A 70,258-nucleotide genomic window follows, 5' to 3' on the forward strand; every position below is an offset into this window, starting at 1 on the left:
ATATCTCTCAAAGTGGTTGAGTACTTGCAGGAAGAAGCGACGACATTAATGGACGAAGTGACCAAACAAAAGGAGAGCTGATACAAATGCCATGACGATGGAGAGCAGGAAGTTTCCATATGATCTTAGCAAGACTAGTTAACATCTTCTTGCGAAGAGTTTTATCATGCATGACCAATTCAGTGTATAAATCTAACAATCTGGTTAGCCTTCCTGACTAGGTTTGTCGCACCACACCTCACCTGCTTCTTTTGCTATTGTAAATAGTACTCCCTCTGTAAAGAAATATAAGAGCTTTCAGATCACTAAAGTAGTGATCTAAATGTTCTTATATTTGTTTACGGAGGGAGTACATCCAATGACAAGACTAGGCCAGGCGGCTAAGTCATAAACGGATTAATTTCTTGGAGGTGTGTGTTGGCAGTTTTAGTGTAGAAAGAAGTTTCCGTTAGATGATTTAATTGCTTCTATCACAAGCATCTTACAAAGAAACAACTCAAATAATAATTGTTTTTGGGACTCGGATATCTGCAATAGATTTGCTGGGGAATGATCAATCAAACTTACAAGAGTTTTGAACCAAAAGGAAGCTAAAACAATAAATCCTGGAAAAATAGAAATAACGGCAACCAAAATAGCAAGTTTCGTGGCAATGGAAACATCTTTCATCACCGGAAAGACAGACCACAAGAACGACTCCAGGAAGCAACTTTTGCACATTCAACATGCACATTGCAACCTCCGAGCACATTACCATATAATCATATGGTCATCTATTCGCTTCTGATTAAATTTTTGCATAAACTCCTCAAGTTTCCTTTTAATATGCCTAAGCGTTACTGCATCATCTGATGTACGGCTGAGTAGTATATTATAATTATTTATCCATCTCACCCAAGTCGGCACAATGCTTGCAGGGCTGGTTCCATGAAAAGTCACCACCCACCACCATAGTTTATTACATATCATATACTTGGTCATTGGTGAGAATTGGTCCTCACGAGGTCAAAGAGCAGCTGATAAAAGCCAAGTGACGTAAAGCAATCGTTTGCTACCTAGACAAAGTCACCTGCTTAGCTTTATCTACTCCCTCGCTACTTTTCAGTTGCTACAGAATGCGTGCAATCAAGCTTTTCAAGCTGTGGCCACTAACATAAGCAAACTATATATTTGTCACCGGATTTGTCACGAACAATACTGTGCACAAGATATGGCATGGGATAAAAATAACATACACATAATTATACATTGATAGATGTGTGTTAGCAGCTTAACATACATATGATTAAAATGCATGGTTGAAGATGTAATGGAATATCTTACCGTCCTCCTAAACCAAGGGAAAAATTAACAGAGATACTTTGCAATATGGGTCACCTAGTGATATACAAAATATTAGGTTGGAAGATGACGTTGTAGTTAACGCATTGTGTCAATGAGGAAGAAATCGAGGTGCATCATTCCATGCATGAATGCAACTAATACACAACAATTATATGTAGCAGCCCCTGTTATCATCACATCAATAAGATATTTACTTGGTCAAAATTTTCTCAGAATGGTTAATTACATTAATCCACGCACGCATAACACTGACGATAGGGAGCAGAAACAATTCATGTGATCTTAGTAAGAGTAGTTAACGTCCTCTTGCTAAGAGGTTTATCATGATCATTTCAATGGAAAAATCTGACAATCTAGTCGTCCTTTCTTGAGTAGGCTCATGACACACCTCGCATGCCTCTTTTGTTAGAGTAAACAGCACACCCAATGAATTGGCTGGGTGGCCACTCATAAACTGATTAATTTCTTGGAGGTGTGTGTGTGTGTGTCATTTTGATACAGAAAAGATGTTTCCCTCATACAATTAAAATGCATCCAGAAATAAGAATACAGGCCCCAACATCATCCTGGTGGACGACATGAGTGCCTATCTCCTCCACCCGCCCTACACCTACACACTCTCCACCTCCCTGGTAGCCATCCATCGGCACCACATAGAGCAAAGCCCCGAGCGATGGCAGGCGGCAGTGGGATGTCCCTTCTCTCCGCTCCACCCCCTGGTCTCTGTGGGCTAACCCTAGCACCTCACACCACCACCACTGCTATCCCCTGCCTCCGGATGTGGGCCGCTGACCTGAGATTTCGTGGCATGTCTAGTGGTGTCATGGTTCACTTGGTTCGTGCGTGGATCAGGGAACTCTGCCTGGAGCCGGTGCTCTCCCAGATCAGGCAGCATCGTGATCATCGACCTGTGAGGGGTGATTAAGGTCAGACGGGATGTGGTTGCCCATAGCCTCTGATGGGTGAGGTTCCACCGCAGGTGAGGTACTCCATGCCCCTACCCGGAATGGTCAGGTGGGTTTGCTGGCGGTCTTAGGCCCGACCGGATATGGTCATGGTCGTGGACTTGGGCCAGCTCGAGCCTCACTATGGTTTGATGTCTTTCTCCTGTGACCCCGTACCTAAAACTTGGTGGCGAGGCATTGGTTTGGTGTGTCATATGTTGAGGCGATGGCCCTGGATGGCAGGTTGGACGTCTGGCAAGGGTGTGGGGCGGTCCAAGCGAAAGTTCGGCGCCTCAATGCTGTTGGGGGCGATGTCTTGGTAGTCACGCACCTCTTTGGGTCGTCGCCATTGTTCTCCCGCCCTCCTAGCTCAGGCTGAAAACCTTTGCCCCCCCCCCCCCCACCCCCCGACGGATGCGGTGGTGGTGGCAGTGCGTCATAACCCTCTTGGGTTCGTCATCGGTGAGTGTAGTCGCCTTTCAGTCGCAGTGGCGTGTTCAGAATGGTATGGCAATCCAATCGAACCAACCTCTTGGTGACTCACCGTATTGCTTGCACCTATCTTGTACATGCAGAAATATCCTCCTTTCATCATCTCTGCTCGCTGGTAGGGTCAACGCTCCTTGGTTTAGGCAGAGGGTTCTCTCTAACAGCAGTTGGGTGGTGTCGATGTGACGAAGTCCAGTGTTTTCTTCTAGGTGGCCTGTCGTTGAATGTCGTCGTCGGTCCTGGTTGAGTCTTTAGGTGGTCCAGCCTCTCATGTGCTTCCTCTCGGCTGCATGCTGGAGGCGTCTAATTAGGCACTTCCGGTGCTTGTTAGCGCGTTTGGCTTGGTTTTCCATGCTTTCTTTGATCATCTTGTATGAGGATTTCCTCGACACCATATATCGTTCAGCCAAGCGGCCGAAGTCCTTTTTGTGATAAAATGCTTCTATAACAGGCTTGTTACAAAGAAACAACTCAAATAATATTCATTTCGGGGGGGTTTAGGTAATAGTCTTTTCTTTTGTATATTTTTGCATGTTTTCTATATGTATGTTGGAGCAAATTTTTGGAATCTGGTCTCTGGTGTGTCCAGTTTCTAAAACTTAGTAAAAGTCTTATTTTTAGTTGTCAACTTAAGAAAAACAAAAATAATGCTCATAAGTATTTTGATAAAACGATCCACCTCATCAAATTTCCATTAAAGCAACCATCAATTGAACTTACAAGAGTTTTGAACCAAAAGGAAGCTAAAATAGTACAAGCAGGAACCGCAAATTTCTTATAGCATACACCAGAAAGCAAGAGAGCAGAACAACGACTCCAGGAAGCTACTTTTGCACATTCAACTTCACATTTAAATCCTGAGCACAATCGGGCTCCAACCATCGCATACTTCGCATGTATTGCAACATAATCCTAGGTGTTCAACCCTAGCATCAAACATATACTGGATTACAAGATAATCGTGTATTGTTTCCTTTTTTGACCTAATCATCTCTTGTTTCGGAACAAGGGGAAAAGAACCCAAAATATTGATTTTTTAATGAGAAATACGAAACATTAGAACCAAAAAAGCATATGAGATCATATCAGTGTGATAAAAAAATGATATTGTCAATTATTCAGAAGGTAGAAATAAATTCACTCATTACAGACACAACAATGGGATGACATATGCTCCATTTATTTTATAGATTAGGATGCATATCTACAAACTCAAACATGTCCCTAATTTGCGCACTGGTCCTTCGTGTAATCAGCCAACGTTTCACTTAGTTGTGGTTGTTCTCCCAGAACTGAGCCTGGAGCCAGTCTATTGTATTCTTTTCCACCTGAAACGCCTTGGCAAGAACATCATCGGATATTTGTGGGTCTGACCCAAACACCGCATTGGCAATTGTGATAGCCCCTGGGTTCTGGCTGCTGAGCGCGGCAATTGCAACGGCGGGCTTGTGGGGGTTGGGGTTGAATTGGAAGTGGATGAGCCCCACGGGGAAGACGAACACATCACCTTTGTTGAGCACCTTCGAGAGGAACTTGTTTCTGTTTGGCGCGGGCTGGTTGGATGTGACAAAGCCAACGTACAGTGTCCCCTCGAGCACCGTGAGGATCTCAGTGGCGCGAGGGTGCGTATGTGGTGGGTTTTGACCCAAGGGAGCATAGTCGATGCGCGCAATTGAGATGCCGAGGGTGTTGAGTCCAGCAATCTGCATGACGTTGATCAAAGTGACGTTGGATCCAACCTTGTTGGTCACCCTAGGCTTGTCGAGGGCGGCTGCCTTGAAGAAGTCATCAGCGTTGACCTTCATTGGGTTCTTGCAAACAAACCCATTGACACGTACTGGTGCATAGAAAAGATTTATAATGTAAGCCTAGGTCTTACAAAGTAGTTTGAACATGCATATAATTTTCAGAAATTCATTTCAACATATGTATTTGGTGTAAGCTTAGGTCTTACAAAGTTGTTTCGACTTGCATATAATTTCTAGAAATTCATTTCAACAAATTTATTTGGTGAGAACGTGATGAGAAACCGGATAGTACCTGGTGAATTCATGTCGGCGACACAAAAGTCCTGGAGGGGGCTAGGATCGGAGGCAGTGGCCTGCCATGAGACCAACGCAAGAAGAACAGCAAGGAGAAGGAAGGAAGAGGATGATGCCATCTGATCTTTTTCTCTCTCCTGTGTTTCTGTTTGTGATTGTGGCGTGAGTGATGGTTTGAACATGCAGGGATGTATGAGTTTATATAGGTGCAGCGAGCAGCGCCTGAAATCGTTAGCAATTATAGACTTAGTCAAGTGAAACCAACCAACCAATTGAACTGGTCTCTTGCTGCTAATTAAACTACTGCATATACGCCCATTTAAGACACGTTTTCCCTTCAAAGAAGCAATGCAGCGTATACAGCCATATAAAGCTATTATATGGTGATGTGTACGGCTGACTAGTAATTATGAATGTTTCTCCATCTCACCTGAGTCACCACAATGCATGCAGGGTCGATTCCAGGAAAATTCACCACCCATCACTATTAAGGAAAAGATTTTTAAGACAAGAAACATCCGGCACTAGTTTAATTAGATATCATATACTTGGTCATAGTCGGAACCGGTGCGGACGAAACAAGTCAAAGAGCAGTTGAGGAGCCAAGTCATGTAAGGCAATCAATCGTTTTCTAGCTCGATGCCGACATAGATGAAGTCACCTACTCACGCGTAGGCTTGACTGATGGGCGCATGACTACTACCCCTGTTCTTTTCAGTAGTTGATACAGAATCATGTGTGCAATCTACCTTTTCAAACTATGAAATTATATATTTGCCAATAGATTTTTCATGAAATCCAGTAACATAGGGCGACAGAGTTGTTAGCGGATTTGTAGCAGCCCCTATACGTTATCGTCATGTCAGTCGGATATTTACTTGGTCAGATATCTCTCGAAGTGGTTGAGTACTTGCAGTAAGAAGCGACGACATTAATGGACGAAGTGACCAAACAAAAGGAGAGCTGATACAAATGCCATGACGATGGAGAGCAGGAAGTTTCCATATGATCTTAGCAGGACTAGTTAACATCTTCTTGCGAAGAGTTTTATCATGCATGACCAGTTCAGTGTATAAATCTAACAATCTGGTTAGCCTTCCTGACTAGGTTCGTGGCACCACACCTCACCTGCTTCTTTTGCTATTGTAAATAGTACTCCCTCTGTAAAGAAATATAAGAGCTTTCAGATCACTAAAGTAGTGATCTAGACGCTCTTATATTTGTTTACGGAAGGAGTACATCCAATGACAAGACTAGGCCAGGCAGCCAAGTCATAAACGGATTAATTTCTTGGAGGTGTGTGTTGGCAGTTTTAGTGTAGAAAGAAGTTTCCATTAGATGATTTAATTGCTTCTATGACAAGCATCTTACAAAGAAACAACTCAAATAATAATTGTTTTTGGGACTCGGATATCTGCAATAGTTTTGCTGGGGAATGATCAATCAAACTTACAAGAGTTTTGAACCAAAAGGAAGCTAAAACAATCAATCCAGGAAAAATAGAACTAACGGCAACCAAAATAGCAAGTTTCGTGGCAATGGAAACATCTTTCATCACCGGAAAGACAGACCACAAGAAGGACTCCAGGAAGCAACTTTTGCACATTCAACATGCACATTGCAACCTGCGAGGACATTACCATATAATCATATGGTCATCTATTCGCTTTTGATTAAATTTTTGCATAAACTCCTCAAGTTTCCTTTTAATAAGCCTAAGCGTTACTGCATCATCTGATGTACGGCTGAGTAGTATATTATAATTATTTATCCATCTCACCCTAGTCGGCACAATGCTTGCAGGGCTGGTTCCATGAAAAGTCACCACCCACCACCATAGTTTATTACATATCATATACTTGGTCATTGGTGAGAATTGGTCCTCACAAGGTCAAAGAGCAGCTGATAAAAGCCAAGTGACGTAAAGCAATCGTTTTCTACCTAGACAAAGTCACCTGCTTAGCTTTATCTACTCCCTCGCTACTTTTCAGTTGCTACAGAATGCATGCAATCAAGCTTTTCAAGCTGTGGCCACTAACATAAGCAAACTATATATTTGTCACCGAATTTGTCACGAACAATACTGTGCACAAGATATGGCATGGGATAAAAATAACATACACATAATTATACATTGATAGATGTGTGTTAGCAGCTTAACATACATATGATTAAAATGCATGGTTGGAGATGTAATGGAATATCTTACCGTCCTCCTAAACCAAGGGAAAAATTAACATAGATACTTTGCAATATGGGTCACCTAGTGATATACAAAATATTAGGTTGGAAGATGACGTTGTAGTTAACGCATTGTGTCAATGAGGAAGAAATCGAGGTGCGTCATTCCATGCATGAATGCAACTAATACACAACAATTATATGTAGCAGCCCCTGTTATCATCACATCAATAAGATATTTACTTGGTCAAAATTTTCTCAGAATGGTTACTTACATTAATCCACGCACGCATAACAATGACGATAGGGAGCAGAAACAATTCATGTGATCTTAGTAAGAGTAGTTAACGTCCTCTTGCTAAGAGGTTTATCATGATCATTTCAATGGAAAAATCTGACAATCTAGTCGTCCTTTCTTGAGTAGGCTCATGACACACCTCGCATGCCTCTTTTGTTAGAGTAAACAGCACACCCAATGAATTGGCTGGGTGGCCACTCATAAACTGATTAATTTCTTGGAGGTGTGTGTGTTGGAAATATGCCCTAGAGGCAATAATAAATAGGTTATTATTATATTTCCTTGTTCATGATAATCGTTTATTATCCATGCTAGAATTGTATTGATAGGAAACTCATATACATGTGTGGATACATTGACAACACCATGTCCCTAGTAAGCCTCTAGGAGACTAGCTCGTTGATCAATAGATGGTTACGGTTTCCTGACCATGGACATTGGATGTCGTTGATAACGGGATCACACCATTAGGAGAATGATGTGATGGACAAGACCCAATCCTAAGCATAGCACAAGATCGTGTAGTTCGTTTGCTCAGAGCTTTTCTAATGTCAAGTATCACTTCCTTAGACCATGAGATTGTGCAACTCCCGGATACCGTAGGAATGCTTTGGGTGTACCAAACGTCACAACGTAACTGGGTGGCTATAAAGGTGCACTACAGGTATCTCCGAAAGTGTCTGTTGGGTTGGCACGAATCGAGACTGGGATTTGTCACTCCGTGTAAACGGAGAGGTATCTCTGGGCCCACTCGGTAGGACATCATCATAATGTGCACAATGTGACCAAGGAGTTGATCACGGGATGATGTGAGTTACGGAACGAGTAAAGAGACTTGCCGGTAACGAGATTGAACAAGGTATCGGGATACCCACGATCGAATCTCGGGCAAGTACCATACCGATAGACAAAGGGAATTGCATACGGGATTGATTTAATCCTCGACATCGTGGTTCATCCGATGAGATCATCGAGGAGCATGTGGGAGCCAACATGGGTATCCAGATCCCGCTATTGGTTATTGACCGGAGAGTCGTCTCGGTCATGTCTGCATGTCTCCCGAACCCGTAGAGTCTACACACTTAAGGTTCGGTGACGCTAGGGTTGTAGAGATATTAGTATGCGGTAACCCGAAAGTTTTTCGGAGTCCCGGATGAGATCCCGGACGTCATGAGGAGTTCCGGAATGGTCCGGAGGTAAAGATTTATATATGGGAAGTCTTGTTTTGGTCGCCGGAAAAGTTTCGCACTTTATCGGTATTGTACCGGGAGTGCCGAAAGGGGTCCGGGGGTCCACCAAGGGGGTCCACCAGCCCCGGGGGGGGCACATGGACTGTAGGGGGTGCGTCTTGGCCTATATGGGCCAAGGGCACCAGCCCCAAGAGGCCCATGCGCCAAGAGATAAGAAAAACGGAGAGTCCTAAAGGGGGAAGGCACCTCCGAGGTGCCTTGGGGAGGAAGGACTCCTCCCTGGCCGCACCCTTCCTTGGAGGAAGGGCCAAGGCTGCGCCCCCCACCCCCCCCCCCCCTCTCCCTTGGCCCTATATATAGTGGGGGGTAGGGAGGGCAGCAACAACCTAAGCCCTGGCGCCTCCCTCTCCCTCCCGTGACACCTCTTCCTCCCCGCTTGCGCTTGGCGAAGCCCTGCCGGGATCCCGCTACTTCCACCACCACGCCGTCGTGCTGCTGGATCTCCATCAACCTCTCCTCCCCCCTTACTGGATCAAGAAGGAGGAGACGTCGCTGCTCCGTACGTGTGTTGAACGCGGAGGTGCCGTCCGTTCGGCGCTAGGATCATCGTTGATTTGGATCACGACGAGTACGACTCCATCAACCCCGTTCTCTTGAACGCTTCCGCTCGCGATCTACAAGGGTATGTAGATGCACTCCTCTCTCTCGTTGCTAGATGACTCCATAGATTGATCTTGGTGATGCGTAGAAAATTTTGAATTATTGCTACGTTCCCCAACAGTGGCATCATGAGCTAGGTCTATGCGTAGTTTCTATGCATGAGTAGAACACAAAGTAGTTGTGGGCGTCGATGTTGTCAATTCTTCTTGCCGCTACTAGTCCTATCTTGTTTCGGCGGTATTGTGGGATGAAGCGGCCCGGACCGACCTTACACGTACGCTTACGTGAGACAGGTTCCACCGACTGACATGCACTAGTTGCATAAGGTGGCTAGCGGGTGTCTGTCTCTCCCACTTTAGTCAGAACGGATTCGATGAAAAGGGTCCTTATGAAGGGTAAATAGAAATTGGCATATCACGTTGTGGTTTTACGTAGGTAAGAAACGTTCTTGCTAGAAACCTATACAAGCCACGTAAAAACTTGCAACAACAATTAGACGTCTAACTTGTTTTTGCAGCATGTGCTATGTGATGTGATATGGCCAGAAGATGTGATGAATGATATATGTGATGTATGAGATTGATCATATTCTTGTAATAGGAATCACGACTTGCATGTCGATGAGTATGACAACCGGCAGGAGCCATAGGAGTTGTCTTTATTTTTTGCATGACCTGCGTGTCATTGAATAACGCCATGTAAATTACTTTACTTTATTGCTAAGCGCATTAGCCATAGAAGTAGAAGTAATCGTTGGCGTGACAACTTCATGAAGACACAATGATGGAGATCATGATGATGGAGATCATGGTGTCATGCCGGTGACAAAGATGATCATGGTGCCCCGAAGATGGAGATCAAAGGAGCAAAATGATATTGGCCATATCATGTCACTATTTGATTGCATGTGATGTTTATCATGTTATGCATCTTATTTGCTTAGAACGACGGTAGTAAGTAAGATGATCCCTTATAATAATTTCAAGAAAGTGTTCCCCCTAACTGTGCACCGTTGCGAAAGTTCGTTGTTTCGAAGCACCACGTGATGATCGGGTGTGATAGATTCTAACGTTCGAATACAACGGGTGTTGACGAGCCTAGCATGTACAGACATGGCCTCAGAACACATGTGAAACACTTAGGTTGACTTGACGAGCCTAGCATGTACAGACATGGCCTCGGAACACAAGAGACCGAAAGGTCGAACATGAGTCGTATAGCAGATACGATCAACATGGAGATGTTCACCGATGATGACTAGTCCGTCTCACGTGATGATCGGACACGGCCTAGTTTGACTCGGATCATGTATCACTTAGATGACTAGAGGGATGTTTATCTGAGTGGGAGCTCAATAATCAGATGAACTTCATTATCATGAACATAGTCAAAAGATCTTTGCAAATTATGTCATACGCTTTAGTTCTACTGTTTAAGATATGTTCCTAGAGAAAATTTAGTTGAAAGTTGGTAGTAGCAATTATGCGGACTGGGTCCGTAAACTGAGGATTGTCCTCATTGCTGCACAGAAGGCTTATGTCCTTAATGCACCGCTCGGTGTGCTGAACCTCAGCATCGTCTGTAGATGTTGCGGAACATCTGACATACACGTTTTGATAACTATGTGATAGTTCAGTGCGTAATGCTAACGGTTTAGAATTGTGGCACCAAAGACGTTTTTGAAACGTCGCAGAACATATGAGATGTTCCGAAGACTGAAATTGGGATTTCAGACTAGTGCCCACGTCAAGAGGTATGAGACCTCTGACAAGTTTCTTAAGCCTGAAGACTAAGGGAGAAAAGCTCAATCGTTGAGCATGTGCTCAGATTGTCTGAGTGCCACAATCGCTTGAATCGAGTGGGAGTTTATCTTCCAGATGAGATAGTGATGGTTCTCCATAGTCACTGCCACCAAGCTAGTAGAGCTTCGTGATGAACTATAACATATCAGGGATAGTTATGATGATCCTTGAGCTATTCGCGATGTTTGACACCGCGAAAGTAGAAATCAAGAAGGAGCATCAATTGTTGATGGTTAGTAAAACCACTAGTTTCTAGAAGGGCAAGGGCAAAAGGGATACTTCATGAAACAGCAAATCATTTGCTGCTCTACTGAAGAATCCCAAGGTTAAACCCAAACCCGAGACTAAGTACTTCTGTAATGAGGGGAACGGACACTGAAGCGGGACTACCCTAGATACTTGGTAGATGAGAAGGCAGGCAAGGTCGACAGAAGTATATTGGATATACATTATATGAATGTGTACTTTACTAGTACTCCTAGCAGCACCAGGGTATTAGATACCGGTTCGGTTGCTAAGTGTTAGTAACTCGAAATAAAAGCTGCGAAATAAACGGAGACTAGCTAAAGGTGAGATGACGATATGTGTTGGAAGTGTTTCCAAGGTTGATGTGATCAAGCATCGCATGCTCCCTCTACCATCGAGATTTGGTGTTTGCGTTGAGCATGATTGGATTATGTTTATCGCAATACGATTATTCATTTAAGGAGAATAATGGTTACTCTGTTTATTTGAATAATACCTTCAATGGTCTTGCACCTAAAATGAATCTCGATCGTAGTGATACACATGTTCATGCCAAAAGTAATGATAGTACCACATACTTGTGGCACTGCTATTTGAGTCTTATTGGGATAAAACGCATGAAGAAGCTCCATGTAGATGGATCTTTGGACTCACTCGTTTTTTGAAAAGATTGAGACATGCAAACCATGTCTATTGGTATATATGCATGAAGAAACTCCATGCAGATGGATCGTTTGGACTCACTTGATTTTGAATCACTTGAGACATGCAAATCATACCACATGGGCAAGATGACTGAAAAGCCTCGTTTTCAGTAAGATGGAACAAGAGAGCAACTTATTGGAAGTAATACATTTTGATGTATGCAGTCCAATGAGTGCTGAGGCATGCAGTGGATATCGTTATGTTCTTACTTCACGGATGATTTGAGTAGATGCTAAGTGTATTTACTTGATGAAACACAAGTCTGAATTATTGAAAGGTTCAAGTAATTTCAGAGTGAAGTTGAAGGTCGTCGTGACAAGAGGATAAAATGTCTGTGATATGATCATAGAGATGAGTATCTGAGTTACGAGTTTGGCACACAATTAAGACATTGTGGAAAGTATTTCACAACTAATACCGCCTGGAACACCATAGTGTGATGGTGTGTCCGAACATCATAACTACACCCTATTGGATATGGTGCATACCATGATGTCTCTTATCGAATTACCACTATCGTTTATGGGTTAGGCATTAGAGACAAACCCATTCACTTTAAAAGGGGCACCACGCAATTCCGTTGAGACGACAACGTTTAGAGAAACCTAGGTTGTCGTTTCTTAAAAGTTTGGGGCTGCGATGCTTATGTGAAAAAGTTTCAGGCTGATAAGCTCGAACCCAAAGCGGATAAATGCATCTTCATAGAATACCCAAAACAGTTGGGTATACCTCCTATTTCAGATCTGGAAGCAAAAGTAATTGCTTCTAGAAACAGGTCCTTTCTCGAGGAAAAGTTTCTCTCGAAAGAATTGAGTGGGAGGATGGTGGAAACTTGATAAGGTTATTGAACCATAACTTCAACTAGTGTGTAGCAGGGCACAGGAAGTTGTTCCTGTGGCACCTACACCAATTGAAGTGGAAGCTTATGATAGTGATCATGAAACTTCGGATCAAGTCACTACCAAACCTCGTAGGACGACCAGGATGCGTACTACTTCAGAGTAATACGTGATCCTGTCTTGAAAGTCATGTTGTTACACAACAATGAACCTACGAGCTATGGAGAAGCGATGGTGGGCCCATATTCCGACAAATGGTTAGAAGCCATGAAATCCGAGATAAATGGATCTTTGAGAAGAAGACGGACGTGGACGGTAATGTTACCGTCTATGAAGCTCGACTTGTGGCAAAGAGTATTTCCACAAGTTCAAGGAGTTGACTACGATGAGATTTTCTCATCCGTAGCGATGCTTAAGTCCGTCGGAATCATGTTAGCATTAGCTGCATTTATGAAATCTGGCAGATGGATGTCAAAACAAGTTTCCTGACCAGTTTTCGTAAGGAAAGGTTGTATGTGATACAATCAGAAAGGTTTTGTCGATCCTAAGGATGCTAAAAAGGTATGCTAGCTCCAGCGATCCTTCCATGGATTAGAGCAAGCATCTCGGAGTCAGAATATACGCTTTGATAGAGTGATCAAAGTTTTTGGGTTTATACAAAGTTTGTTAGAAACTTGTATTTACAATAAAGTGAGTGGGAGCGCTACAACATTTCTGATAAGTATATGTGAATGACATATTGTTGATCCGAAATGATGTAAAATTTCTGGAAAGCATAAAGGGTTGTTTGAAAGGAGTTTTTCAAAGGAAGACCTGTATAAAGCTGCTTACATAATGGGCATCAAGATCTATAGAGATAGATCAAGACGCCCGATGATACTTTCAAAGAACACACACCTTGACATGATTTTGAAAGAGTTCAAAATAGATCAGCAAAGAAGGAGTTCTTGGCTGTGTTACAAGGTGTGAGTATTGAGTAAGACTCAAGACCTGACCACAGCAGAAGAGAGAGAAAGGACGAAGGTCGTCCCCTATGCTTTAGACGTAGGCTCTACAGTATGCTATGCTGTGTACCGCACACGTAATGTGCCTTGCCATGAGTTGGTCAAGGGGTACAATAGTGATCCGGGAATGGATCACATGACAGCGGTCGAATTTATCCTTAGTATCTAGTGGACTAAGGAATTTTCTCGATTATGGAGGTGAAAAGGAGTTCGTCGTAAAGGGTTACGTCGATGCGAACTTTGACACTAATCCGGATGACTCTGAGTAGTAAACCGGATTCGTATAGTAGAGCAATTATTTGAAATGGCTCCAAATAGCGTGTGGTAGCATCCACAAGATGACATAGATATTCGTAAAGCACACACGGATCTGAAAGATTCAGACCCGTTGACTAATAACCTCTCTCACAGGCATAACATGATCAAACCAGAACTCATTGAGTGTTAATCACATAGTGATGTGAACTAGATTGTTGACTCTAGTAAACTCTTTGGATGTTGGTCACATGGTGATGTGACCTATGAGTGTTAATCACATGGTGATGTGAACTAGATTATTGACTCTAGTGCAAGTGGGAGACTGTTGGAAATATGCCCTAGAGGCAATAATAAATAGGTTATTATTATATTTCCTTGTTCATGATAATCGTTTATTATCCATGCTAGAATTGTATTGATAGGAAACTCATATACATGTGTGGATACATAGACAACACCATGTCCCTAGTAAGCCTCTAGGAGACTAGCTCGTTGATCAATAGATGGTTACGGTTTCCTGACCATGGACATTGGATGTCGTTGATAACGGGATCACACCATTAGGAGAATGATGTGATGGACAAGACCCAATCCTAAGCCTAGCACAAGATCGTGTAGTTCGTTTGCTCAGAGCTTTTCTAATGTCAAGTATCACTTCCTTAGACCATGAGATTGTGCAACTCCCGGATACCGTAGGAATGCTTTGGGTGTACCAAACGTCACAACATAACTGGGTGGCTATAAAGGTGCACTACAGGTATCTCCGAAAGTGTCTGTTGGGTTGGCACGAATCGAGACTGGGATTTGTCACTCCGTGTAAACAGAGAGGTATCTCTGGGCCCACTCGGTAGGACATCATCATAATGTGCACAATGTGACCAAGGAGTTGATCACGGGATGATGTGAGTTACGAAACGAGTAAAGAGACTTGCCGGTAACGAGATTGAACAAGGTATCGGGATACCGACGATCGAATCTCGGGCAAGTACCATACCGATAGACAAAGGGAATTGCATACGGGATTGATTGAATCCTCGACATCGTGGTTCATACGATGAGATCATCGAGGAGCATGTGGGAGCCAACATGGGTATCCAGATCCCGCTGTTGGTTATTGACCGGAGAGTCGTCTCGGTCATGTCTGCATGTCTCCCGAACCCGTAGGGTCTACACACTTAAGGTTCGGTGACGCTAGGGTTGTAGAGATATTAGTATGCGGTAACCCGAAAGTTGTTCGGAGTCCCGGATGAGATCCCGGACGTCACGAGGAGTTCCGGAATGGTTCGGAGGTAAAGATTTATATATGGGAAGTCTTGTTTTGGTCGCCGGAAAAGTTTCGCACTTTATCGGTATTGTACCGGGAGTGCCGAAAGGGGTCCGGGGGTCCACCAAGGGGGTCCACTAGCCCCGGGGGGCCACATGGACTGTAGGGGGTGCGCCTTGGCCTATATGGGCCAAGGGCACCAGCCCCAAGAGGCCCATGCGCCAAGAGATAAGAAAAACGGAGAGTCCTAAAGGGGGAAGGCACCTCCGAGGTGCCTTGGGGAGGAAGGACTCCTCCCTGGCCGCACCCTTCCTTGGAGGAAGGGCCAAGGCTGCGCCCCCCCCCCCCCCCTCTCCCTTGGCCCTATATATAGTGGGGGGGAGGGAGGGCAGCAACAACCTAAGCCCTGGCGCCTCCCTCTCCCTCCCGTGACACCTCTTCCTCCCCGCTTGCGCTTGGCGAAGCCTGCCGGGATCCCGCTACTTCCACCACCACGCCGTCGTGCTGCTGGATCTCCATCAACCTCTCCTCCCCCTTGCTGGATCAAGAAGGAGGAGACGTCGCTGCTCCGTACGTGTGTTGAACGCGGAGGTGCCGTCCGTTCGGCGCTAGGATCATTGTTGATTTGGATCACGACGAGTACGACTCCATCAACCCCGTTCTCTTGAACGCTTCCGCTCGCGATCTACAAGGGTATGTAGATGCACTCCTCTCTCTCATTGCTAGATGACTCCATAGATTGATCTTGGTGATGCGTAGAAAATTTTGAATTATTGCTACGTTCCCCAACAGTGTGTGTGTGTCGTTCTGATACAGAAAAGATGTTTCCCTCATACAATTAAAATGCATCCAGAAATAAGAATACAGGCCCCAACATCATCCTGGTGGACGACATGAGTGCCTATCTCCTCCACCCGCCCTAGACCTACACACTCTCCACCTCCCTGGTAGCCATCCATCGGCACCACATAGAGCAAAGCCCCGAGCGATGGCAGGCGGCAGTGGGATGTCCCTTCTCTCCGCTCCACCCCCTGGTCTCTGTGGGCTAACCCTAGCACCTCACACCACCACCACTGCTATCCCCTGCCTCCGGATGTGGGCCGCTGACCTGAGATTTCGTGGCATGTCTAGTGGTGTCATGGTTCACTTGGTTCGTGCGTGGATCAGGGAACTCTGCCTGGAGCCGGTGCTCTCCCAGATCAGGCAGCATCGTGATCATCGACCTGTGAGGGGTGATTGCGGTCAGACGGGATGTGGTTGCCCATAGCCTCTGATGGGTGAGGTTCCACCGCAGGTGAGGTACTCCATGCCCCTACCCGGAATGGTCAGGTGGGTTTGTTGGCGGTCTTAGGCCCAACCGGATATGGTCATGGTCGTGGACTTGGGCCAGCTCGAGCCTCACTATGGTTTGATGTCTTTCTCCTGTGACCCCGTACCTAAAACTTGGTGGCGAGGCATTGGTTTGGTGTGTCATATGTGGAGGCGATGGCCCTGGATGGCAGGTTGGACGTCTGGCAAGGGTGTGGGGCGGTCCAAGCGAAAGTTCGGCGCCTCAACGTTGTTGGAGGCGATGTCTTGGTAGTCACGCACCTCTTGGGGTCGTCGCCATTGTTCTCCCGCCCTCCTAGCTCAGGCTGAAAACCTTTGTCCCCCCCACCCCCCGACGGATGCGGTGGTGGTGGCAGTGCGTCATAACCCTCTTGGGTTCGTCATCGGTGAGTGTAGTCGCCTTTCAGTCGCAGTGGCGTGTTCAGAATGGTATGGCAATCCAATCGAACCAACCTCAAATTTGGTGACTCACCATATTGCTTGCACCTATCTTGTACATGCAGAAATATCCTCCTTTCATCATCTCTGCTCGCTGGTAGGGTCAACGCTCCTTGGTTTAGGCAGATGGTTCTCTCTAACAGCAGTTGGGTGGTGTCGATGTGACGAAGTCCAGTGTTTTCTTCTAGGTGGCATGTGGTTGAATGTCGTCGTCGGTCCTGGTTGAGTCTTTAGGTGGTCCAGCCTCTCATGTGCTTCCTCTCGGCCGCGTGCTGGAGGCGTCTAATTGGGCACTTCCTGTGCTTGTTAGCGTGTTTGGCTTGGTTTTCCATGCTTTCTTTGATCATCTTGTATGAGGATTTCCTCGACACCATATATCGTTCAGCCAAGCGGCCGAAGTCCGTGTTGTGATAAAATGCTTCTATGACAGGCTTGTTACAAAGAAACAACTCAAATAATATTCATTTCGGGGGGGTTAGGTAATAATCTTTTCTTTTGTATATGTTTGCATGTTTTCTATATGTATGTTGGAGCAAATTTTTGGAATCTGGTCTCTGGTGTGTCCAGTTTCTAAAACTTAGTAAAAATCTTATTTTTAGTTGTCAACTTAAGAAAAACAAAAATAATGCTCATAAGTATTTTGATAAAACGAGCCACCTCATCAAATTTCCATTAAAGCAATCATCAATTGAACTTACAAGAGTTTTGAACCAAAAGGAAGCTAAAATATTACAAGCAGGAACCGCAAATTTCTTATAGCATACACCAGAAAGCAAGAGAGCATAACAACGACTCCAGGAAGCTACTTTTGCACATTCAACTTCACATTTAAATCCTGAGCACAATCGGGCTCCAACCATCGCATACTTCGCATGTATTGCAACATAATCCTAGGTGTTCAACCCTAGCATCAAACATATACTGGATTACCAGATAATCATGTATTGTTTCCTTTTTTGACCTAATCATCTCTTGTTTCGGAACAAGGGGAAAAGAACCCAAAATATTGATTTTTTAATGAGAAATACGAAACATTAGAACCAAAAAAGCATATGAGATCATATCAGTGTGATAAAAAAATGATATTGTCAATTATTCAGAAGGTAGAAATAAATTCACTCATTACAGACACAACAATGGGATGACATATGCTCCATTTATTTTATAGATTAGGATGCATATCTACAAACTCAAACTGTCCCTAATTTGCGCACTGGTCCTCCATGTAATCAGCCAACGTTTCACTTAGTTGTGGTTGTTCTCCCAGAACTGAGCCTGGAGCCAGTCTATTGTATTCTTTTCCACCTGAAACGCCTTGGCAAGAACATCATCGGATATTTGTGGGTCTGACCCAAACACCGCATTGGCAATTGTGATAGCCCCTGGGTTCTGGCTGCTGAGCGCGGCAATTGCAACGGCGGGCTTGTGGGGGTTGGGGTTGAATTGGAAGTGGATGAGCCCCACGGGGAAGACGAACACATCACCTTTGTTGAGCACCTTCGAGAGGAACTTGTTTCTGTTTGGGGCGGGCTGGTTGGATATGACAAAGCCAACGTACAGTGTCCCCTCGAGCACCGTGAGGATCTCAGTGGCGCGAGGGTGCGTATGTGGTGGGTTTTGACCCAAGGGAGCATAGTCGATGCGCGCAATTGAGATGCCGAGGGTGTTGAGTCCAGCAATCTGCATGACGTTGATCAAAGTGACGTTGGATCCAACCTTGTTGGTCACCCTAGGCTTGTCGAGGGCGGCTGCCTTGAAGAAGTCATCAGCGTTGACCTCCATTGGGTTCTTGCAAACAAACCCATTGACACGTACTGGTGCATAGAAAAGATTTATAATGTAAGCTTAGGTCTTACAAAGTAGTTTGAACAAGCATATAATTTTCAGAAATTCATTTCAACATATGTATTTGGTGTAAGCTTAGGCCTTACAAACTTGTTTCGACTTGCATATAATTTCTAGAAATTCATTTCAACAAATTTATTTGGTGAGAACGTGATGAGAAACCGGATAGTACCTGGTGAATTCATGTCGGCGACACAAAAGTCCTGGAGGGGGCTAGGATCGGAGGCAGTGGCCTGCCATGAGACCAACGCAAGAAGAACAGCAAGGAGAAGGAAGGAAGAGGATGATGCCATCTGATCTTTTTCTCTCTCCTGTGTTTCTGTCTGTGATTGTGGCGTGAGTGATGGTTTGAACATGCAGGGATGTATGAGTTTATATAGGTGCAGCGAGCAGCGCCTGAAATCGTTAGCAATTATAGACTTAGTCAAGTGAAACCAACCAGCCAATTGAACTGGTCTCTTGCTGCTAATTAAACTACTGCATATACGCCCATTTAAGACACGTTTTCCCTTCAAAGAAGCAATGCAGCGTATACAGCCATATAAAGCTATTATATGGTGATGTGTACGGCTGACTAGTAATTATGAATGTTTCTCCATCTCACCCGAGTCACCACAATGCATGCAGGGTCGATTCCAGGAAAATTCACCACCCATCACTATTAATGAAAAGATTTTTAAGACAAGAAACATCCGGCACTAGTTTAATTAGATATCATATACTTGGTCATAGTCGGAACCGGTGCGGACAAAACCAGTCAAAGAGCAGTTGAGGAGCCAAGTCATGTAAGTCAATCAATCGTTTTCTAGCTCGATGCCGACATAGATGAAGTCACCTACTCACGCGTAGGCTTGACTCATGGGCGCATGACTACTACCCCTGTTCTTTTCAGTAGTTGATACAGAATCATGTGTGCAATCTACCTTTTCAAACTATGAAATTATATATTTGCCAATAGATTTTTCATGAAATCCAGTAACATAGGGTGACAGAGTTGTTAGCGGATTTGTAGCAGCCCCTATACGTTATCGTCATGTCAGTCGGATATTTACTTGGTCAGATATCTCTCGAAGTGGTTGAGTACTTGCAGTAAGAAGCGACGACATTAATGGACGAAGTGACCAAACAAAAGGAGAGCTGATACAAATGCCATGACGATGGAGAGCAGGAAGTTTCCATATGATCTTAGCAAGACTAGTTAACATCTTCTTGTGAAGAGTTTTATCATGCATGACCAGTTCAGTGTATAAATCTAACAATCTGGTTAGCCTTCCTGACTAGGTTCGTGGCACCACACCTCACCTGCTTCTTTTGCTATTGTAAATAGTACTCCCTCTGTAAAGAAATATAAGAGCTTTCAGATCACTAAGGTAGTGATCTAAACGCTCTTATATTTGTTTACGGAGGTTGTACATCCAATGACAAGACTAGGCCAGGCGGCCAAGTCATAAACGGATTAATTTCTTGGAGGTGTGTGTTGGCAGTTTTAGTGTAGAAAGAAGTTTCCATTAGATGATTTAATTGCTTCTATCACAAGCATCTTACAAAGAAACAACTCAAATAATAATTGTTTTTGGGACTCGGATATCTGCAATAGTTTTGCTGGGGAATGATCAATCAAACTTACAAGAGTTTTGAACCAAAAGGAAGCTAAAACAATAAATCCAGGAAAAATAGAACTAACGGCAACCACCTATACGTTTGTAGCAGCACCTATACGTTATTATCATGTCAGTCGGATATTTACTTGGTCAGATGTCTCTCGAAGTGCTTGAGTACTTGCAGGAAGAAGCGCCGACATTAATGGACGAAGTGCCCAACAAAAAGGAGAGCTGATACAAATGCCATGACGATGGAGAGCAGGAAGTTTCCATATGATCTTAGCAAGACTAGTTAACATCTTCTTGCGAAGAGTTTTATCATGTGTGACCAGTTCAGTTTATAAATCTAACAATCTGGTTAGCCTTCCTGACTAGGTTCATGGCACCAGACCTCACCTGCTTCTTTTGCTATCTTAAATAGTACTTCCTTTGTAAAGAAATATCAAAACTTTTAGATCACTAAAGTAGTGATCTAAATGCTCTTATATTTGTTTACGGAGGGAATACATCCAATGACAAGACTAGGCCAGGCGGCCAAGTCATAAATAGATTAATTTCTTGGAGGTGTGTGTTGGCAGTTTTAGTGTAGAAAGAAGTTTCCATTAGATGATTTAATTGCTTCTATCACAAGCATCTTACAAAGAAACAACTCAAATAATAATTGTTTTTCGGACTCAACTATCTACAATAGTTTTGCTGGGGAATGATCAATCAAACTTACAAGAGTTTTGAACCAAAAGGAAGCTAAAACAATACATCCAGGAAAAATAGAACTAACGGCAACCAAAACAGCAAGTTTCGGGGCAATGGAAACGTAAACTACATCTTTCATCACCGGAAAGACAGACCAGAAGAACGACTCCAGGAAGCAACTTTTGCACATTCAACATGCACATTGCAACCTCCGAGCACATTACCATATAATCATATGGTCATATATTCGCTTCTGATTAAAATTTTGCCTAAACTCCTCAAGTTTCCTTTTAATATACCTAAGCGTTACTGCATCATCTGTTGTACGGCTGAGTAGTATATTATGATTATTTATCCATCTCACCCAAGTCGGCACAATGCTTGCAGGGCTGGTTCCATGAAATGTCACCACCCACCACCATAGTTTATTAGATATCATATACTTGGTCATGGTGAGAACTGGTCCTCACGAGGTCAAAGAGGAGCTGATAAAAGCCAAGTGACGTAAAGAAATCGTTTTCTAGGTAGACAAAGTCACCTGCTTAGCTTTATCTACTCCCTCTCTTCTTTTCAGTTGCTAAAGAATGCGTGCAATCAAGCTTTTCAAGCTGTGGCCACTAACATAAGCAAACTATATATTTGTCACCGGATTTGTCGCGAACAATACTGTGCACAAGATATGGCATGGGATAAAAATAACATACGCATAATTATACATTGATAGATGTGTGTTAGCAGCTTACATATGATTAAAAAGCATTGTTAGAGATATAATGGAATATCTTACCGTCCTCCAAAACCAAGGGAAAAATAAACAGAGAAACTTTGCAATATGAGTCACCTAGTGATATACATAATATTAGGTTGTAAGATGACGTTGTAGTTAACGCATTGTGTCAATGAGGAAGAAATTGAGGTGCGTTATTCCATGCATGAATGCAACTAATACACAACAATTATATGTAGCAGCTCCTGTTATCATCACATCAATAAGATATTTACTTGGTCAAAATTTTCTCAAAATGGTTAATTACATTAATCCACGCACGCATAACAATGACGATAGGGAGCAGAAACAATTCATGTGATCTTAGTAAGAGTAGTTAACATCCTCTTGCTAAGAGGTTTATCATGATCATTTCAATGGAAAAATCTGACAATCTAGTCGTCCTTTCTTGAGTAGGCTCATGACACACCTCGCATGCCTCTTTTGTTAGAGTAAACAGCACACCCAATGAATGGGCTGGGTGGCCACTCATAAACTGATTAATTTCTTGGAGGTGTGTGTGTGTGTGTGTGTGTCATTTTGATACAGAAAAGATGTTTCCCTCAGACAAATAAAATGCATCGAGAAAGAAGAAGACAGGCCCCAACATCATCCTGGTGGACGACATGAGTGCCTATCTCCACCATCCGCCCTAGACCTACACACTCTCCACCTCCCTGGTAGCCATCGATCGGCACCACATAGAGAAAAGCCCCGAACGGTGGTAGGCGGCAGTGGGATGTCCCTTCTCTCTGCTCCACCCCCTGGTCTCTGTGGGCTAACCCTAGCACCTCGCACCACCACCACTGCTATCCCCTGCCTCTGGATGTGGGCCGCTGACCTGAGATTTTGTGGCATGTCTAGTGGTGTCATGGTTCACTTGGTTCGTGCGTGGATCAGGGAACTCTGGCTGGAGCCAGTACTCTCCCAGATCAGACAGCATCGTGATCTTTGACCTGTGAGGGGTGGTTGCGGTCAGACGGGATGTGGTTGCCCATAGCCTCTGATGTGTGAGGTTCCACCGCAGGTGAGGTACTCCATGCCCCTACCCGTAGTGGTCAGGTGGGTTTGTTGGCGGTCTTAGGCCCGACCGGATCTGGTCAGGGTCGTGGACTTGGGCCAGCTCGAGCCTCACTATGGTTTGATGTCTTTCTCCAGTGACCTCGTACCAACAGCTTGGTGTCGGGGCATGGGTTTGGGCTGTCTTACGTTGAGGCGATGGCCCTGGATGGCAGGCTGGACATCTGGCAAGGGTGCGGGGAGGTCCAAGCGAAATTTCGGCGCCTCAACGCCGTTGGAGGCGATGTCTTGGTAGTCACGCACCTATTGGGGTCGTCGTCATTGTTCTCCCGCCCTCCTAGCTCAGGGTGGAAACCTTTATCTCCCACCCCCATTGGATGTGGTGGTGGTGGCAATGCGTCATGACCCTCTTGGGTTCGTCATCGGTGAGTGTAGTCGCCTTTTAGTCGAAGTGGCGTGTTCAGAATGGTATGCCGATCCAATCGACCCAACCTCAAATCTGGTGACTCACCGTGTTGCTTGCACCTATCTTGTACATGCAGTAATATCCTCCTTTCATCATCTCTACTCGCTGGTAGGGTCAACACTCCTTGGTTTAGGCAGAGGGTCCCCTCTAATAGCAGTTGGGTGGTGTCGATGTGACGAAGTCCAGTGCTTTCTTTAAGGTGGCCTATGGTTGAATATCGTCATTGGTCCTGGTTGAGTCTTCAGGTGGTCCAGCCTCTCCTGTGCTTCCTCTCGGCTGCATGCTGGAGGCGTCTAATTGGGCACTTCTGGTGCTTGTTAGAGTGTTTGGCTTGGTTTTCCATGCTTTCTTTGATCATCTTGTATGAGGATTTCCTCAACACCATAGATCGTTCAGCCAAGCGGCCGAAGTCCGATTTGTGATAAAATGCTTCTATGACAGGCTTGTTACGAAGAAACAACTCAAATAATATTCATTTCCGGGGGGGAGGGGGGTTAGGTAATAATCTTTTCTTTCGTATATTTTTGCATGTTTTCTATATGTATGTTGGAGCAAATTTTTGGAATCTGGTCTCTGGTGTGTCCAGTTTCTAAAACTTAGTAAAAATCTTATTTTTAGTTCTCAACTTAATAAAAACAAAAATAATGCTCGTAAGTATTTTGATAAAACAAGCCACCTCATCAAATTTCCATTAAAGCAACCGGCAATTGAACTTACAAGAGTTTTGAACTAAAAGGAAGCTAAAATATTACAAGCATGAGCCGCAAATTTCTTATAGCACACACCAGAAAGCAACAGAGCAGACCAACGACTCCAGGAAGCTACTTTTGCACATTCAACTTTCACATTTAAATCCTGTGCACAATCGGGCTCCAACCATCACAATCGGGCTCCAACCATCGCATACTTCGCATGTATTGCAACATAATCCTAAGTGTTCAACCCTAGCATCAAACATATACTGCATTACCAGATAATCATGTATTGTTTCCTTTTTTACCTAATAATCTCTTGTTTCAGAACAAGGGGAAAAGAACCCAAAATATTGATTTTTCAAAGAGAAATACGAAACATTAGAACCAAAAAAGCATATCAGATCATATCAGTGTGATAAAAATGATATTGTCAATTATTCAGAAGGTATATATACATTCACTCATTACAGACACAACAATGGGATGACATATGACCCATTTATTTTATAGATTAGGATGCATATCTACAAACTCAAACATGTCCTTAATTTGCTCACTGCCGTGTAATCAGCCAACATTTCACTTAGTTGTGGTTGTTCTCCCAGAACTGAGCCTGGAGCCAATCTATTGTATTCTTTTCCACCTGAAATGCCTTGGCAAGAACATCATCGGATATTTGTGGGTCTGACCCAAACACCGCATTGGCAATTGTGATAGCCCCTGGGTTCTGGCTGCTGAGCGCGGCAATTGCAACGGCGGGCTTGTGGGGGTTGGGGTTGAATTGGAAGTGGATGAGCCCCACGGGAAAGACGAACACATCACCTTTGTTGAGCACCTTGGAGAGGAACTTGTTTCTGTTTGGGGCGGGCTGGTTGGATGTGACAAAGCCAACGTACAGTGTCCCCTCGAGCACCGTGAGGATCTCAGTGGCGCGAGGGTGCGTATGTGGTGGGTTTTGACCCAAGGGAGCATAGTCGATGCGCGCAATTGAGATGCCGAGGGTGTTGAGTCCAGCAATCTGCATGACGTTGATCAAAGTGACGTTGGATCCAACCTTGTTGGTCACCCTAGGCTTGTCGAGGGCGGCTGCCTTGAAGAAGTCATCAGCGTTGACCTCCATTGGGTTCTTGCAAACAAACCCATTGACACGTACTGGTGCATAGAAGAGATTTATAATGTAAGCTTAGGTATTAGAAAGTGGTTTGAACATGCATATAATTTTCAGAAATTCATTTCAACATATGTATTTGGTGGTGGCAGGACGAGAAAGCAGGAAGGAAGCAGTACCTGGTGAAAGCATGTCGGCGACACAAAAGTCCTGGAGAGGGCCAGGGTCGGAGGCAACGGCCTGCCATGAGACCAAGGCAAGAAGAGCGGCGAGGAGAAGGAAGGAAGGGGAGGATGCCATTTGATTTGAGCTTCTTTCGCTCTTCTTCTCTTGTTTTCCTGTGTGTGAGTGATGGTTTGAGTATGCAGGGGAAGCGTGTGTTTATATTGGCGCAACGAGCAGTGAGAACCAGTGGGCAATGGACATAGTCAAGTGGAAAGGAGCAACCCATAGAAATGCTCTCTAGCTGGTGACTACTAGATTATTTTGCATAAACTTTTGAGACGTGGTCAGCCATACTCAAATCTTTGATATATTGCCATCAAGTTCCCTTTTAGTATGCCTAAGGGACACATTTCCCCTTTAATAATTCATACATAAAGAAGGAATAGGTATGAGTAACAGTCTGGATTGTGTCAAGTATGCCTGGTCAAATTTGAAAACTGGGCACGTCAATCCATGCATGAGTGCACCTAACACAACTATTATATGTAGCAGCCCCTGTTATGATCAAGTCAATCAGATATGTATCATGCCTGGTCAAATTTCTCTCCAAGTGGTCAAGTACTTGCAGCAAGAAGCGACGACGACGACACGGCGATGGAGAGCAGGAACTTTTCATCTGATCTTAACTAGAGTGGTTGACATCTTCTTGCAAAGAGTTTTCATCATGCATGACCAGTTCAGTGCATAAATCTAACAATCTAGTCCTGAGTGAGGAAGGTTCATGACCAGTTTTGTCATGGATGTTCAGGTCCATGCATGTTACACAACAGACATGGCAGCCTTCTCTGGTTTACTCCAACAGGAAGGAGAACCGGAAGCTACCTACCGCGAGGAGGAGGAGGAGCGGGAGCGCTGCTGACGGGTGTAGTCCCAGATGGCGATGGCGGCGCTGACATGTACGTTGAGTGACCGGACGACGCCAAGCTGCGGGATCTCGACACACACGTCCACCGCCTCCTGGATGATGTCCACCGGGATCCCTTCCTTCTCCCGCCCTAGCACAACCACCGTCTTGGCCGGGAACACAAACTCGTCTAGCGCCACGCTGTTGGCCGTCTGCTCCAGCCCCACCACCGTGTACCCCTCCGCCCGCTTCCTCTGTAAAAACGCCCTCACGCTCTCCGCCGGCACCTCCACCATCGGCACCCACTTCTCCGCAGTCACGCTGATCAGCCGGAACTGCTTGTCCTGGACCACCCCCATGTCCCCCACCGCCAGCCCGCCAGCCCTGAATATCTCGCACGTCCGGGTCAGCCCCGCCAGGTTCGGGATCCGCTCCACCAACGACGCCACCACGATCAGATCCTGCCGGCTCTGCCTCACAGTCTCCGCCGCCTCCTTCCTTGATTCCACCGCAAGGTTGAACGTGTCGTCGTCTTCCTCCATCTCGAAGAGCAGTCGCGAGATGTCATTGTTGCCCATGACCGCACCGTTGCTGCTCGCTGCTTGCTCCGAGTCCCGGTGGGGTATGATCTTCTTCTGGAAATCTTGACTGGCTACTATCTTCTCTTCGGTGCCCTCCTCGTGTTTGCTCACCGCCAGACCCTCGTTCTTGATTGTTGCTGAATCCTTTATCATAGAATGCCTCAGCTCCTCCCTCACGTCCTGATGGTACATACAGCGAAATAATTAGGGGGATGCAGTTTCAAGCAACACAAGAAGATACCTCAAGTTCAAAGTGCTTACATTCAAAAAGTTATTTACTCGCTCCAACACCGACACTGGAACACATTCAAAGCCAGACGACTGCATAAAAATACAGCATATTCAGAATTATAACAGAAATGCCGAAAGGTTCAGTGCTGCATAAAAAAACATAATAACGTCCCTAGAATCCTCCATGTTACTCATTTCTTGACAAAATGAACAGTGGCCTTAAATTTCTTGGGGACAGAGAATACACGAACCTCAATGCGAGCTGTAAATATTCCCGGTGGAGTCCCAGATATATCAGGATCAAAAACATCAAGGAAACCTTCGATTGAAACTCTTAGCCTGAAATCAAAACATATGAATGATGCAGACATTCAAGATGAAAATTATATTAACACCTTGAGGATCTTTTCTAGATTTAGAAAAGGAAATCAAGTAGGGTATATGAGTTGACAGTACAGGTATGGGAGGAAAGTTCCTCACTAGAACTCCTGATGGTACATTGAGAGAAGTTTTAATAGGGTGATGCCCAGTATATAGCTTAGCTAATAAACAAAAGAAAACAGAGTATGTGGATGTACCTTGCGCAGTCGGTATTCTCTGCCAGATACTTTTTCAAATCTTGAAAGCACCTCCTCTCGATGGATGGATTTTCTGAGCTTTCTAGTTGCAAAATATGCCACAACTTGGAAAAAACAGTGTGGACAAGTAGCTGTGGTACAATATAGATCTTCAGTCGACTAGTACAATATAACGCTTGAGAAAAATGTAGCCCCGCATAATTTTTAAGTACATAGTTTTACCTGAGTGAAACTACGTAGACTGTGATGATGGGATGTTAAAAATGAAATTATTGGAGGAAGCAGTTGATTAAGATGGTTTCTCTGGACAACCAGCTCCCCTGAATGGAGGATTACGTTTGCTGCTATAAAAACATATGAAGATAGTGCCTGCAAAGAGGAGATGCATAAATATACATACCAAAATGGAAAGACATCTCACTAAATGTTCACCTGTTGTCGCATTCCGTGGTCATGAAAAATAGGAACAAGCTGTGCTTCAGCCTGCAAATAATAATCATCAGAAAGGTCAATAATTACAGACAAGGAGATTGTACTGACATCTAAAGAAGTGTGTAATGGTCACACAGATCAACAAGCATTGACATGAAGGAGCTCTCACCAGTGTTGGAAATTTTAAGTAAATAAGTATAGCAAACGTCTCCAAGTACTGCCGGACAGCAGGTAGGTTATTTCTCTGCACAGACAAAAGTGTGTCATTTGACCTTGCACTGCAGTAAAATAGCAATTATGCATGGAAAATAAATTGATCTCTAAATGTTCTAGATCCTTAAGAATTTAAACTCGAGACAGGTTTGATTATATACAATTGCATAAAATAGAAATTATCCATGGAAAATAAATTGATCTCTAAATGTTCTAGATCTCCAAGTAGATATCTAAATGTGCTAAATCCTTAAGAATTTGAACTCTAAAGAGAAAACTAAGACTATTCGACCTGTTTGAAGCAACCTACAGAAAGTCTAGATATATATATTATATACAATTGCATAAAGCAAAAGTGCAAAGCACATAAGATTAAGAATATCCTTACGTAAAGACAGGTGTGAACAGTAGATGTCACTTCCTCAACTATGTCTTCCTCTACATAGTGTGACAAAACACATATCATCTGCCACACACGAACTTTGCGCCTATGTACCTGATAAGATGGATGTTTCAGAAATATGGCACAAAACAGCAAGGTTTTCGATACAAAGAAACATGCTTACACTGCTGTATTTCTTGTAAAGTTCTTTCGAGAGATCATTGTCATTCACCTGTAGAAACAGAGCAAATACAAAGCATCAGAAATCACTCATTTAAGTAGGACTTCAGAAGTAAGTATGATCGGAAAGTTTGTAACATCAGACAAGTTTCAGAATCTGGTTGTATGTTGTACAGTTGCTAAAGTGGTATTTGACACATCAAAATTCATTGGAAATATGTACAAAGGCATCCAATGACTTCGACACGGTATAACCATACTGGTTATCAAGTAAGAAACAATGACAGCATACAGAAACTTGAGACAGCATTGCATAAGATGGCAAATCCTGGCCCATAGATAGAACTTAAGTCTGAAAACGGTACCGCTGAATCCAGAAGTTTAAGTAAAAATAGTTTGCCACATTGAAGAGCTTCTTCTGTCTCCAATTTGCTCTTTTCTTTGATTTGCTTCCATAGCTGATGAAATAGAGCAGCAACTGAAACACGGGCATACAATTCTGTATTAATGAACACCTGCAATAACATTGGCAACACATTTAAACTGTAAGTTAACTGCTAGGTTGGCGATTTAAAAGAAAGGAAAAGGTTCAAATTATTTCACGCCATTAGTACTATAACAGTTAAGAAATGAACAACAGTTGAGAAAAGCACAGTAATTATACTGATTAACTTATGAAGGTAATATATGTATGTCTTGTACCCCAGGTTTCAAGGTTTACCTCTGTGAATTCACAGTCTGGACTTTGCGCTAGCATGGAAACTTCAAATCTTGCCTCGTGATTTTCAGACAGTTCAGCTTCAAAATCTTCATCGAATGCCACTATTTTAAGTTGTAAAGAAAGTTAGAATATACAACAGCATATCACCAGGCCTTATTACAAAGGCACGAGCGGGAAGAAGAAGACGAACTTAAAAAAAACTATTAGAAAATATATTGTATAACATACCAGATCCATATAATGCTAATAGCTTAAGTTCCTCCATGTAAAATCTAAGAGTTTGGGGGTACATCAACCATAGACCACTCAGGTGCAAAGCTGCCAGGCGAATAGTTCGAGGACTCTTTGAGCCTTCATTAAGAAGAGTCTCGACAAACTGGAAACCAAAAAAAGAGTTACAGTGGTACATCACGCCTTATGAGTTATAACATGCAAAAAAGTAGTACTAAAAAGAACAACGTAATTATCCATTGACAAATTACATAAAGATGTAATGTAATCTTTGTTACAGAACAGAACAAGGCCAAGCTGGGGAACAGGTGAAATTGAGGTGATGAAATTTGTTGACCACCACTTCTGTTACAAAGCATTCTGGTGTTCTCCTGATTCCCTCTAGCACAGGCCAGGCTTTGCAGTCGTTAGGTTTCATTTAGCCATTCATAAAATATATAACAAGAATCATATGAAGAGAAGGCTTGCCAGTGAAAAATAACTAAAAGCGTGCCTAAGTATTATACACAGGTCACGCATAACAAAACAGTGCTACTTTAGCAGAACAGGCAACGAAAAGACACACAGCAGCAGCAGCAGCAGCAAGTAGGCATTTTTATTTCTGCGAGCCCCTAATTAAAGAACAAGAATATACTGTCAAGGCCTCCTCTATAGTTTTCAGCGGGGGGGGAAAGGAACAAAAAGAATGCGTTAAGTAAAAAGAGAGTGACGTAATGCAGAACGCATGTCAGAACTGACCCATTTCAAAGGTCCTGGCCCTTTTTCATTTGTCTGGTGCATTTCCAAATTGGGAAAGATTGATGGGTGCAATATTGCGGACAGCAGTGCAGCAATTGGTGCGACCCTGCGTTTATTGCAGCTAAGGTGCAAGAGCCAGGAAGACTTTACCAATTGCATCATCATCTGCAGCAAATAAACATGGGGTATCAATGCCATAAAAACAAGCAGAAGTTGCCAAAAGAAAACTTGCCCCATACATCCAAAATTCTATGGCGTTTCACATTTTAAAACTCGAGCTGTCAAACATTCCAACTTCCTAACTTTGACTGTTGATATGTTAAAAACTATTAAGATTGTTCATGAAAATATGGTACCACTGGGTGTGATGCATAAAGCCAACCAAAAAAAACATGTGGATAACTTCTAGTGTAAGCAGCAAGGGTTTAGACATTAAATAGCTATAGTTGCACAAAAAGGAAAAGGCACCACAAATAGTACCTCATAACTGATGCCCAGAGAGGATAAATTTTGGCGACTCCTATTTAAGTGTATAAGCCCCAAAACAGACCTCACGCATCTAAGGATGGATACAACAGAATTCTCGCCAGCATTTTCAAGACTGCAAGGATTAAAAATAAATAAGTGAAATAGAAATGAAAAGATACATAAATAAGTGCCTCAGAAAATAAGTTGAAGTATTTACAGAAAACAATATAAAAAGAAACAAAGCAAAATATAACCATGTTCAGACTTTAAACATAACACCAGTATCTATTAGAAAAAGGCCAACTGAATGCTATTATGCACTCCTTTAGATAACTTGGGTACTGAATAAGTAAAGAAGTGCTATAAATATTCATGAAATTAGACTCGGGAAACAAGTACTGAAAATGTTGCAACTATCAACCATGCTATAGGTAAAGAAGTAGTGAGTATGGTTTTGAACATTTCCACAGGCAATACTCCCATGATTGTTTACCAACTATACATAAAGAATAAAGAAGCTGCAAAGGAATGTTATACTCGCCTTTCAATAATATCAATAAAGATGGACTGGAGGGTTGAATCTGAATAAAAGGAACCTGATGTCTTCATCTGAGATTCATTCTCATCACAGCAGCTAGAAATGGATAAAAGGGAGTCTACACAAAGCCACTAAATCAAAATCAATAATTAGGAGTTGTTTGACTAATGTAGTTTCTACAGAACTGAGCCATGCACATTACAAAGGGAAGCAAGAGCTATTCTCACCTTCCAACACATTAAAACAGCTCGTCTGCTTCGTGTTAGGACTCCATTTGTAAGGAGATTGTTTATATTACCAAGAAAAGTGGTCGCCAGAAGATCCAATGATAATATGATGGTTTGGTTTGTTTGCTTTGTTTCCATGAAATCCAGAAACTGAGAAAAGGGAGCAGTAGATAGAGCTGCTAGAACATAAGCTAGAGCTTCATAAGCTGCCAAGTGAAGTTCAGCTCCAATCTTGTCAAGGAGAAAAGCATTAATCAGGCATAAAAACTTACATAGAGAAACTGCAAGACACTGAGGAATAAATATTCAGCCAAACATTAAAAAAGCAACCAACCTCAGTGGCATAAGTACAATGCTGGATCACTTCCCAACAGAATTCCCAGAGGAATGAAAATGCTGAATGAAAAGAAACATCAGAGGTGTAGTGGTTACACCATGAGACAACAGAACTAACACACCTCATAGACCAAATCTGTGAAATGTTACAATAGAAGTTAGCAAAGTTATATGATTAAATGGTGGGCACTTTAAAGCGAAGGTAAATGTGGTACCCTGAGCCTCTAACAGGAGATCTAGCCACCCCTATATTACTTTTTCCAGAATACAGGCATGGGGGGGAGGGGGGGAATTATCAACAGTTGTAATATTATTGCATGGTTCATACAGAGAAGATGAACGCAGTTTCTGATCAAATGAGCTATTGAAGAATATACACACCACAGTTGCAACTTGCAAGAGTTAAGTTTGACGACATTAGCATGGTTCAAAAGAACAGTACAAGAAAAATGTGTGTTTGATTAGCACAGTGACATGGTAATCCCCTGTCAAATCAGCAAATTCTATTATATCCCTGCAAAGAAATCTTTGTATCTTATTTGCTGCATAAGGTAACACTATCTCTGGAAGACAACATGAAACATGCTAGATGGGGCCTTTTACAAGCAATAAATATAACCGGCCAGATAGCTAAATGCTATAATCTCAACTAAAATTATTAGGAAGGGACGTACACACTGCAACACTGAAGAGGTTATAGAAGTAGCTAAACGACGCTGACTCGGACCTCCAAGCCTTCCTTTAATAGAACATGGTAAATCCATGTTGTCTGTATTTTTTAACCAGAAAACTGAGCAAGATTGCTTGCTGAAGGCCACCATATTTTCCTACAGTAAGAAACAGGAAAGATAATATAAATAAAGGCCATTATAGAAAGAGTCAGCAGTTACATTTTATAGAAAAACAGGTTACCAGAACTGAAAGCAATGATTTTTCAAACATCTGAGTGAGAGCACGGTGCTCTAATCCATTTGTCGTATCTGAACCTCCACCGGCGATGGCGTTATTTTGGTGAACAAGCTTTTTCTGTCTAACTTCAAGCTCCTCGATCAAGCATATAATGATGATAAAAAACTTCACGTCAGCACATTTTCTCGTTGAAGAATGTTCAGAAAGCTTGTTACCACATTTCTCCAGGAACTGCAAAAAAAGGGGAACAAAAGTTAATTTCAATTACACAAGAGGAAAAACATAACTTCAATGCAGAAGTAAGTATCATGGGCTACTGATAGGCGACAGACCAGACCAGCTATACATTCAGCTTCCAGAAATGACATAATACAGATACCCAAAAAGAACCTATTTGCTCCATAGCAATGTATGCTTTCTAGAGACATAAAAGCAGGCGACAAGCCAAATATACCGTAAATATTTGCTTGAAATGATGTTCCTCTGAGGTTACAAGAAGAAGGGTCCTAGCCCACCTCCGTGCTTCAGCTTCCCATGCACCCACATCCTCGTCATCATATAAATACGACCCCTCTATGCCTGTGTGCTTCATGAAGGTGGTCGGGAAATCAATAAGCTCATCCAACAAAGTGTTCCTCTCAGAACATTCTTTTTTCTGAAGAAGCCATTTCTGGACTGTACCCCTCAGTGGTCCTACAATGAAAACGCGACGCGAAACAAAGAATAAGATGATAATAGAAGCAAATATAACTGTTTAGTTATCCTCAACGGATTATAATTTCAAAGCAGATGCTGCAGACAAACAGTTTGCCATTTTTGTATTTTGTATGTACCTACCAGTAGAATCAGTACACTCTCGAGGTATTGTAGAAATGAAATTAAAAAGCTGATTGAGTGGAATTTCAGCTGCACTTGTCAACGATGCTACGGCTTTGATAACCTGTTCACAAACTGCATTTGACTTCAAGTTAACAATTTGATAATGCATTGCTTAACACTACTTCCAAATTTCTTCCAGTAGAAAGATTTCCAACCTTTTAGGCGATACTTTGGATTAAAGTGGTGTTTACTCCTCTCACTAAGAATCCATAAGGCATCTAAAAAATCCACAGTATTGACTGCTATAGATGTATCTCCGTTGCATTTGGCCAATTCGTTTACAGCAGACCCACATGGTAAGTCATGTGTATCTGACTGACAAGCGCATGACGCAATACAGAATGCAAGAGTCATTAGTCCTGGTCGGCCAAATGAATCTTGTTTAGCAGCAGATGCCAGACTCCAAACCAGATGTAAACGCTCACTGACAAATAAAAGAAAGAGAAAAATAAGGTTTCAGAAGGACACTGCCAGAAGCCAGTGAAACTATTGAAAACAAACTAAACTAAAGTTATGTGTAGCATTTGGTCACGCAATAACACAGATAGTCCCATTTGATATAGTAACAAGTTCAGATAGGTCACAATATGATTCAACATATGTGAATCCTTGCAGATGTAGCATTTAAGCATAAGCTCTATCTAATTATGTTGCCCGAACTATACTGCACATATGTATATTGAGTACACAGTAACCTTTCAACCAAACAAATACACAATACTGCAAAAGTCAAGTTTAATGCTCCCTCCGTTCCAAAATAAGTGTCTCAACTTTAGTACCAAACAAATACACAATACTGCAAAAGTCAAGTTTAATGCTCCCTCCGTTCCAAAATAAGTGTCTCAACTTTAGTACAAAGTTGAGACACTTATTTTGGGACGGAGAGAGTACTCATTATGATACATGTTGGCACCCTTCAATTAATGTAAAAGTTAAACTATAACAGAAAGTGTTGCACAAGTAAACTCATTTACAGAGTCCAAATTATCAGCTCTCATATATACAATAAGAGAAAGTACGACAAATCCTGAAACAGGCACAAAGGGCAGTAGTTATCCGAGAAGTAGTACCGTATCGTCAATTTCCGGGCATAATTGCTGAAAAACCTCTCTGCACCTTTTATGGCTTCTGAATTATAGACACCACCGACACCTACAAATAATTTAAGCATACAGCTCAGCTCAGCATGAATGATCTGTTGAACAGTGTGCCATAAGAAAGCAAATATGCCATAAAAAAAAATCTGATAAGCATCATGGATCACTAAACAAGGCATGTGGGATGTATTGCAATGCAAACAGTGAAATGTAAAATAATTTCCCAAGGACAAAATCCATAACTAAGAAGAGAGGAACTAATCACATGCAATCAAGTTACCCAAAATGCTAACAAAATTTTAATCCAAATCTGCTGCAAAGGAAAACATAAACAAAGAAATGCTTCTTCAATGATTTTATCTATTTCGTTCAAAAAATTGTACTTCCGTATCTAAGGAGGTCCCTGAAAATTTACCAAGAGGTAAACTGCACTGTAAAGTGCAAAGTAAAGCACATATTTGAATTCAACAGAATAACTATTGAATGAAGTGAAAAACAAATGAACTAACCAAAATCCTTATGATGAACTACATCGTTCAAACCACGTATGAGAGGGCCAAGAACAAAGCCTCTAGGGACCATTTGGGCGTAGCCTTTGTAACGTTCCCATTCAATATCCAAAAAGGATTGCATTACGAGGCACCGCACTGCAAAGGGCATTCATAAAAGCAGATTAAGCAACATTCTAAACATATATGCCATGTACATATCAGTGCTGACCTTGAGGATTATCCTGAGTAAACCCACGCTCCCACAGTACCGTCATCCAGTTGAAAATTCCTTCCACGGATTCCATCTGAGCATGAAAAGCTCTGTATGATGTGTGATTCAAATAGTCACTCTGTGGGGTAGACTCAAACAATAACAGTACCTGAGCATTATTTTTAAACATGTTAGGCAGTTGAAGCAAAGAAGTGTGTAGTAATTGATTAATCTATTGTCGTGTTGTCACTAGTACTGACTACTGAGTGAAAATTAGCTACCTATAAGATTTAACAGATATTAAATTAAGTATCGCAGGCAATTAACATATCTTGCTGTGAATAGTTTGATAAGAGAAACATGCAGAAAGGAACTAACCTGGTGTGTCCAGGCTGCCTCAACCAAATGTGTCCCAAACTCCTGGAGCATCTCATAGAGTAACAGAAAGACCTTCCATCGGTCTTGACCACTTGAACATTGTTCATCTGATTGCTTGATTTCTTCAACACCTAGGGACTTGGCCTCTTTGTTAGCCCACCTTTCTTTTTTTGTCACAGCGGCATTTGATTTGTCTTGACCAGGCAAAGCAGCTGGGCTCCTGCCAGAGCATCGCTGGCTCCCATCATTTCCAAAAGAAAATATGCTTAGCGATGTTTTCAAGACGTAAAAGGCCTGCTTCCTTACTGAAGAATCCTTGTCAACCTGGTGTGTAGGGAGAATCAAGTGTGTTACCCCCCATGTGAAACTTGACAGCGTAGATCCAAATTTTGGTACAAATAGCAATGTAATTAACTACTCCCTCCGTCCCACCAATAAGACGTTTTTCCAAGCTGTTTTAGCTTGCAAAAACGTCTTATATTGTGGGATGGAGGGAGTAAATGGCTTACCAGCCCCCTGCGTAGTTCATCCCAAAATTCAGCGACATTCCTTAGATCAAAGTTCTGGACCTCGTCAGCTCCTGGGATAGCACCCTGATGTCCCGATTTCAACACCGAGAAGTACAGAGAGAGTATATCGTACGCATCCAACCGCTCAGGGCGGCCAAGAGAGAACAGAGAGACACAGGAGTTCCAAATGGACTCCAAGAAACCAGACCTGCGTGCAGGGGAACGGTTAGCGTGAGCAAACAATTCAAATTAACAAGTTCCCACAGCACTGGAAAGAAGGCCAACCTAGATAGCTTAAGCTGGACCGCACCGAACTCGACGGTGACGCAAGAAACATCTGCTAGTGAAGTCAGCACAGGCTGCAGGAGGGCCCGGGTGGCGCAGGACCGATACTCTTGGCAGAGGTCAAACATCTTGAGCACCAGCCTAGACATGTCCCAGGTCAAATTCCGCACCAATGCATCAAGCGAAGCGTCGGCGCCCTCCTCATGGGCCTCCCTTCTCCTCTTCAGCGCGTCTCCCAGCAACGACGCCAGGAGCGCGGTGGCCCTGGAGAGCGGCAGCAGCCCTGCCTCCCCTGACAGCCCATCATCCGGGGCGACAGCATCCCAGTGGTAGCAGTACACAATGGAGTCGTCACCGTCATACTGGTGGGTGGTGGGCAAAGCCATCGCAGCAGCGCAGGACCGGACGCAGAAGGGCAGGACGGTGGCTCCGAGCAGGTCCCAGGACCGGGCGCGGGAGACGGCGTCGCACATGAGCGCGGCCGCCTGCTGCTGGAGCCGGCTGGGCTGGGCGTCCTCCCGGCGGAGGAGCGGCAGGAAGACCCTCCAGAGCAGCGTGCGCAGGGCGTCCCTGGGGTCGTCGCCGAGGCGGGGGAGCAGATGGCAGAGCGCGGCGGCGTGGGAGAGGGCGGCGGCATGGCCGTGGCCGCCGTCCTGCACCTGCAAGGAAGACGGGGAAGAGAGCTGAGTGGAAGCTTGTGGGGACGGAAGACAGAGACGCTGGGGGAAGTGAGCGGTACCTTGGGGAAAGAGTCGAGGAGCGAGAGGAAGAGCTCGGAGGGCGAGGCGGAGGAGGGGGAGGAGGAGGCGAGGACGCAGTCGACGACGGCGGCGACGGCCTCTGGCGGGACGGCGCGGAAGCAGCTCTCGAGGGCGGCGAGCGCCATGGCGGGTGGGTGGTGGCGGCGCCGGCCGGAGGGAAGGGAGAAACCAAACCAAAAGCGGTGGTTTTGGAGAGTTTGGGCCGGGCCGGGAAAATCGGCTGCTCTACTGTCGTGCTGCTTCCGGTCACAAACACCTCTTTCCCTAAATTTGCCTAAAACAAACTTCTTTCCCTAAAAAGACACCTTTTCTCTTAAAAATACTAAAGAAATATAATAACGTCTAAATCATTACTTTAATGATCTATAAACGTTCTTATATTTCTTTACGAAAGGAGTATTTTTCTTACAAATAAATCTACACCTACAGGCGATGCCATATACTCCCCCCGTCCCAAAATATAAGATGTTATTACATTCGATATGGGACAGAGGAAGTACAATGTAAGATGCTTAAAGAGATGTTTAATAAAATTAATTGTATTTTTCTTAAGCCAGTGTTTATCTATATATCACGATTCACGAGTGTCGAAGCAAGCATAAGCACCGGTGCTTAAGCAAAAAACTGATTTTTTTTTTCTCTAAACACCTTTTACACACTCATTCATATGAACGAATCCACACATACTCTATCCATATGAGCACCTTCGAGAGACTAGCCAGTGGGTCTTAAGATTAACAAAGTCACTGGAAGCACCTCGCTATCGACGGGAACATCGCCTCCCCTGAAAGAATATTCTACCTTCATGAGACATCAAAGCATCAAACATGGGTTTGATCCTCCTTAAGCATATTGCATTGTACAAGGCCTTACAGACTCTTCTCAGCTAATCCCCCACCACCACACACACATACTAATCTCATCCTCTAACTACAATTCTGTAGATTTCCCCTTAAATGTACCAAAGCTCTCTAAAAAGGTTACAAAGACTTCTGCCAAATTTGCCCGATTTTGAATTTCATGTATTGAACTTTGTCTTCTGAAATACATATATTTTCATGAACGGTGGAGCATGTTTCAAAAATATTTGCAAACAAACAAAAGATTAAACCATCTGAAAAAAGAGTTGGAATATTTGATCTGATATCCACACCAATACACTTTTGTATTGTGAATCAAATATCATTAACTACTGTTGGAGAAAAAAAAAATCTTCATGAAAGGTAAGAAGAAATCCCAAAAACTAGTGACTCGTTCTTTTTGTCTTGTGACATATTATATACTCCCTCCGTCCCAAAATAAGTGTCTCAATATTTGTATGCATTTCGTGTTCTATTTTTTCCATTTAAAAGTACAGTACAAGTTTTGAGAGAACCAGATCATTTTGTTCCAGAGCTTTTATTCAACTCTAACCTGCTCAAGCCAAATTTATTTACAGCATCATTAAGCCAGCTTTCCTAAGAGCGATGACATATTTGCCATTGGATTTGGATGGAATTCAATTACCCAATTGTCAGTCCTCCTTACAATGTGATCTTGATTACACTACCAAATAACCTAGCCCTACTCACCTAACGAGTACAATCTCTGAACACCCATAGTTCACAAGAACTCCTCTTCCAAGAGCTCACTTCACCAGACCAGTAGAGTTTGATGCTATGCTATGAGATCATGCTTGGACACTTGGCATCCAGAAACTCCTTGAGCGTGCGCGCGCCCTTCTGGCTGCCCATCAGCTCCGCCAGCCTCTCTACCGGTAGCAGCGCGAGCTCCGCCAGGCTATTGCATCCGTCCATTACCGCTCTGTAGTTGGAGTCCGTCACGCCAGGGAGCCTTCTCAGGAACTCGATCGCGGATGTGTTGTAGTTCTCGGCCCTGAAAACGCAAATTTTTACCATTAACCATAACATATCATCAATAGTAACTATAATATCTGATTTGCCACATCCAGATACACAAGTTAGTTTTACCTCACGTCGTCTTCCACGACCCCATCCTCCGACGGCACGCCCACCCTCATCGCCTTGTTCTCATCAGGTTCATCCTGGTTTGATTTCAGCGACATGAATATATCCGCTGTAGCGTGCAGGCTGCGGGACCACACGATGCGAAGCCGGGGGAAATGCAGGACTAGCAGTGACAGCTTCGAGATTATGTTTGTCGGAGACACGTCATCCCCAACTTCGCTTGCAGACTACAAGAAAATGAGCACACCAGTAGTAAGCAGACCATCAGGTGAAACCAACAATGAATACTGGACTTTGTTTCCCATGGAAATGAATTATGATTTGCTCATACAAATAGGACAACCCTTTGTGGAGACCATCTGAATATGACAAATTAGCATGAAAAATACCTGAAAGGAGAAGCTCTTATCTTGCGAGAACTCTATCAGAAGCACTGGGATCTTGTAATACCTAATCATGGTTTCAACTTGGTTGTAGAGACGACCAGAAGCAAAGCTTTGGTACAAGTCTGCGATACTTTTTCTTTCAACACATATCAAGGGAGAAAGAACATAGTCGCCAACTTCCAGGGTCACCGGAATGATCCGAATACCCTTCTGGTGCAGTACATTGGGAAGACTGCTCATGAACTCCCGCATGTCTACAATAACCTGGAAGAATACAGAGCTAAAATTTTAGGAATTCAGCCAGTAAAAACACGACATATGGTTCCTTCATCAAAATCAAAATAGGGATCAGTAGTGTCACCTGCATATCCTTCCCTGTTGGCTTTCTACCACCTGCCTTTCTTGTCAGTGAATTCTGAGACAAAAGAGGCTCCGGTTCATTTGCCGGAGTTGGTCCAATGCAACGGCCACTCTGAAGAGAAATAAGACAGACGTGTCATGTACTGGCAGAAGAGTATGAAACTTCCATAAAGTCTAAGCCAGCATTTTCTGCCCATGCAAAGGTGGTTAGAAGTTAAAATAAACATCATATCTACTTGATTAAACCGTAGGAGACATTTCATCAAACCATTATACAGCATCATTCACATGGTAAAAGGCCAAGCAGAAGTTACTACTAGGGTACACAATCTTCTATTGATGGAGAGATTCAACTGAAACACCACCTGATCAACAGGTATCATCATCAGGGACTTCTGTCTGATCAACGATTCAAATGCTTCATTTTCCCGGCGGATGCTGGACTCGAACTTTTGCACCTCAGAAGATTCCTCATAAAAAAGAAAGTAAACTCTCAACTTCTTTGATGGGTTTTCTGCCTTGTAAACCTCAATTTCTCTGACAAAGGTCATGTCTGGATGATAGACAATAATTACAGATGGTTTCCATATGTCTAGTACATGTTGATCACTGTCTAGGGCATAAAACTGCACAGGAGGTAGCATTTTGGCATCAATCAAGTCTTCAGCATTGTCAGGGGTGGAGGCTGGAGCAGGAGCATCTTCGGCAGACACCTTAGAGACATTAATGTCAGACTGTTCATCTGTTTTGCCTGATGCTTCCACATCAGTACCTTGGCAGCTATCATTTTCTGTAGTACTTCTATTTTTCCTTTTACTGGCTTGTCTCTTTGTCAGGGTTTTCTTTGGCACCCTCTTTCCTTTTCCCTTTACAGAACCTTTCTTGCCGCAGCTGGGAACTGAATCCTCCTTGGCATCTGCTTCCTTAGTTAAATTACTTATACCAGAGGCGGCAGCAAGTAAGGCATTAGTCTCAAGCTTGCTAATGCTTACTGGCCCTGCATTCTCGTTCTCATTAGACCCTGTAGGAAATTCCCCATCCAGGATACCAAACCCTTTTGGTTGCTGAGATCGTTTCTTCTTCTTTTTATGTAATCCAAACAGCTCGGCTTTCCCAAGCAAGTACTTCTCCCACTCTTCTCGCATAACCTTGTTAAAACAAGTTAAAGTGTCATGAAGGGTTCACATGGTTAACCTGATAAGTTTTAGCTAGTAAGAAAGAAACTTGCATTTAAGAAGAAATAGATACACATCTGCACAAAGGCAATGAAAATTAAATAGCAACTGTGCTACTAGATTGATCTGACTGCATTCAAGACACACTGCAGTTACCTGCTGGGGACTTCTCGATATGCATTCCTGCAGCTGCAAGCATGAGCGCTCATCTTTGCATGCTACTAAGACTATGCCACATTCATTATTTTCATCTTCATGTACGACACCATCTCCCTTTCTCTGTTCTTCGGCTATCTCTTGCAACAGTTCCTGCAAAGATGTGTGTAGGATATCAGGTAAAAACATTTGTAATAGAGGTAAAGAGTGCCTAGATGATAAATAATCTACTTGAACTATGTAGTAAGTAGGGAGTTTAAAATATAAAGGAGTTTTCTTCTGAGTGCTGCTTGAAAGAAAACTGAGAAACAAGAACGGAACCTCTCACCCGTAATACTTTCCATTTTGGTGCTTCCTCCAGAACCTCCACCAGTAGATAGGAAGCCTCTGCATTTACCTTCTGAGCGTCATCCTTGTTGTGAGCAGAATCCTCATTTTCTGCAGGGCATAGACCATCTGTTATACTAAATGTTTTCTTTAGAATGGAAAACAGAGTATATGAATGGAAACCAAGGGACTAATAATCGCTACCAGTTTCTTTTCCTTTCTTGCTACTACTGGGTGTCACCTTCCTCTTCTTCGTTGGCGTGCCCTTGGCAATTGAAACCCTTGTGCCATCCGGTCTCACAATCTGGTAAACACGCCTTTTTGCAAGCTCAAATATCTTGTGGCTTGATTCAGCCAACATCCAAACCGATCGAACGCCTTCAGACACTCTCAGAGTGTCCAGATACTTCAAGTATGTCACGGCATCATACCTAGCCATCATCTAAAGAGCATAAAGAGGATGCCTGACTATCCATTGGTGTGCACAATTTATGGTGTAGACCAAACAAAAAATGGCGGTACGGTGAGGGTGGATTACTACCTGCCAAGGTAATCGAGCAGTTTCCGAAGCGTCCTGAGGTCGGCGACGAGCTGCTTGGTCTTCTTGCCGAGGGTGTGCCAGATGGGGTCGAGCTGCCTCCTGACAATCTCGTCGAAGGACTTGAAGAGGCCCTTGTCAATGGTGAGGTCCTCGACATCGACCTTGTAGGTCCGCCGGAGCTCCTTGAGGCAGGCGTCCATGGCGTCGAGGATGGCGGCCTGGATGCCGACCATGGGGTGCGTCATGGGGACGCGGACGTCGACGACCTCCGGCGGGGAGCGCTCGAGGTCGGCGGCGGCGAGGACGTGGAAGCGCGGCCAGAGGTGGAGGCGGCGGATGTAGAGGCTCTTCATGGTGCGCTCGGCCTTGGCGAAGCCGGCGACCATGGCGTGGGGGCGGTCGGAGAAGGCGTAGACGGGGAGGAGGCGGTGCTGGCGCAGGAGGCGGGCGATGAAGGCGTCGGCGGAGGTGTCGGAGGAGCGGTGCGCGGCGAGGAGGAGCAGGGCCTGGACGCGGGACGGGAGGAGGTGGGCGGTGAGGAGGTCGGCGGCGAGCACGCGCGGGGTGAGGAAGAGCGCCGCGCCCTCCCCGGAGGAGTAGAGCGCGCGGCGGTGGGCGGCGGGGACGTCGGAGGCCACGTCGTGGACCTGCAGGAGCTGGGATTCGACGAGCCGGCGCCGGATTTGGTCCTTGAGGGCGTCCGGGGCGGAGAGGATGAGGAAGCATCCGCCGCCCCCGCCGCCGGAGGAGGATGTGGATTGGTGGTGGAGGTGGAGGAGGAGCGTGGCGGCGAGGGAGGCGAGCGGGATGCCGGAGGAGACCACCAGCAGCCCTCCGTTGGGGTCCTCCAGGAGGTCCGCCACCGCCTGCTCCTCGAACGGCAGCATCGACGGCGACGGCGGCGGCGGCGGCGAGCTGGTTCCGTTCGTCTACTATTGACCGCCTCTCTACTTCCCCTTCCACGGCGACTCCCCCCTTCCTTCCCCTTTCTCTCCCTACCGCCTAAGGCCCGTGGGCCGCCTCAAATTTGGGGCCTCCCCGGCCCATCTTCAAATATCTTTTTTTTTCTCAAAACTTACCAACATTCAAGCTATTCCCAAAAAAACATTCAAGCTTTCTATCACAAAAAAACATCAAACCAAACATTCATCATCAACAGGAAAAAAAAACATCAAGAAAAAAAGGCAAATTTTCTTCTGTAAAATGGCTTGCTGACGGGCACAGAAACCACAGGTGTAACAGTTCTCTTCCAAACCTCCTCTATTTTCTTTCTTTCTTTGTTTGGACATGTAATTTTGTGTTCTTATCTTTTGGCACTACTGCTACATCATGTGAAAGAAGAAGAAGAAGAAGAACAAAATCGCTGGCGAGCTCAATAGGCAGTCGCATTGCTTCTTCTCTTCACCTTGATATACACCGGGTCCTTCAGCAGCCTGACGGTCACACCGCTCCAGACGTCTGTGCTGGCGGGGAGCATCGACATCTCCTCGGCGATGGCCATGTCCTCCGGCACCACGGACCCGAACACCGTGTAGGCGTCTCTCCACTCCGCGTGGTCAGCTAGGCTGATCAGGAACTCTGGCCCTGACCCAATCCACGCCACGGACCCCCTTCTCACGGTCGAGCACCCTTCTTTCGGCATCTCCTTGAAGGCCACGCCGTCGACTTCCAGTGTCCCTTGCAGCAACGCATAAGGTGGACCAAATGCAGCCTAGTCGCACATAAAGGAAAAACCATCCATCATTAGGCCTACAGTCCTTACCAACACGTAAGTCCAGAAACACAGATGTGACTTTGGACTCCCTCTTATGCAAGAATCAAGATGGCTAAACAACCATAGACACCATACATTTTTTACGTGGTCTCCTTTCGCATCCCACAGGTGCCCACGGCCTTCGGCGCGGTAGAATCTGCATCCGGCGCAGTTGTGCAGGCGCAATAGCTCGATGAAGTAATCCACAGAATGGGGTGCACAATCAGGCAGCAACTGGGTGCAATGGGAGTATATGTATTAGAGAAAGGGACAAGAATGCAGTATATGATACCGTGGAAAACAAATTACAGAATATTTCCAGTCAGCTCAAAGTACAAGCTGCCTTTTCAGTATTAAGATGAAGCACTGAAATGGCTCATCCAGGGGAATAAGCTTTTATTATGACTAAATACGAATTGATGGGAATCACGAAGACAGAATTAGCTACTCCCTCCGTCCCATAATGTAAGACCTTTTTTTGACACTAAACTAGTGTCAAAAAACGTCTTACATTATGGGACAGAGGGAGTATGTGAGAAAACGAAATGTATTATCAGCTACACTGGTTAGGAGCCTAGGCTAGCAACAGAACAATCACTTAGAATGGATGTTTACTTGGCATATTCTTGCTGGGAAACTATTTGTAAAAATAAGAGCCAACCGATAAATGAATATTTAGGAATATAAGTCCAAGCCAGAGAAGCCATTGATCTCATGATATTTAGAAAAATCAGTTGGTGGGGCTCTGCCACAATTGTTTCCCCATTTTAGAAAAAGGGAATCCGTATGGCAAAGCATTTGTCTCGATAAGCCGAAACAGCATTCTGTAAACTCTGTTTAGCACATACGACTTTAGCGGCTTGAAAATATGCTCGTAAGTAATCAAACACTGTAAGTGTGAATGCCACTCTAGCATCTTCTGGTTGTTATCAAAGGATAATCGAAAGGCCTAAACACTGAAAGTGTTCTAGAAATGGTCCTTCAACACTTTAACAGATTCAAAATATTCTTGGGCCAGCTGTAGAGACAGAGAATAGAACTTACTTGAATGCGAAGCGTGCCGGCACTTGTTTCCAGCCCCACGATTCCCTACATTAAGTTGCAGACCTTTGATTATCGATGAGATTCATACCAGGGAAGATCATAATAAGAAGAATCAGCTGACATAGTTTCTAAACAAAAAAAAAATTGGTTCTTCTTTCTTTTTAATCATTCCAGCATATGATGTCTGATTCTTCTTTCTTATTTAAGCATTCCAGCATGCGATGTTTGATTCTTCTTTCCTTTTGAAGCAAAGAATATACCATGCAAATATTTGTCTACATTGTAGGGCTGCACCACATACTCAGGCAGCTGAATCGAAATTTCATCGGCAGAACAACTCATGACATACTATGAAATGAAATTCTGTGGCTCAATGCCGACGAAGATTGCAGTTAACAGACCTGTGATGATTTCCCGAAGACCAGGCCGGAGGTCCACATGACATCCTCCCCCCTCGCGATTACAGAAGGGACCATGGCATCGTTCTGCTTCTTCAGCCAGCACTGCAGTCGCAATTGGCGCAAGCGCTTGATAAGACGAGGACGCAGAAATATGTACAGAGGTGCAGGGTAGGGAGCCGGCGAGGGACGGGGCGTACCTCTCCGAAGCGGTTGCCGCACCTGCGGCGGTCCCCGCAGAAGACCCAGGAGTCGCAGCGGCGGTGGGCCCTGCAGGAGGCGCAGCAGGCGGCGGCGGAGGGCAGGCGGTGGTTGGAGCCCCAGTTGACCGCGGGGCCCCAGAGCTCGAGGCCCTGGATTCCCCCGCAGCGGCCATCCGCGGCGGCGGCGAGCGCGCGCGCGGCGCCGGGGGAGGAGAGGTAGGCGGCGAGGGCGAGGGCGGCGAGGAGGAGGGCCAGGGCGAGGGTGGCGAGGCGTCCCCGGCGGCGGGCGTCGGACGGCCTGCCGCCGCGGAGGGCGGCGGGGAGCGGGAGGGGGAGGGCGGAGGGAGGCATTGGACTGGCCGGCGGAGAGGGGGAGAGGGATTTTTGCCCAGTCGTCGTCTTCACGACTGAAGCGTTGATTTCTCAACAAGGGGAAAAAACTGTCCCCCGCTCCCTCCTACCGCTACACCAGTGCTTGTGGTGGACCGGAATCAGAGCTGGCCAAACGGGCTGGCCTGGCCCGGCCCATAGTAATCGTGCCAGGCACGGCACGACCCATGGAGGCACAGTTAGTAGGTGGGCCGTGCCGACCCGCACGTTGCGCCTACAGGCCCAAGCACTGCCTAGTTAGTAAATGGGTCGGCCCATGCTAATCGTGCCAGGCATCGGACAGTCCAAGGGGGGGGGGGGGGGGGGGGGGGCTCGTTAGTAAATGGGTCGGCACGTGGGTCGTTTTGCAAACTTGGCTGCATATTTTTCAGCATGTTGGGCCGGTGTTTTAGGCCTATTGGACTATATTTTAGATATATAAAAAATCATAAAATAATAAAAATAAACGGGCCGTGTCGTTGCTCATGAGTTGTTCATGATAATAAATGGTTATTATTATATTTCTTTGTTTATGATAATTGTCTATTGTTCATGCTATAACTGTGTTATCCGGAAATCGTAATACACGTGTGAATACATAGACCACAATGTGTCCCTAGTAAGCCTCTAGTTGACTAGCTCGTTGATCAACAGATAGTCATGGTTTCCTGACTATGGACATTGGATGTCGTTGATAACGGGATCATCATTAGGAGAATGATGTGATGGACAAGACCCAATCCTAAGCATAGCTCAAAGATCGTGTAGTTCGTTTGCTAGAGCTTTTCCAATGTCAAGTATCTTTTCCTTTGACCATGAGATCGTGCAACTCCCGGATACCGTAGGAGTACTTTGGGTGTGCCAAACGTCACAACGTAACTGGGTGACTATAAAGGTGCACTATGGGTATCTCCGAAAGTGTCTGTTGGGTTGGCACGGATCGAGACTGGGATTTGTCACTCCGTGTGACGGAGAGGTATCTCTGGGGCCCACTCGGTAATGCATCATCATAATGAGCTCAATGTGACTAAGGCGTTAGTCACGGGATCATGCATTGCGGTATGAGTAAAGAGACTTGCCGGTAACGAGATTGAACAAGGTATTGGGATACCGACGATCGAATCTCGGGCAAGTAACATACCGATTGACAAAGGGAATTGTATACGGGATTGATTGAATCCTCGACATCGTGGTTCATCCGATGAGATCATCGTGGAACATGTGGGAGCCAACATGGGTATCCAGATCCCGCTGTTGGTTATTGACCGGAGAGGCATCTCGGTCATGTCTGCATGTCTCCCGAACCCGTAGGGTCTACACACTTAAGGTTCGGTGACGCTAGGGTTGTAGAGATATGAGTATGCGGAAACCCGAAAGTTGTTCGGAGTCCCGGATGAGATCCCGGACGTCACGAGGAGTTCCGGAATGGTCCGGAGGTGAAGAATTATATATAGGAAGTCAAGATTCGGCCACCGGGAAAGTTTCGGGGGTTACCGGTATTGTAGCGGGACCACCGGAAGGGTCCCGGGGGTCCACCGGGTGGGGCCACCTATCCCGGAGGGCCCCATGGGCTGAAGTGGGAGGGCAACCAGCCCTTAGTGGGCTGGGGCGCCCCCCATGGGCCTTCCCCCTGCGCCTAGGGTTAGAAACCCTAGGGTGGGGGGCGCCCCACTTGCCTTGGGGGGCAAGTATCCCCCCTGGCCGTCGCCCCCCCATCCAGATGGGCTCCTGGCCGACGCCCCCCTCCCAGGGGGCCTATATAAAGGGGGGGAGGGAGGGCAGTAGGATTACAGCCTTGGGCGCCTCCCTCCTCCCCTGCAACACCTCTCCCTCTCGCAGAAGCTCGGCGAAGCTCTGCCGAGATCCCGCTACATCCACCACCACGCCGTCGTGCTGCTGGATCTCCATCAACCTCTCCTTCCCCTTGCTGGATCAAGAAGGAGGAGACGTCGTTGCACCGTACGTGTGTTGAACGCGGAGGTGCCGTCCGTTCGGCACTCGGTCATCGGTGATTTGAATCACGGCGAGTACGACTCCGTCATCCACGTTCATTGGAACGCTTCCGCTCACGATCTACAAGGGTATGTAGATGCACTCCTTTCCCCTCGTTGCTAGTATACTCCATAGATGGATCTTGGTGAGCGTAGGAAAATTTTAAAATTCTACTACGATCCTCAACAGTGGCATCATGAGCCAGGCCTATGCGTAGTTACTATGCACGAGTAGAACACAAAGCAATTGTGGGCGTAGATGTTGCCAATTCTTCTTGCCGCTACTAGTCTTATCTTGTTTCGGCGGTATTGTGGGATGAAGCGGCCCGGACCGACCTTACACGTACGCTTACGTGAGACTGGTTCCACCGACTGACATGCACTATTGCATAAGGTGGCTAGCGGGTGTCTGTCTCTCCTACTTTAGTCGGAACGGATTCGATGAAAAGGGTCCTTATGAAGGGTAAATAGAAATTGGCACATCACGTTGTGGTTTTACGTAGGTAAGAAACGTTCTTGCTAGAAACCTATACAAGCCACGTAAAAACTTGCAACAACAATTAGAGGACGTCTAACTTGTTTTTGCAGCATGTGCCATGTGATGTGATATGGCCAGAAGATGTGATGAATGATATATGTGATGTATGAGATTGATCATATTCTTGTAATAGGAATCACGACTTGCATGTCGATGAGTATGACAACCGGCAGGAGCCATAGGAGTTGTCTTTATTATTTTGTATGACCTGCGTGTCATTGAATAACGCCATGTAAATTACTTTACTTTATTGCTAAACGCGTTAGCCATAGAAGTAGAAGTAGTCGTTGGCGTGACAACTTCATGAAGACACGATGATGGAGATCATGGTGTCATGCCGGTGACGAAGATGATCATGGTGCCCCGAAGATGGAGATCAAAGGAGCAAATGATATTGGCCATATCATGTCACTATTTGATTGCATGTGATGTTTATCATGTTTTGCATCTTATTTGCTTAGAACGACGGTAGTAAGTAAGATGATCCCTTATAATAATTTCAAGAAAGTGTTCACCCTAACTGTGCACCGTTGCGAAGGATCGTTGTTTCGAAGCACCACGTGATGATCGGGTGTGATAGATTCTAACGTTCGCATACAACGGGTGTTGACGAGCCTAGCATGTACAGACATGGCCTCGAAACACACGCAATACACTTAGGTTGACTTGACGAGGCTAGCATGTACAGACATGGCCTCGGAACACGGAGGACCGAAAGGTTGAGCATGAGTCGTATAGAAGATACGATCAACATGGAGATGTTCACCGATCTTGACTAGTCCGTCTCACGTGATGATCGGACACGGCCTAGTTAACTCGGATCATGTTTCACTTAGATGACTAGAGGGATGTTTGTCTGAGTGGGAGTTCATTGAGTAATTTGATTAGATGAACTCAATTATCATGAACTTAGTCTAAAATCTTTACACTATGTCTTGTAGATCAAATGGCCCACGTTGTCCTCAATTTCAACGCGTTCCTAGAGAAAACCAAGCTGAAAGATGATGGCAGTAACTATACGGACTGGGTCCGGAACCTGAGGATCATCCTCATAGCAGCCAAGAAAGATTATGTCTTAGAAGCACCGCTAGGTGAAGCACCAATCCCAGAGAACCAAGACGTTATGAACGCTTGGCAGCAGCGTGCTGATGATTACTCCCTCGTTCAGTGCGGCATGCTTTACAGCTTAGAACCGGGTCTTCAAAAGCGTTTTGAGAAACATGGAGCATATGAGATGTTCGAAGAGCTGAAAATGGTTTTCCAAGCTCATGCCCGGGTCGAGAGATATGAAGTCTCCGACAAGTTCTTCAGCTGTAAAATGGAGGAAAATAGTTCTGTTAGTGAGCACATACTCAGAATGTCTGGGTTGCATAACCGCTTGTCTCAACTGGGAGTCAATCTCCCGGATGACGCGGTCATTGACAGAATCCTCCAGTCGCTTCCACCAAGCTACAAGAGCTTTGTGATGAACTTCAATATGCAGGGGATGGAAAAAACCATTCCTGAGGTATATTCAATGCTGAAATCAGCGGAGGTGGAGATCAGAAAAGAACATCAAGTGTTGATGGTGAATAAAACCACTAAGTTCAAGAAGGGCGAGGGTAAGAAGAACTTCAAGAAGGACGGCAAGGGAGTTGCCGCGCCCGGTAAGCCAGTTACTGGGAAGAAGTCGAAGAATGGACCCAAGCCTGAGACTGAGTGCTTTTATTGCAAGGGAAGTGGTCACTGGAAGCGGAATTGCCCCAAATACTTAGCGGACAAGAAGGCCGGCAACACTAAAGGTATATGTGATATACATGTAATTGATGTGTACCTTACCAGTACTCGTAGTAGCTCCTGGGTATTTGATACCGGTGCGGTTGCTCATATTTGTAACTCAAAACAGGAGCTGCGGAATAAGCGGAGACTGACAAAGGACGAGGTGACGATGCGCGTCGGGAATGGTTCCAAGGTCGATGTGATCGCCGTCGGCACGCTACCTCTGCATTTACCTACGGGATTAGTTTTAAACCTCAATAATTGTTATTTAGTGCCAGCTTTGAGCATGAACATTGTATCTGGATCTCGTTTAATTCGAGAAGGCTACTCATTTAAATCCGAGAATAATGGTTGTTCTATTTATTTGAGAGATATGTTTTATGGTCATGCCCCGCTGGTCAATGGTTTATTCTTGATGAATCTCGAACGTGATGTTACACATATTCATAGTGTGAATACCAAAAGATGTAAAGTTGATAACGATAGTCCCACATACTTGTGGCACTGCCGCCTTGGTCACATTGGTGTCAAACGCATGAAGAAGCTCCATGCAGATGGACTTTTGGAGTCTCTTGATTACGAATCATTTGACACGTGCGAACCATGCCTCATGGGTAAGATGACCAAGACTCCGTTCTCCGGAACAATGGAGCGAGCAACCAACTTATTGGAAATCATACATACCGATGTGTGCGGTCCAATGAGTGTTGAGGCTCGCGGAGGATATCGTTATGTTCTCACTCTCACTGATGAGTTAAGTAGATATGGGTATGTCTACCTAATGAAACACAAGTCTGAAACCTTTGAAAAGTTCAAGGAATTTCAGAGTGAGGTTGAGAATCAACGTGACAGGAAAATAAAGTTCTTACGATCAGATCGTGGAGGAGAATATTTAAGTCACGAATTTGGTACACACTTAAGGAAATGTGGAATAGTTTCACAACCCACGCCGCCTGGAACACCTCAGCGAAACGGTGTGTCCGAACGTCGTAATCGCACTCTATTGGATATGGTGCGATCTATGATGTCTCTTACCGATTTACCGCTATCATTTTGGGGATACGCTCTAGAGACAGCTGCATTCACTTTAAATAGGGCTCCGTCGAAATCTGTTGAGACGACATCGTATGAATTATGGTTTGCGAAGAAACGTAAGCTGTCGTTTCTAAAAGTTTGGGGATGCGATGCTTATGTCAAGAAACTTCAACCTGAAAAGCTCGAACCCAAGTAGGAAAAATGCGTCTTCATAGGATACCCTAAGGAAACTATTGGGTATACCTTCTACCTCAGATCCGAAGGCAAGATCTTCGTTGCCAAGAACGGGTCCTTTCTGGAGAAAGAGTTTCTCTCGAAGGAAGTAAGTGGGAGAAAAATGGAACTTGATGAGGTGATAGTCACCCCTTCCGTACCGGAAAGTAGCGCAGCGCGGGAAGATGTTCCTGTAGTGCCTACATCGACTGGGGAGGAAGTTAATGATGATGATCATGAAGCTTCGGATCAAGCTACTGCTGAACTTCGTAGGTCCACAAGGACACGTTCCGCACCAGAGTGGTACGGCAACCCTGTCCTGGAAATCATGTTGTTAGACAACGGTGAACCTTCGAACTATGAAGAAGCGATGGCGGGCCCGGATTCCGACAAATGGCTAGAAGCCATGAAATCCGAGATAGGATCCATGTATGAAAACGAAGTATGGACTTTGACTGACTTGCCCGATGATCGGCGAGCCATAGAAAATAAATGGATCTTTAAGAAGAAGACAGACGCAGATGGTAATGTGACCATCTATAAGGCTCGACTTGTCGCTAAGGGTTATCGACAAGTTCAAGGGGTTGACTACGATGAAACTTTCTCACCCGTAGCGAAGCTGAAGTCCGTCTGAATCATGTTAGCAATTGCCGCATACTATGATTATGAGATATGGCAGATGGACGTCAAAACGGCATTCCTTAACGGCTTCCTTAAGGAAGAGTTGTATATGATGCAGCTGGAAGGTTTTGTCGATCCTAAGAATGCTAACAAAGTATGCAAGCTCCAGCGCTCAATCTATGGGCTGGTGCAAGCATCTCGGAGTTGGAACATTCGCTTTGATGAGATGATCAAAGCGTTTGGGTTTACACAGACTTATGGGGAAGCCTGTGTTTACAAGAAAGTGAGTGGGAGCTCTGTAGCATTTCTCATATTATATGTGGATGACATACTATTGATGGGAAATGATATAAAATTCTTGGAAAGTATAAAGGCCTATTTGAATAAGTGTTTTTCAATGAAGGACCTTGGAGAAGCTGCTTATATATTAGGCATCAAGATCTATAGAGATAGATCAAGACGCCTCATTGGTCTTTCACAGAGTACATACCTTGACAAGATATTGAAGAAGTTCAATATGGATCAGTCCAAGAAGGGGTTCTTGCCTGTATTGCAAGGTGTGCAATTGAGCACGGCTCAATGCCCGACCACGGCAGAAGATAGAGAAAAGATGAGTGTCATCCCCTATGCCTCGGCCATAGGGTCTATTATGTATGCCATGCTGTGTACCAGACCTGATGTAAACCTTGCCGTAAGTTTGGTAGGAAGGTACCAAAGTAATCCCGGCATGGAACACTGGACAGCGGTCAAGAATATCCTGAAGTACCTGAAGAGGACTAAGGATATGTTTCTCGTTTATGGAGGTGACGAAGAGCTCGTCGTAAAGGGTTACGTCGACGCTAGCTTTGACACAGATCTGGATGACTCGAAGTCACAAACCGGATACGTGTATATTTTGAATGGAGGAGCAGTAAGCTGGTGCAGTTGCAAGCAAAGCGTCGTGGCGGGATCTACATGTGAAGCGGAGTACATGGCGGCCTCAGAGGCAGCACAGGAAGCAGTCTGGATGAAGGAGTTCATTACCGACCTAGGGGTGATTCCCAATGCGTCGGGCCCGATGACTCTCTTCTGTGACAACACTAGAGCTATTGCCCTTGCGAAGGAGCCCAGGTTTCACAGGAAGACCAGGCATATCAAGCGTCGCTTCAACTCCATTCGTGAAAGTGTTCAGAATGGAGACATAGATATTTGTAAAGTACATACGAACCTGAATGTAGCAGATCCGTTGACTAAACCTCTCCCTAGAGCAAAACATGATCAACACCAGGACGCAATGGGTGTTCGATTCATCACAATGTAACTAGATTATTGACTCTAGTGCAAGTGGGAGACTGTTGGAAATATGCCCTAGAGGCAATAATAAATGGTTATTATTATATTTCTTTGTTCATGATAATTGTCTATTGTTCATGCTATAACTGTGTTATCCGGAAATCGTAATACACGTGTGAATACATAGACCACAATGTGTCCCTAGTAAGCCTCTAGTTGACTAGCTCGTTGATCAACAGATAGTCATGGTTTCCTGACTATGGACATTGGATGTCGTTGATAACGGGATCATCATTAGGAGAATGATGTGATGGACAAGACCCAATCCTAAGCATAGCTCAAAGATCGTGTAGTTCGTTTGCTAGAGCTTTTCCAATGTCAAGTATCTTTTCCTTTGACCATGAGATCGTGCAACTCCCGGATACCGTAGGAGTACTTTGGGTGTGCCAAACGTCACAACGTAACTGGGTGACTATAAAGGTGCACTATGGGTATCTCCGAAAGTGTCTGTTGGGTTGGCACGGATCGAGACTGGGATTTGTCACTCCGTGTGACGGAGAGGTATCTCTGGGGCCCACTCGGTAATGCATCATCATAATGAGCTCAATGTGACTAAGGCGTTAGTCACGGGATCATGCATTGCGGTACGAGTAAAGAGACTTGCCGGTAACGAGATTGAACAAGGTATTGGGATACCGACGATCGAATCTCGGGCAAGTAACATACCGATTGACAAAGGGAATTGTATACGGGATTGATTGAATCCTCGACATCGTGGTTCATCCGATGAGATCATCGTGGAACATGTGGGAGCCAACATGGGTATCCAGATCCCGCTGTTGGTTATTGACCGGAGAGGCATCTCGGTCATGTCTGCATGTCTCCCGAACCCGTAGGGTCTACACACTTAAGGTTCGGTGACGCTAGGGTTGTAGAGATATGAGTATGCGGAAACCCGAAAGTTGTTCGGAGTCCCGGATGAGATCCCGGACGTCACGAGGAGTTCCGGAATGGTCCGGAGGTGAAGAATTATATATAGGAAGTCAAGTTTCGGCCACCGGGAAAGTTTCGGGGGTTACCGGTATTGTAGCGGGACCACCGGAAGGGTCCCGGGGGTCCACCGGGTGGGGCCACCTATCCCGGAGGGCCCCATGGGCTGAAGTGGGAGGGCAACCAGCCCTTAGTGGGCTGGGGCGCCCCCCATGGGCCTTCCCCCTGCGCCTAGGGTTAGAAACCCTAGGGTGGGGGGCGCCCCACTTGCCTTGGGGGGCAAGTATCCCCCCTGGCCGTCGCCCCCCCCATCCATATGGGCTCCTGGCCGACGCCCCCCCCCTCCCAGGGGGCCTATATAAAGGGGCGGGGAGGGAGGGCAGTAGGATTACAGCCTTGGGCGCCTCCCTCCTCCCCTGCAACACCTCTCCCTCTCGCAGAAGCTCGGCGAAGCTCTGCCGAGATCCCGCTACACCCACCACCACGCCGTCGTGCTGCTGGATCTCCATCAACCTCTCCTTCCCCTTGCTGGATCAAGAAGGAGGAGACGTCGCTGCACCGTACGTGTGTTGAACGCGGAGGTGCCGTCCGTTCGGCACTCGGTCATCGGTGATTTGAATCACGGCGAGTACGACTCCATCATCCACGTTCATTGGAACGCTTCCGCTCGCGATCTACAAGGGTATGTAGATGCACTCCTTTCCCCTCGTTGCTAGTATACTCCATAGATGGATCTTGGTGAGCGTAGGAAAATTTTAAAATTCTGCTACGATCCCCAACAGAGCTTGCATACCTTGTTAGCATTCTTAGGATCGACAAAACCTTCTGGCTGCATCATATACAATTCTTTCTTAAGAAAGCCGTTAAGGAATGCCGTTTTGACGTCCATTTGCCATATCTCATAATCATAGAATGCGGCAATTGCTAACATGATTCGGACGGACTTCAGCTTCGCTACGGGTGACAAAGTCTCATCGTAGTCAACCCCTTGAACTTGTCGATAACCCTTAGCGACAAGTCGAGCCTTATAGATGGTCACATTACCATCCGCGTCCGTCTTCTTCTTAAAGATCCATTTATTTTCTATGGCTCGCCGATCATTGGGCAAGTCAGTCAAAGTCCATACTTCATTTTCATACATGGATCCTATCTCGGATTTCATGGCTTCTAGCCATTTGTCGGAATCCGGGCCCGCCATCGCTTCTTCATAGTTCGAAGGTTCACCGTTGTCTAACAACATGATTTCTAGGACAGGTTGCCGTACCACTCTGGTGCGGAACGTGTCCTTGTGGACCTACGAAGTTCAGCAGTAACTTGATCCGAAGCTTCATGATCATCATCATTAACTTCCTCCCCAGTCGGTGTGGGCACCACAAGAACATCTTCCCGCGCTGCGCTACTTTCCGGTTCGGAAGGGGTGACTATCACCTCGTCAAGTTCCACTTTCCTCCCACTTAATTCTTTCGAGAGAAACTCTTTCTCCAGAAAGGACCCGTTCTTGGCAACAAAGATCTTGCCTTCGGATCTGAGGTAGAAGGTATACCCAATGGTTTCCTTAGGGTATCCTATGAAGATGCATTTTTCCGACTTGGGTTCGAGCTTTTCAGGTTGAAGTTTCTTGACATAAGCATCGCATCCCCAAACTTTTAGAAACGACAGCTTAGGTTTCTTCCCAAACCATAATTCATACGGTGTCGTTTCAACGGATTTCGACGGAGCCCTATTTAAAGTGAATGCGGCAGTCTCTAAAGCATAGCCCCAAAACGAGAGCGGTACATCGGTAAGAGACATCATAGATCGCACCATATCCAATAGAGTGCGATTACGACGTTCGGACACACCATTTCGCTGAGGTGTTCCAGGCGGCGTGAGTTGTGAAACTATTCCACATTTCCTTAAGTGTGTACCAAATTCGTGACTTAAATATTCTCCTCCACGATCTGATCGTAGGAACTTTATTTTCCTGTCACGTTGATTCTCAACCTCACTCTGAAATTCCTTGAACTTTTCAAAGGTTTCAGACTTGTGTTTCATTAGGTAGACATACCCATATCTACTTAACTCATCAGTGAGAGTGAGAACATAACGATATCCTCCGCGAGCCTCAACACTCATTGGACCGCACACATCGGTATGTATGATTTCCAATAAGTTGGTTGCTCGCTCCATTGTTCCGGAGAACGGAGTCTTGGTCATCTTACCCATGAGGCATGGTTCGCACGTGTCAAATGATTCGTAATCAAGAGACTCCAAAAGTCCATCTGCATGGAGCTTCTTCATGCGTTTGACACCAATGTGACCAAGGCGGCAGTGCCACAAGTATGTGGGACTATCGTTATCAACTTTACATCTTTTGGTATTCACACTATGAATATGTGTAACATCACGTTCGAGATTCATCAAGAATAAACCATTGACCAGCGGGGCATGACCATAAAACATATCTCTCATATAAATAGAACAACCATTATTCTCGGATTTAAATGAGTAGCCATCTCGAATTAAACGAGATCCAGATACAATGTTCATGCTCAAAGCTGGCACTAAATAACAATTATTGAGGTTTAAAACTAATCCCGTAGGTAAATGCAGAGGTAGCGTGCCGACGGCGATCACATCGACCTTGGAACCATTCCCGACGCGCATCGTCACCTCGTCCTTTGCCAGTCTCCGCTTATTCCGCAGTTCCTGTTTTGAGTTACAAATATGAGCAACCGCACCGGTATCAAATACCCAAGAGCTACTGCGAGTACTGGTAAGGTACACATCAATTACATGTATATCACATATACCTTTGGTGTTGCCGGCCTTCTTGTCCGCGAAGTATTTGGGGCAGTTCCGCTTCCAGTGACCACTTCCCTTGCAATAAAAGCACTCAGTCTCAGGCTTGGGTCCATTCTTCGACTTCTTCCCGGCAACTGGCTTACCGGGCGCGGCAACTCCCTTGCCGTCCTTCTTGAAGTTCTTCTTACCCTTGCCTTTCTTGAACTTAGTGGTTTTATTCACCATCAACACTTGATGTTCCTTTCTGATCTCCACCTCCGTTGATTTCAGCATTGAATATACCTCAGGAATGGTCTTTTCCATCCCTTGCATATTGAAGTTCATCACAAAGCTCTTGTAGCTCGGTGGAAGCGACTGAAGGATTCTGTCAATGACCGCGTCATCCGGGAGATTAACTCCCAGCTGAGACAAGCGGTTGTGCAACCCAGACATTCTGAGTATGTGCTCACTTACAGAACTATTTTCCTCCATTTTACAGCTGAAGAACTTGTCGGAGACTTCATATCTCTCGACCCGGGCATGAGCTTGGAAAACCATTTTCAGCTCTTCGAACATCTCATATGCTCCATGTTTCTCAAAACGCTTTTGGAGCCCCGGTTCTAAGCTGTAAAGCATGCCGCACTGAATGAGGGAGTAATCATCAGCACGTGATTGCCAAGCGTTCATAACGTCTTGGTTCTCTGGGATGGGTGCTTCACCTAGCGGTGCTTCTAGGACATAATCTTTCTTGGCAGCTATGAGGATGATCCTCAGGTTCCGGACCCAGTCCGTATAGTTGCTGCCATCATCTTTCAGCTTGGTTTTCTCTAGGAATGCGTTGAAGTTGAGGGCAACGTGGGCCATTTGATCTACAAGACATATTGTAAAGATTTTTAGACTAAGTTCATGATAATTAAGTTCATCTAATCAAATTATTCAATGAACTCCCACTCAGATAGACATCCCTCTAGTCATCTAAGTGAAACATGATCCGAGTTAACTAGGCCGTGTCCGATCATCACGTGAGACGGACTAGTCAAGATCGGTGAACATCTCCATGTTGATCGTATCTTCTATACGACTCATGCTCGACCTTTCGGTCTTCCGTGTTCCGAGGTCATGTCTGTACATGCTAGGCTCGTCAAGTCAACCTAAGTGTTTTGCGTGTGTTCTGAGGCCATGTCTGTACATGCTAGGCTCGTGAACACCCGTTGTATGCGAACGTTGGAATCTATCACACCCGATCATCACGTGGTCCTTCGAAACAACGAACCTGCGCAACGGTGCACAGTTAGGGGGAACACTTTCTTGAAATTATTATAAGGGATCATCTTACTTACTACCGTCGTTCTAAGCAAATAAGATGCAAAACATGATAAACATCACATGCAATCAAATAGTGACATGATATGGCCAATATCATTCTGCTCCTTTGATCTCCATCTTCGGGGCGTCATGATCATCTTCGTCACTGGCATGACACCATGATCTCCATCATCGTGTCTTCATGAAGTTGTCACGCCAACGATTACTTCTACTTCTATGGCTAACGCGTTTAGCAATAAAGTAAAGTAATTTACATGGCGTTATTCAATGACGCGCAGGTCATACAAAAAATAAAGACAACTCCTATGGCTCCTGCCGGTTGTCATACTCATCGACATGCAAGTCGTGATTCCTATTACAAGAATATGATCAATCTCATACATCACATATATCATTCATCACATCTTCTGGCCGTATCACATCACAAGGCATATGCTGCAAAAACAAGTTAGACGTCCTCTAGTTGTTGTTGCATGTTTTTTACGTGGCTTCTATAGGTTTCTAGCAAGAACGTTTCTTACCTACGTAAAACCACAACGTGATATGCCAATTTCTATTTACCCTTCATAAGGACCCTTTTCATCGAATCCGTTCCGACTAGAGTGGGAGAGACAGACACCCGCTAGCCACCTTATGCAACTAGTGCATGTCAGTCGGTGGAACCTGTCTCACGTAAGCGTACGTGTAAGGTCGGTCCGGGCCGCTTCATCCCACAATACCGCCGAAACAAGATAAGACTAGTAGTGGCAAGAAAAATTGACAACATCTACGCCCACAACTGCTTTGTGTTCTACTCATGCATAGTAACTACGCATAGGCCTGGCTCATGATGCCACTGTTGGGGATTGTAGCAGAATTTTAAAATTTCCTACGCATCACCAAGATCCATCTATGGAGTATACTAGCAACGAGGGGAAAGGAGTGTATCTGCATACCCTTGTAGATCGCGAGCGGAAGCGTTCAAGTGAACGGGGTTGATGGAGTCGTACTCGCCGTGATCCAAATCACCGATGACCGAGTGCCGAACGGACGGCACCTCCGCGTTCAACACTCGCACAGAGCAGCGACGTCTCCTCCTTCTTGATCCAGCAAGGGGAAAGGATAGGTTGATGGAGATCCAGCAGCACGACGGCGTGGTGGTGGATGTAGCGGGATCCCGGTAGGGCTTCGCCAAGCACTAGCGGGAGGGAGAGGTGTTGCAGGGGGAGAGGGAGGCGCCAAAGGTTGTGGTGCTGCTGCCCTCCCTCCCCCCCACTATATATAGGCCCCCTGGGGGGGGGCGCCGGCCCTGGGGATCCCATCTGCATGGGGGGGCGGCGGCCAAGGGGGGGGAAGGTGGCTTCCCCCACAAGCCAAAGGGGCGGCGCCCCCCACCCCTAGGGTTTCCAACCCTAGGCGCAGGGGGAGGCCCAAGGGGGGCGCCCCAGCCCACTAAGGGCTGGTTCCCTTCCCACTTCAGCCCATGGGACCCTCCGGGATAGGTGGCCCCACCCGGTGGACCCCCGGGACCCTTCCGGTGGTCCCGGTACAATACCGATAACCCCCGAAACTTTCCCGGTGGCCGAAACTGGACTTCCTATATATAATTCTTTACCTCCGGAGCATTCCGGAACTCCTCGTGACGTCCGGGACTCCGAACAACTTTCGGGTTTCCGCATACTAATATCTCTACAACCCTAGCGTCACCGAACCTTAAGTGTGTAGACCCTACGGGTTCGGGAGACATGCAGACATGACCGAGACGCCTCTCCGGTCAATAACCAACAGCGGGATCTGGATACCCATGTTGGCTCCCACATGTTCCACGATGATCTCATCGGATGAACCACGATGTCGAGGATTCAATCAATCCCGTATTCAATTCCCTTTGTCAATCGGTATGTTACTTGTCCGAGATTCGATCGTCGGTATCCCAATACCTTGTTCAATCTCGTTACCGGCAAGTCTCTTTACTCGTACCGTAATGCATGATCCCGTGGCTAACTCCTTAGTCACATTGAGCTCATTATGATTATGCATTACCGAGTGGGCCCAGAGATACCTCTCCGTCATACGGAGTGACAAATCCCAGTCTCGATCCGTGCCAACCCAATAGACACTTCCGGAGATACCCGTAGTGTACCTTTATAGTCACCCAGTTACGTTGTGACGTTTGGCACACCCAAAGCACTCCTACGGCATCCGGGAGTTACACGATCTCATGGTATAAGGAAAAAATACTTGACATTGGAAAAGCTCTAGCAAACGAACTACACGATCTTCGCTATGCTTAGGATTGGGTCTTGTCCATCACATCATTCTCCTAATGATGTGATCCCGTTATCAACGACATCCAATGTCCATAGTCAGGAAACCATGACTATCTGTTGATCAACGAGCTAGTCAACTAGAGGCTCACTAGGGACATGTTGTGGTCTATGTATTCACACATGTATTACGATTTCCGGATAACACAATTATAGCATGAACAATAGACAATTATCATGAACAAAGAAATATAATAATAACCATTTATTATTGCCTCTAGGGCATATTTCCAACAGGAGAGGTATCTCTGGGCCCACTCGGTAAGACATCATCGTAATGAGCTCAATGTGACTAAGGGGTTGGTCATGGGATGATGTGTTACGGAACGAGTAAAGAGACTTGCTGTAACGAGATTGAATAAGGTATCGGTATACCGACGATCGAATCTCGGGCAAGTAACGTACCGATTGACAAAGGAATTGTATACGGGATTGATTGAATCCTCGACATTGTGGTTCATCCGATGAGATCATCGTGGAACATGTGGGAGCCAACATGGGTATCCAGATCCCGTTGTTGGTTATTGGCCGGAGAGATGTCTCGGTCATGTCTGCATGATTCCCGAACCCGTAGGGTCTACACACTTAAGGTTCGATGACGCTAGGGTTATAGGGAAGGTTTGTACGTGGTCACCGAATGTTGTTCGGAGTCCCGGATGAGATCCCGGACGTCACGAGGAGTTCCAGATTGGTCCGGAGGTGAAGATTTATATATGGGAAGTCATCATACGGTCACCGGAAGGGTTCGGTGGTTTATCGGTATTGTACCGGGACCACCGAAGGGGTTCCGGGGGTTCATCGGGAGGGTCCACCTGCCCCGGAGGGCCTTATGGGCTGTTTGTGGAAGGGAACCAGCCCCTAAGTGGGCTGGGCGCCATCCCCCCTAGGGCCCATGCGCCTAGGGTTGGGGGGGGGGGGGGAACCCTAAAAGTGGCGCCCCCTTGGCTTGGGGGGCAAGCCCCCTCCCCCTTGGCCGCCGCCCCCCTCTTGATCCATCTGGAGGGGGCCGGCCCCCCTTCCCCTTCACCCTATAAATAGAGGGGTAGAGGGAGGGCAGCCGCACCACATCCAAGGCGCAGCCCTCCCCCTCCCAACACCTCCTCCTCCTCCCGCGAAGCTTGGCGAAGCCCTGCCGGAGTACCACGCTGCTCCAACACCACCACGCCGTCGTGCTGCTGCTGGACGGAGGCTTCCCCAACCTTCCCTCTCTCCTTGCTGGATCAAGGCGTGGGAGACGTCACCGGGCTGCACGTGTGTTGAACGCGGAAGCGCTGTTGTTCGACGCTTAGATCGGAATCAACCGCGATCTGAATCGCTATGAGTATGACTCCCTCATCCGCGTTCTTGTAACGCTTCCGTGTCGCGATCTTCAAAGGTATGAAGATGCACTCCCCTCTCGTTGCTAATAAACTCCATAGATTGATCTTGGTGATGCGTAGAAATTTTTTAATTTCTGCAACGATCCCCAACAGTGGCATCATGAGCTAGGTCTATGCGTAGTTACTATGCACGAGTAGAACACAAGTTGTTGTGGGCGTCGATTTTGTCAATTTACTTGCCGTTACTAGTCTTATCTTGATTCGGCGGCGTCGTGGGATGAAGCGGCCCGGACCGACCTTACACGTACGCTTACGTGAGACAGGTTCCACCGACTGACATGCACTAGTTGCATAAGGTGGCTAGCGGGTGTCTGTCTTTCCTACTTTAGTCGGATCGGATTCGATGAAAAGAGTTCTTATGAAGGGTGACATGCACTAGTTGCATAAGGTGGCTAGCGGGTGTCTGTCTTTCCCACTTTAGTCGGATCGGATTCGATGAAAAGAGTTCTTATGAAGGGTAAATAGAAATTGGCATATCACGTTGTGGTTTTGACGTAGATAAGAAACGTTCTTGCTAAGGAATCTATAGCAGCCACGTAAAAAGGGTCCTTATTCCGTGTTTTTTGGACGGAAGTCATGTTTGGTATGACCGACACCTCTGGTTCTGGGTGTTCATATCCGGTACACATATGGGGTCATCGTGGTTGAGCCGTGTTGAGGTGTTTTGAGTTCTCCGTGTCATAGTTCAAACGTAAATTTATCCACGAGATACAACTAGAGAGTGCATTCCCATCCACGTTGCGATTAATGAGAAAAATCCAGTGAAAATAATATTTGCCGCTGTAGTTTCTCAAACCGAATGGAAACAAGAAAGTACACCCCGGTCTCCACGCGTCCCCAACGGACAGAGCTGGACGCCACTGGAAGCGCGCGGTGCATGCATTGCATGCATGAGCTCGGCGGCCGGTGAGCAATGGCGCTGCCCTCTCCACCTCTATATAAACGCGCCAGCCCTCTTCGCCTAGCACTCACGCACGCACGTATACAGAGCACCGCCACCACTGTCCACGCAAACAAAGCCAGCCTTCAGAGGCGGAGGAACCGGAAGATCAGATCATCCATGCCGGCCTTCAGCATGAGGGCGGTCAAGGCGGCGGTGCTGGTCGGCGCGGGCGCCGTGGGCGCGTACCTCCTCTGGCCCGTCGCTGGTCCGGCGGCGGTGGCCATGATGAAGGCCCCTGGCGCGGCGGGGTTCATGATCTCGCGCGCGGCGTTCCTCGCCAACCCCCAGCTCTACTTCGAGCTGCTTCGCACTGCCGGCGCTGCTGCGGCGGCTGCCGCCTTCGCCGCCTAGCTAGCTAGCTAGCTAGCTACGGAGCAGGGGAGGAGGCAACGCGCCCGCCTGCCGGCCGGCCGCGTCTGCGCATTCGTGGTCGCATCAATGCATAGGAGTAGTATGTAGCAGCAAGTAGTAAGTTGGATCGAGTAGGAGTAGCTACAAGAAGTGGCCTTTTGTGGTACGTACGTGTAACCCAACAAGCTAGTGTTAGCCAAGTTCAAGTGTGGGTTCATCTCTTTTGTATATCTCCAGCTTGAGCTGCTATGAAGTTGCCCTGTACATCATATATGATGTGAAAGTAGTAGGCAGCAGTACCTACTTAGGAAAATGCATGCATTGTGTCTTCGGTGTGTGTCTGTGTGATAATATGCATGCCTATTTCTCGGTCTTTCGAAGATGCTCATAGAGGTAGGGTGTACGTGTGTGCGTTCATAAAGATGAGTATATGCGTGTGTATATAAGCGTTTGCATTGTTTTTAAAAAAAAGTTCTATGGCACGCTCTGCGCTCAAAGTCGTCCTTATTTGCTCCTTCTGCCTAAAATTTTCCCAAGCTACAAAGTCTCCTCCTGTTAGAGGATTACAGTGGCGGAGCTGTTCATCAAAATGAGTGTATAAACTGTAAATTTTCATGAATTTTCTACTCCCCGTTTCATAATATAAAAGCGTTCTTTACCCTACACTAGTGTCAAAATCGCTTTTATATGGGACGGAGGGAGTGTCAAAAACACTTTAATAACTAGATGATGCCTCGCGCATTACTGCAGGAACTGTTAATAAATAATTTGATGATGTCTTAAAACATGAGAAAATTTATGAAACATAGTATAATTTGATGACAATTTTTTTTGAAAGAAGTACTGTTTACTCTAAACATCTAAGAATATTAGATGAAAAAACAAAAATGAGTGTGATTTTTGTTCTGTTAATTTATTGACAAAACAACGTTGAGTAGAGACAGTGGTGACATCTCCACCCTTGACTAAACCTAAAACAATGTAGCAAATACAGATGTGCATTCATAAAAAAAGAGTTGGTCGCATAGGAAAAAATGTGAGTTAACTCATAATTTGATTTTCTATATAAATAAGTCGCTTATCAATCATGAGGCCACTGTTGGATAGCAAGAGAAACCTAGAATGACGTGGCTGCTTGAGAGTGCACAAAAGAAAAATTAATGGTTATTTTGTGATAAGTTGTGTGCGCATGAAGAGTTAGTGGGAAAGTTTTTAAATGGTGGACCTACTTGATGATGTGGATAGGTTGCATGTCAAAGGATCAACTGACCGATTAATTTCTTATAACGTACTCTATTTTTCTTTGCCAAATAAGCCAGCAAACGTCGACGTTTTCCCAAAAGTCTTCGTATACAATGAAAAAAATCCAAAAGGGTTTCTATTTAATGATGAAATTAAAATGGATAAATGGAAAAGGCTTTTTGCACAACATAGGTCATCGAAAAGATCTCGGACGACTCACCAAAGCACGAAAGCCCTCAAAAAAAAATACACTAGTTTCTTAAATTAAAAATAAAAAAGATTTTTTTCTTACGTCGAGAAATATTTGTTTTTCAAGATAAACAATGTCCGTTAGGCACCTAATCTTTATGTCATAATAGACCCGAACACTTGCCTCGGAGAGGAATTAGCTACTTCAACGATCTTTGATGGTTATAGGGGTATCCAAAGTACAAACCTGATGGTTGTTTGTTATCCCAACCATTCTTCCCAGCCCTCGTCGGTTGCCCGCGGGACCCACTATCAAGAAGTGTATCCACGGCTTCTTGTACCAATTTTTCCTGGCACGATGAGGATAATTAATTCGGTCGTTGTGGTCGGACTCTATTATGAATTTCTGACTACATTCTCCATAGGTCCCTCTTAGATCTTCTTTCTCCAATCTATAGGATATGGCACACAGGGAATAGCTATTTTCTCATGTATATGTGTTTTATCTATCTAATATATGCTCTCTCTTCAGAATTAGAATAGAATTTATAACATACACACAAGGTAGAGAAAAAAGGCGTTAATTGTAGGTCATGAGATTTTCCATCGCTAGCTATACGTTCAGACACATCAACCTCTGTTCCTATTCTAGTCTTCACGGTATTTTGCACGGCACCCAGAAAACTTGTTCCCAAAAAGGAAAATAGAATTTATTTATTTTATTTGCTATTTTTGTTTCACTATCCGGATGCACAAGACCTCAGGATCAACCAGCAATTTCCAATCGTTGATCTTGGTTTCACTAGTTAGCACTTAGCAATTTCCAATCGTTGATCTTGATTTCACTAGTGTTTTTTTAGAAACGTGGCATTCTATTGATCATGCAGTGAAGTCATATAAAGTCTCGCGGATACAATCCAGAGCAGAGTGCGAGAAACACAAAAGCAAAATAGAAAAAAAAAGTTCATAGTTAGGGCTTGTTCAGTGTAGGGCCTGTTCGCGGTATCTCTCCACGACCCTCAACTACTCAGGCGAAAACCCCTTTAATTCCCATTGGGAAAACCAGCATGCAACTTCTCGGTTAAAAAAAACCAAAACGACTAAATAAGGTTTCCCTTTGCAAAGCTCAGTGGCGCACTACTCGTGCCCGCTATCTTCCCACTTCTGTTCTGACGCTCAAGAGGGAACGACCGCCCGCGTGCTTCGAAGCAGAGGCCCACCCCGGATGCGAGCATTGGGATGATACAACTGCGAGCACCTGCCGCGCGCATGGTTGTGATGCGGTGGCGATGACACTGTCGCAGGAGTTGCTGGAAGAGACCGGCTGGAACTGACGGTTGCTTGGAACACATCTAGGGGCGACCGTGCACGGCGAGCTGCGACCCAGAGTCCGGTGATGCTGGAACTAGCGGCCATGGTTGCTGCAACCAGCAGTTGCTGACGGTGGATACGACGGGCTCCGGTGCTGCAATCGGGGAGCTTTTTTTGCTGGAACCAACTGACGAAAAGCTGCAACCACTATTGACCGGTTCTGGAACTGGTTGGGATCAACTATAATTTTTGGAACTAGTAATTATTTTTTATGCGACAAGCAAGATATTTACTGTGAAATCACAACTATTGGAGTTTTTGCTTGCTGACTTTTTTTTTTGCTTGGAACAAGGTGGTACAGGCCGACGATGGTGGCGAGCGGAGGCGGTGATGCAGGGATGCTGCAACCACGGTGACCGCGCGCTGGAACCGATCGGTGGAAGAGCTACAGCCATCAACGCAGAAGCACGAGCGGCCGAGGGGCAAGCATGGTTGGCATGGGTGGCCGACGAGCATGAGTGGCAATGGGCGAGCTCGGGTGGGCGGCGACAGGGCTAAGGCGGAGTGGTGCACTACTAGGAAAAGGCCTGCTAGTGGCGCACCTGTTTTGGCTACTAATGGCGTACTACAGGTGCGCCACTAGCATCACGCCATTAGTAATTAATACTAATGGCGCACCCCTGGTGCGCCATTAGTATACCAGATACTAATGGCGCACGAGGGAGTGCGCCATTAGTATATCATACGGTGCGCCATTAGTATGCCTCCCAGGGGGCCATATTTACCCATGTGCTCTGGCTTACTAATGGCGCACTTGTTGATGATGCGCCACTAGTGTGCATTTTGCAGTGCGCCACTAAAGTGCTGGGTGGTGCGCCACTAGTATGAATATTAGGGATTTTTTTTCTTTTCTGATATTTGCACAGGTTACAAAACATATTACTGCACAGAATATAGACAGCACAACATATAAACAGCAGATTTATCGAATACAATAGAAGATTAGTCTCCGAATACAATTCATCATATTAGTCTCCGAATTTAAAATACCGAACAAAGTTAGAACTTTTTTTTTGACAGAAAGACTGTAAGGGAACCCCTTACAGTATAATTGGTGCAACAAACCCAAATTGCAAGTATCATGCCTTGAACCTGGGTGGGTGGGAAGGCATCAGCCCCTTCCCACCACTAGGCTATGCCTTAGTCTGCCAAAGTTAGAACATTACAAGTCTCGAGACCGCGAGTAGCGAGTTTGTCTTCATATTACAAGTCGATATCGATCATCTAAACTACCATCACATAGAAGAGAGCTGCGGTCATCATGATGAGCATAATCGCGATGAAACTGGTCTTCATCCGGTTCCTCCAACGCTCCCTCCTCTCTCCCGCTAGATAGCGCGCGTATCTAACTTCCGCCTCCGCCCTAGTGGTGTACCCTTTGTAACAGTTACCGCTGAAACGGTGAACCTGTCTCCGACACTCCTCCCAGTCGTCGTAGACTCCGGGAACCTTACCCTTGTACACGACATACGACGACATCTCTATATATGCACTAGCCAAACAAAACATTAGTAGCAATTCATAGACAATACATAAGCAATATATAAGTATGCAACAAAAGGATCGGAAGAGAAAAGCAACACATTAATAGCATGATTCATGGTCCTACTAATAAATAGCATCGATTACATATAAGTTGAACGACTGTCCAAACCAAAGAGACATACAAGTTCATTAAAGTTTAATATTACAACATGAGCCAATCGACATTTCAGAACTACATAGCATCACTACTTTCGACTCGACTCAGGGACCGAAGCGTGGATGAAGCCGCCGTCTTTCGTGATGGTCATGAAATCGCGGGCGTTGTCAGCCTACATTTGTAGCGTTGTTTCTATCTCACTGTTGGACGGTTGAGATCTGAGGTAGAACTGCCCCGAGGTACGAAGGACATCTTGATGGATGATTTCCGCAAACTCCGACTGGATGCGAAAGAATTCTTGTCTGATGTCCGCGTCCTGGATTGCCGACAAGCGTGTGGCCCAATCTTTGAGATTATTTGGTAGCAGAAGGTGATTATGGTCCCGTACGATCGCCCGCATGTGATGGAGGGCGTAGTAGGCATCCTTCTGACCGCCAGGCGGCTGCTTGACGCAGGGGAACATCGTATTGTGGGTGAACACGTGCTTGCCATACCTACGAATTAGCCTGCTGAAGGTGCCTCCAGATCTGGCGTAGCCAGGAAGAGCTTCATCAAGAACTTTCTTGATATTTGTGTAGTCTTTCTTCGACTGACGGTCCGGGTCGAAATACCTGGCCATGGAATATTTCGGGCTTAAGAGGATGAGTATGCAATGTGTGTCACTGCACAAAACACGGAATGTTAGAAAAAAAAGAACGATCGAAATCTAAGAAATCATATGTTACGGGGCGGTGAGGGGATGACTTACTCGGGAAAGTAAGGCACGAGGAAGTTATCCTTATCTGGGTTTGGCAGAATGACGCCTTCGAGGTATGAACTCGTGACTTGCCGGTCCCCAGCGCTACCCAAGATCTTGGCACGCATGTAGAAGGGGTCGACTATCACGATGTCCGGGGTCTTGTCTCTAATGATCCGCATCTCCATACTCAGCGAAAATAGCCGAACGAAGGTGTAATGCAACGGATGAAGGTTAAACATAGCGAAGATGTCATCAAACCGCAGGACGATCGTACCCCCGATGGCGTTATCCACAAAGCCTTTGCCCTCTGGCACCTTGGCCACGAAAACCGGGTATGCCACATCATTCTCGGAGAGACGCCGCTTATCCAAAGAAAGAACACTGTCATGCAGACTCCGCATAGCACCGGTTGCAGCATTGAGCAGATTAGTCGGTAGCATCGCCCTACCCGCCACATGCACCCTCCTCGAGATATCCTTAGGTGAAGGTGGCCCGTCCTGAGCACGGATCGTACTCGGTGCCGGCTGGCAAGCACCGCCCTTGTTATTCTTTCGTTTCCGTCCCTTCTTCTTCATCTGCTGTAATGGGATCGAGTTCTGCTCAGAGACCGCCTTCTTGAGTGTGTTGGGGCTGATAATATTCTGCACCTCGGCTATCTGAGGCTCGGTGAAGGCGGCAGCTGGAGGCGTCTCCTAAGAACTGAACGCCACACTACGCCTATTGCAATTGGGTTTCTGCGCGGTACCAGCTAGATCGCGGTCGTCTTTTTCAGGGTTGGGTTCTTGAGAAGGAGGCCCGAAGAATTCGTCACCGTACCCATGTTCGGCAAAGTACTTATCGACGTTGGTAAATGTACCGTCGTCGTTGTCGTCGTCGTCCGGATCCTGTGCCATATGCATGTCCGGATCCTGTGCCATAGGGATGTCCGGCATGTCCAGTAGCGTTGCGGAGGTCTTGCCATGGCTTGGCGCCAGCACGACTGGCGGTGTTGTCTGTGGGGTGGTGTCCCCCGCCCCCAAACGAATCTGGCTCTTTGGCCAAAGCAGGGGCCAGCTTACGCAGGCGCTGAGGGTCATCACATCATCTTCGTCGGCCCCAGCGGGTCGAATCGGAGGTAACAACTCGTTGCAGCCTGGCAGCACCCGAACCAGTTCAACCCTATACACAGTGGGTCGCATCGGATTACCGTGGAACACGGGGTTGCCCGGTTGAACGATTCTGCCCTTGGCGACATCGAT

General features: G+C 45.6%; 6 protein-coding genes across 7 annotated transcripts; all 6 read right to left on the reverse strand.

Annotated features, from left to right (window-relative positions):
* Positions 1-3,213: 3,213 nt before the first annotated feature.
* On the reverse strand, positions 3,214-5,041 carry LOC109744939 (germin-like protein 8-11). Its single transcript, XM_040397906.3, has 2 exons — positions 4,818-5,041; positions 3,214-4,614 (listed from the first exon to the last, which is right to left on the reverse strand). The coding sequence occupies exons 1-2, from the start codon at positions 4,999-5,001 to the stop codon at positions 4,046-4,048; spliced, it is 753 nt and encodes a 250-aa protein (XP_040253840.2). The 5' UTR covers positions 5,002-5,041; the 3' UTR covers positions 3,214-4,045.
* Positions 5,042-18,028: 12,987 nt separating this feature from the next.
* LOC109742950 (germin-like protein 8-11) lies at positions 18,029-19,234 on the reverse strand. The gene is made up of 2 exons (XM_020302053.4): positions 19,051-19,234; positions 18,029-18,847 (listed from the first exon to the last, which is right to left on the reverse strand). The coding sequence occupies exons 1-2, from the start codon at positions 19,232-19,234 to the stop codon at positions 18,279-18,281; spliced, it is 753 nt and encodes a 250-aa protein (XP_020157642.3). The 3' UTR covers positions 18,029-18,278.
* A 5,296-nt stretch (positions 19,235-24,530) lies between these two features.
* Positions 24,531-25,576, reverse strand: LOC109742964 (germin-like protein 8-11). Its single transcript, XM_020302064.3, has 2 exons — positions 25,407-25,576; positions 24,531-25,271 (listed from the first exon to the last, which is right to left on the reverse strand). The coding sequence occupies exons 1-2, from the start codon at positions 25,525-25,527 to the stop codon at positions 24,703-24,705; spliced, it is 690 nt and encodes a 229-aa protein (XP_020157653.1). The 5' UTR covers positions 25,528-25,576; the 3' UTR covers positions 24,531-24,702.
* Positions 25,577-26,049: 473 nt separating this feature from the next.
* LOC109742943 (uncharacterized) lies at positions 26,050-37,903 on the reverse strand. Its single transcript, XM_020302045.4, has 29 exons — positions 37,651-37,903; positions 36,912-37,570; positions 36,627-36,834; positions 36,118-36,441; positions 35,758-35,908; positions 35,547-35,684; positions 35,011-35,092; positions 34,096-34,364; positions 33,899-34,012; positions 33,516-33,754; positions 33,065-33,292; positions 32,827-32,979; positions 32,151-32,288; positions 31,817-32,047; positions 31,593-31,720; positions 31,064-31,184; positions 30,584-30,748; positions 29,843-29,990; positions 29,615-29,715; positions 29,259-29,408; positions 28,898-28,945; positions 28,720-28,827; positions 28,288-28,362; positions 28,119-28,169; positions 27,909-28,055; positions 27,687-27,817; positions 27,360-27,447; positions 27,139-27,198; positions 26,050-27,057 (listed from the first exon to the last, which is right to left on the reverse strand). Exons 1-29 carry the CDS (start codon positions 37,795-37,797, stop codon positions 26,275-26,277), a joined length of 5,385 nt encoding a protein of 1,794 aa, XP_020157634.1. The 5' UTR covers positions 37,798-37,903; the 3' UTR covers positions 26,050-26,274.
* Positions 37,904-39,054: 1,151 nt separating this feature from the next.
* Positions 39,055-43,608, reverse strand: LOC109742948 (DNA repair endonuclease UVH1). 2 transcript variants are annotated; one of them, XM_020302050.4, is made up of 9 exons: positions 42,585-43,608; positions 42,248-42,474; positions 42,045-42,154; positions 41,717-41,869; positions 40,751-41,533; positions 40,387-40,497; positions 40,029-40,289; positions 39,643-39,866; positions 39,055-39,547 (listed from the first exon to the last, which is right to left on the reverse strand). In XM_020302050.4, the coding sequence occupies exons 1-9, from the start codon at positions 43,469-43,471 to the stop codon at positions 39,334-39,336; spliced, it is 2,970 nt and encodes a 989-aa protein (XP_020157639.1). In that variant the 5' UTR covers positions 43,472-43,608; the 3' UTR covers positions 39,055-39,333. The 2 variants fall into 2 exon arrangements, with proteins under 2 accessions (XP_020157639.1, XP_020157640.1); XM_020302051.4 differs by lacking the exon at positions 39,055-39,547 and having other exon boundaries at positions 39,639-39,866; positions 42,585-43,607.
* A 156-nt stretch (positions 43,609-43,764) lies between these two features.
* LOC109742978 (uncharacterized) lies at positions 43,765-46,459 on the reverse strand. Its single transcript, XM_020302077.4, has 5 exons — positions 45,980-46,459; positions 45,783-45,884; positions 45,382-45,426; positions 44,434-44,571; positions 43,765-44,295 (listed from the first exon to the last, which is right to left on the reverse strand). The coding sequence occupies exons 1-5, from the start codon at positions 46,331-46,333 to the stop codon at positions 43,957-43,959; spliced, it is 978 nt and encodes a 325-aa protein (XP_020157666.1). The 5' UTR covers positions 46,334-46,459; the 3' UTR covers positions 43,765-43,956.
* Between the last annotated feature and the right edge of the window lie 23,799 nt (positions 46,460-70,258).

This window comes from Aegilops tauschii, chromosome 4 (genome assembly GCF_002575655.3).
Source record: "Aegilops tauschii subsp. strangulata cultivar AL8/78 chromosome 4, Aet v6.0, whole genome shotgun sequence".
Taxonomy (NCBI): Eukaryota; Viridiplantae; Streptophyta; class Magnoliopsida; order Poales; family Poaceae; genus Aegilops; species Aegilops tauschii.

Bases quoted from the DNA above. Each gene is read 5' to 3' on its own strand.
- LOC109744939 (XM_040397906.3), bottom strand. From the start codon at position 5,001: ATGTTCAAACCATCACTCACGCCACAATCACAAACAGAAACACAGGAG. The intron at 4,615-4,817 runs GTACTATCCGGT...TCTATGCACCAG, and splicing joins CGCCGACATGAATTCACCAG to TACGTGTCAATGGGTTTGTT.
- LOC109742950 (XM_020302053.4), bottom strand. From the start codon at position 19,234: ATGTTCAAACCATCACTCACGCCACAATCACAGACAGAAACACAGGAG. The intron at 18,848-19,050 runs GTACTATCCGGT...TCTATGCACCAG, and splicing joins CGCCGACATGAATTCACCAG to TACGTGTCAATGGGTTTGTT.
- LOC109742964 (XM_020302064.3), bottom strand. From the start codon at position 25,527: ATGGCATCCTCCCCTTCCTTCCTTCTCCTCGCCGCTCTTCTTGCCTTG. The intron at 25,272-25,406 runs GTACTGCTTCCT...TCTATGCACCAG, and splicing joins CGCCGACATGCTTTCACCAG to TACGTGTCAATGGGTTTGTT.
- LOC109742943 (XM_020302045.4), bottom strand. From the start codon at position 37,797: ATGGCGCTCGCCGCCCTCGAGAGCTGCTTCCGCGCCGTCCCGCCAGAG. The intron at 37,571-37,650 runs GTACCGCTCACT...TCTTCCTTGCAG, and splicing joins TCCTCGACTCTTTCCCCAAG to GTGCAGGACGGCGGCCACGG. The intron at 32,289-32,826 runs GTACGTCCCTTC...AACATTTCACAG, and splicing joins CCTCTTCAGTGTTGCAGTGT to ATTTGGTCTATGAGGTGTGT.
- LOC109742948 (XM_020302050.4), bottom strand. From the start codon at position 43,471: ATGCTGCCGTTCGAGGAGCAGGCGGTGGCGGACCTCCTGGAGGACCCC. The intron at 41,870-42,044 runs GTGAGAGGTTCC...ACATCTTTGCAG, and splicing joins CAAAATGGAAAGTATTACGG to GAACTGTTGCAAGAGATAGC. The intron at 39,548-39,642 runs GTAAAACTAACT...TTGCGTTTTCAG, and splicing joins GTCGTGGAAGACGACGTGAG to GGCCGAGAACTACAACACAT.
- LOC109742978 (XM_020302077.4), bottom strand. From the start codon at position 46,333: ATGCCTCCCTCCGCCCTCCCCCTCCCGCTCCCCGCCGCCCTCCGCGGC. The intron at 45,885-45,979 runs GTACGCCCCGTC...TTGCGACTGCAG, and splicing joins GCGGCAACCGCTTCGGAGAG to TGCTGGCTGAAGAAGCAGAA. The intron at 45,427-45,782 runs GTCTGTTAACTG...AACTTAATGTAG, and splicing joins TCTTCGGGAAATCATCACAG to GGAATCGTGGGGCTGGAAAC.